General features: G+C 38.4%; 1 long non-coding RNA gene across 1 annotated transcript; it reads right to left on the bottom strand.

Annotated features, from left to right (window-relative positions):
* Nucleotides 1–13,097: 13,097 nt before the first annotated feature.
* LOC135578322 (uncharacterized) lies at nucleotides 13,098–54,451 on the bottom strand. The gene is made up of 3 exons (XR_010469836.1): nucleotides 54,216–54,451; nucleotides 16,788–16,850; nucleotides 13,098–15,141 (listed from the first exon to the last, which is right to left on the bottom strand). It is a non-coding gene; the product is annotated as an uncharacterized LOC135578322 (long non-coding RNA).
* Between the last annotated feature and the right edge of the window lie 7,332 nt (nucleotides 54,452–61,783).

The following is a 61,783-nucleotide window of genomic DNA, read 5'->3' on the forward strand; positions in this document are numbered from 1 at the left end:
GACCTGCTTGTCATGCTTCTTTTGATGCAGCCCAGGATATGGCTGACCTGGGCCACAAGCACACAATGTCAGATCATGTCCAGCTTTTCATCCACCAGTGCCCTCAAGTACTTCTCCTCAGGGCTGCTCTCAATTCTCTTCATCCCCTCTATTGATAGCAAGGGTTGCCCAAATCCAGGTGCAGGACCTTGCACTTGTCCCTGTTGAACCTCATGAGGTTCAAGTGGGCCACTTCTTGAGCTTGTCCAGGTCCCTCTGGATGGCATCCCATCCCTCAAGTGTGTCAACAGTACCACTCAGCTTAGTGTCATCTGCAGACTTCCTGAGCATGCACTCGATCCCACTATGCTACTGATGAAGATATTAAACAGTACTGATCCCAGTACAGACCTCTGAGTGACACTACTTGTCACTAATCTCCATGTGGACATTGAGCCCTGGACCACTAACCTCTTGATGTGATCATCCAACCCATTCCTCATCCACTGAACAGTCTATCCATCAAATCCATATCTCTCCAATTTAGAAAGAAGGATGTTGCAGGGCACTGTGTCACAGGCTTTACAGAAGTCCAGACTGATGACATCTGTAGCTCTTCCTTTATCCACTGATGCAGTCACAATTGCCTAAACTGATACACATCTTTGCCCAAAGACAGTACACTGAGCTGGAATTGATCTCCCCACATTATCTGCGTTGGGTTATAGTTACATCCACTTCGATTCTTAAAATGTATTAGGGCTTTTACAAGCATTTGCAGGTTACTCTGTTCTCTGTGGTTTAAGGTGTTACTGTTCCTGTTTGCCAGTTTCATGCTTTTTCCAACAGTGACACTGTTGTAGCAGAAGTGGCAGGTGAGGATATGCCTGTGTCAAATACTCTTCAAAGGTATATGCTGAACCAACACATTACTTTTAAATGAGCAAAAGAGAGTCCATGCACAAAAGCTCCCCCCGTTACAATAAATGTTTCAAAACAATCTGTGCAACTTAGAAGTATAACCAAGTTTTATAAACAACTTTTTTCAGAAGAATGGACATACTAAACCATGCCTAAACTCCATCTAACCTGCAATGTTGTGTCCAGCAAAGGTCAGTTGGGCTCCTGTGGTCTAATAAAAATGGTCTGATTGATGTTGCTCCCTCATGAATCTATAAGCCTCCCTTTTATTCTGCTTTGTATTAATATTTAGCTATCTGCCACATCCATTTTCGTTTTCAGTTCTGTGGCCTTTCCTCTGAACCGTCAGAGAACTTACAGTATTTTCAGATAGATGTAGTTTTTAATTCCTTTTTCTTCAGCTAATAGGAGATACCAAGGGAAGGCTACAAGAAAAAGGAAAATATACAGTGATTTTTATTTCAAGGAGGGTATAAATTCCTTTAGAATGACAGTAGTTTACACTTAGCATCTCTGTAACTTCATTCACACATTAGTTGTTAAAAGTTTTCTTGACACTTGGTCACAAACATTTCACTTCCCTTCATTCCTGCTATGATGCTCAAAGTAGCCCCAGGCATTGACATTTGATTGCAGACAGCTGGTTTCTACAGCTAAGAGGGGAAGCAGAGAAAGATGTTTTCAGAACCCTTGGAAATAGTAAGTATGTGTGTGAAGGGCAAGAGCAATAAACTCCAAAGAGTCTGGGGTAGTGAAGACTGCTTGGGAAGCTGCAGCTAATGAAGAACTCTGAGAAGGTTTGCAGCTGGCTGGAAAGATTTCCTTGCATACTTAGTTAAGGGAAGCACAAAAATTGCTTATGACCCCTACAGAGTAAATTCTCAACACTCAGCTCTAAGATCAATGCTGACAGTTTATGCAGATTCAGTCATTCACAGTGAAAAGAGAGGTATTTTGAGATCACTTTGCTGCTATGAGCAATTAGAATTACATCAGACTAAAGCCGAGCTGAGAAAGAGCCTATTTACTGTGTTGTCTCCATCATTGTTCTTATTCAGCATATTTTGTCACATTATAAACCATGCATGGATGAAAGCTGCTCAGCGGTGCCTGGCAAAATCTCAAGCATCCACACATCCAGAGCACTAAACACCTGACTCTTAGTATTTGCTGACACATTGGGTTTTAATACCTTGGGGCATTTTCACTGTGTTTACAGGTAGACAGGCCAAGCACTTAATGCAGGCCTGAATATTCAGAAGCAAATGTTTCTTAAACAGAGTCTTCTTTCCCCTCCCCCACATTACCTTTTCAGGCTTGGCTTTTCACTATGAGATTATTTTTCAAGAAAACAGATTGCTTAAGAGGATATGGGAAACGTTTGTGGATATTTTAGTTAGTTTTATTCAATTTTGGAAAACATGGAGTTATCATTTGCTCAGAATTTGCAAAACAGCAGAATTCCTTAAAACCCAAATAGTTTTTTTAGAACCTGTTTTTTTACTGAAATTGTGTCCTAAAATAATCTTAAAATTATGCTTTAGCATAACTAAAAGTAACTAATCCTTTACTATTTATAGCATTAAAAGGTAAGCATAATAAGGGTAGAATAATTATTGGTTAAAATCGAGCAAACTCTTCTAGACATCAATACTATGATCTCTAATGTCACTGCAACAAACCATGGTTGGTGAGTTTGGTTAGGTCTCTACATTCCATCTTCATAGGAAGTAATAGGAATCATGTCTCTGCTAGCCTACTTTAATATACCACTTGAAAAAACAAACTATGTGCAATATACAAGCAGGATAATATGACCTAAACGAACGCAATAAAACTCTGTTGAGATAAATAAAAACAGAATTGCCAAGGCTTAGCATGCCTAGGCATAGAAACTATACACTTATGCCTCTGGAGAATAAATAAGAAATTATTTTCAAGTTAAAATTTCAAGTTCATGCTAAGACATTGAAGTAAGCCTAGTATTCAAAGTCAGGACTTAATGAACAAATTTCCCCCTCTTGTCAGAGAAATCTTGGAGGTCAACAGAGTTATGAAATTTGTAATATTTAGAAACAAATACTCAAGACAAACTCAGCCTCTGTTTAGGATCAGATTATGTGACCATTATATGAAAAGCTTAAACCTTGGCAAGTCTCATTTGACAGCCTGGTCAATCAGTTTCTTGTTTCTTAGCACTGTTCAAAACCTTTCTTTAGTTAAGGTTATGCAAGAACTCAGCTATTCTGAAAAGTTGGTTGGAAGTGACTGAGAACTGCCTGTTAACCTTAATCATTCTGAGAATTTTAGGCACTTCCTGTTGACGGTATTCAAAATTTTGCTGTACATTTAACATTTGATGAATTACTAAAGGACCAAGAACACGGCACTGTGCACAGCCCCTCTCATGCATGCAAGCAAGGACAGAGGCAGCTGGGAAAACTGAAATAACGTATGAGTACCAGAATTAGAGACTCATTCTTATTTGTTTATCCATGAAAGCAAAATAGACAGCATTGTACAAGGGGCCTTTTTTGTTTGTGGGAGATTTCCCTCCCTCCAAAGCATGTGACTCTTACATTCTAAAAGCTGAAAGCTAAAACCTGAAAGTTTTGACTTACGTGACCCTGACAGATAACTTCAGCCTCTGGCCCAAGCTGAAATTAGTCTAAACCCTTAATAAAGCAAATTTAGGCAGAAGTTTTGTGGCATCATTAATTAATATCATAATTTTCAAAGTGGTTTGTGTTCATTAGGGAGAAAGAGGCTGAGGAATGTAAGAATTAACTGTAGTCTCTGTAGCCAAAATAAGTGAGAGACTGTAGCCAACAGTCTGCACCACGCATTCCCAGGCATGTTGATCATACTTTCAGAGTAGAAAAATGACACTGTAATCAAGGAGGAGGAGGTTAAGGAGAAGTGTTTCAATGAGAACAAGGAAAGATGGATGACAAGGGGAGGAAAAAGGAGAGTGAAGATCCCAGACATTTTGCAATAAAGAGTAAAGGAGAAGATTCTTTCTGTATAAGTCTCTTCTGTTCCCTCCTTTCTCAACGTCGTCTTCAAGTCTATTTGTGTTGTATCCATTGCAACACACTTCTCCAGTTCATTTGCCATATTACTGATTTCCCATTCATTTGGCCTTGATCAGCCAAGCTCCCTAGCCGTAAACCATCTGATTCACTTTCACACATCAACCTAGTTTCTATAGTGTAGGAACACCAAAGAACAAAAACCTAGGGTGATAATCCCTCCTCTTCACACTTAATTTCTCCATGAAACAAACCGTCTCAGCTCTAAACCCTCTTATGCCTTCTGGCACAGACAAATGTCTGTTTAAAATCATCACATACATTTGTCCTTCTTGACCTAAGAAATCCCACCTTAATGTCAGAAAGTCCTGACTGCTGCCTATTTACCACTAGCAGCCTCAGAATATGCAACATAATGGATGAGAAAAAGCAAGAACAGAGAATGCCACTGTTCTGTGCACTGGAGTGAAAGAATGTCATGGTACAGTAAGTTTCTTGCTCTGATGCATACACATATTAACATATTAACAAGAGAAAACAAAATTTTTATGAATTTTTAGCCTGTGTTCCTTGTGATCTCAGCATCAAAGGAGGAAAACAGAACAAGGGGAAGTCAGATGGAATGTATCTCCAGTGATTAAAGCCTCTCTGGCATTATCTGTAGTCCTCTATGAAGATATGTCACCCTAGCTGTACTGCATATTGATTACATCATTTGTAGCCACCCTTTGCAAGACTCATGTTTAATCTGGACTTTCTGAGTCATCAAAATAGCTCTGACAAGCCTCAGCCCTGTCCTTGTGACCAGCCAACAACTTGTGATGTTAATGACTGGTTACCATAGAAGTATTGCAACAAATCAGTTTCATATATAGAGCAGTTTCAGCTTTATATAAGCTGTTTTATGTAATTAGAGACTTGTTTTCAACCATGGACAAAGATTAATCTCCTTCTGATGTTCTAAAGTAACTGGCATAAATAAGTCTAAGAGATCAATTAAACTTTGGGCAACTTTGTCTTTATTTTCATTTATTTGCAGATGAATAATTTAAATTACTGATAACAGAATATTTCCGCTGAATGACTTGGCTAAACAAAACTTCAAAATCAAGCTGGCTTGTCCCAGCAGGAATGGTGGAAAAATGTCTACAGTAAGGGTTGAAAAGCATTAAGGAGGATATGGAACACAAAGAGATCTGTTCTAGAAAAGAGTCAGCATATTTTTTTTTTACTGACAAACTGTTCAAAACTCTTTCAGGTAATCCTAGAGTTTCAATAAGCTCTATTGATTTAAAGAATGATTCACACTTGGACTGGAAATGAAGGAACTTTTAAAGTGCAATCACCAGCCTATACAGTTTATTTCACAACATCTTACTGCTCAACTTTAAAACAAATATAACTCAAATCACAATACAATGATGATTGATGTTTTTCATCAGTGCCCAATTATCATTCCATCATGGCACAAGACTTTAAAGCAGAGTTGTCTGAGCCAAGTAAAATACAAAGTGAGCATCTGAAAATCCAGATCTGTGCTCTTACAAAATGACTTACCGCATCACATTTATTATTTTCTAACATGTTAGGTCATGTTAGTTGTATTTGGGTATACAAGGTGAGGCATTTATTTTAATCTTATGCTCAGGTAGCTCATTTCACTAGTTTCTAAGTAAGAATCATATCTGCAAATATATTTTGGGTTTATTTTAAATAGTGTTTGAGGAGTTTTTCTTACCATTGATGGCATCAATTCTCTTTTCCTTTTGATTTCACTGGACTTCTCTAAATATTTGATACTGAGCATTTACAAGGCTAGCCACAAATGTTACCAGGCATTTCATGATCAAATCATTCTAAGTCCATTAAACTTTCCCTTTTATGTTCAGAATATGTTAGAATACATATTTTACATTTATATATATTTATAACATGTATAGATAGCCCAATATGTAACAGAGAAAGAGGTATCTCTTGCTGTTTCTCTGCACCATCTGACATGACCTGACATGAATTTAGTTGGAAATTAAGTTGCATAATTCAGAAGCAGGTTGTTTGGGGTTGAGTTTTTTCATCGTTGCACAGTAACAGCAACAAAACGATGGGAGGTTATGGGAACAAGAGGAAGTGGTTTCAATATGCAAATACATAAAAATATAGGTGTTAAAAGGCATACTGGTAATCTACGTAAAAAGTTACTATATCATAGGTCCTACATTTATTCTAATTAAGTATTACCTTTTATTCATACTGTATATTATTCATAAACTTTACTTGAAGCACAGTATACATTTTATCCTTAAGGACTGTGAAATAGCTAATATACAATTTACTTAAGAAATACTTCATATTTTGCTGAAAAGCAGTCACATCAGGTGGGCATAAAAACAAACATTTAATAATGTTCCAAAAAATACATACCAATTAAGAAAACAGACAATGTCATAATCATTGTAACAAAGCTCTAGTGCATCTCAGCTCAGTGCAAAATAATAGCAAAAAATGAATTTATCTGACACAGTTTGCATGATACAAGCTACCTCAAAAAGACAGCTTTTAAAATTTTCATTTGTGAAAAGGATTTTGGTGTTATACTGCAGTTCAAATTACGATAACTCCTATAATTTACCTCTTAATTCTGAACTGGTGCTATGATTGAGTGCTTTAGCTGTTTGAGTATCTACAGATTTTGGTGAGAAGAAGCAAAAGAAGCATTCTAATGGGGGGATGTGTCATTTTAATGCACTTGGTCTTTTGCAGCAATGAAAAATCTGAAATAAATTGTTTGCTTTTCAAAGGTAACTTTCATTTTTCTTTAAAAAGATCTAACAAGTTCCAAAAAGCACTCAATTTTTTATTTTTTTTCAGTTTACCATATAAAGCAAATTAGAGTGATTTGGTAGTTATACCGTTTTTCAAAAAGCACACTTACTTGCTTCTTACTTTCATTGGAGGAGGAAGGAAAAATGTGCTTTGACACATTTCAATTTTCTAATCAAGCCTTTATGAAAAGAATAATTTTGCTTCTTGATCCACTAGAAACTTGTATTATAAGATTGAATGAAATCATATACTCAGATAAAATGCTTTCAGATACATGTTCCATAATTATTAGAACATATCAACACAGCATCACACCAGACATACGATACATACCTTCTACATTTAATTGTATGTTCTTTGCAAATAGCTATTTAGAGCAAGAAAAGCAAATACTTTCACACAGAGGCTTGTGACACCATTCTTGACTAACTGCTTGGGTGGTATTTTTATTCCAAATCCATTTAGCTTTTGATTTTTGTTTGTGTTGAACTTATATATTATCTTGGGGAATAAAAGATTAAAGATAATGCCTGTTAAGTTTGGCTTCATATCCTATGAAAACCAATGTGAATACAATATATTTTCCTTTAACAACTTTGACAATTTCTTCAAGGATTCCCAAAGGCCCTTTACACCAGTCCGGCAGTAAAAAGCAGACTTGAAGCAGATGCAAATAGAATATTCATTTCCTTTAAAGACAATTTGCATTGCTTACATATAGTGTAAACAAGAGCCATGTCCCAAACAGCTTGTTTCCAGTAGGACTGATTTTTGTTATTTGTTCAAAATTGAATTCAAACACTATTCTCTTTAGGAAAGGGAATTTGTTGACCTGAAAGAATCCTGTAACTTAACATTCTAATTTTCACGACTCTGTTTCACTTATACATGCACGTTACCAGATGTCTGCTCACACTATAACCCTGTGGAAAATAATTACACGCAGGTAACAATCCATCATTAGCTGTAAATTAGAAAATCATGAGAGAGTGTGAAAACACTCTACATTGTCTTGTTGCTTATGGTGTGTGAAGATTGTCTTAAAAAGAACAGTTCAGTGTCAGAGTTTTGTTCTGTGCTGCAGTCTTGAATGACAGTAGTACCCCATTCTTCTATTGCAAATACTCGTTCTTCTCTTTTGACATATCATCACCCTGAAGTATTTCATTTAGAGGTCCTCAAAGTGAATGTACTGGCACTTACAAGTGGAACTTGAGACAGTAATAGAAACATTTTTCTTTTCTCTTACCTGGTATCGTAAGTCTAGTAAATCAGACATTTGCTTGCCTGTCTGTGCCTGGGTTGATACTGACATGGGAAATGGCACCCCCAGATGAACCTCATAGCTGTATCTAAAAGTGATATGATACCTCAAAAAAGTGTGATCTGCTAATTAACAGCAAATCAGATAAACAGTCAGCAGGAACAATTTCATGGTATTAAATTCCTTGCAGGAAAATTGATTTCCCTGCAACCAAGAAAATATTCATTATGGCCTCTTCAGACATAAGTACAGTTCTTCTTAATCTATGGTCAGTGAACCACAGGTGATGGTACTGCCTCTTTTTTTGGTCAAAAGTTAAGTGATGCATTCACTAAAAAAATGCTGATAACTGTTTGTACTTATCTCTTATGCACATACCAAGAAACAAGGTTAGTCACTTGCCTCTCCTTCCATGAGAATCAGTAATGGGCATCAAGCATTGCAGAAGAATGTAGACCCCACTTATGTGCCCTGTGTATTCAGGTGGGATACAGTTCATCCAGAGCCCACCTCATTCCTAGGGAACAGTTGTGCCTGCTTCCTTTCTAAGATTACTTGTCTTGTAGGCACCTCACTTCATGTTCCTGACCACTTAGTTTCAGCTGCCATATGTACCCAGAGCAACGCCCTATTTGGGGAAGACACACACTCATCTCCTATCCAAAATTATCATTATCAAAAATGATGTAAGTTTCTAAAATTATCCTGCAGCCTAGGATTAGACAGGTGCTAAATTATGCCAAGAATGTATATGAATGCAAACTAATCTAGCAAGTTTTCAGATGTGTTCTTCCTCCAGCAGGTTGAATGTTGTGACCAGGCAGGCTCTGATTTGCAACTGGTAAGTGAAGGGAAATTTGAGTGATGTCATCCACATACACAATGCCTCCTGATGCCACAATCACAAGTCAGGTTTGATCTGCCCTTTGTATGCTGCTGTACTCTCTTGTAGTCACATTTGCACTACATGGAGCTCTGTGGACACTGCACTAGCAGCTGCTGGGACTGCGACTACACAGGGCTCAGATAAAGACCTATATGAATAGTATAGGCTGTTAAAATGTCTTGTACCTAAGCCACCATAGTCTAAACCACGTGCTGCAGCCAATGTCAGACAGGTGTCTGCCTTCCCTAATTTTATATGAACTGGTAAAGCAGGAGAGTCTCTTGGTTCTCATGTAAGTTTAAATATATCCTCTTTTACGATATTTTCAGGGCTAGTTTGAGTGCTAAATTTTTAGCAAATACTGATGTCCACCTTGACATTTGTATCACCACTGCTTGGACTATTTTTTTTAAAGGGGATTACATTCAAAGAGCAAGGCAATGAATATGAGTGATAGCAAGATCACTCTATAGAAATGTGTAAAATAGACTAAATGCAGGCAGGATGTGTTCAGGACATGTCAAGTAACCCTAAACGATGGAATTTCAACTCTGGATTGTGCATAGCTGCTGTATAATATGAGAAAGAATCATAGTCTACCTTCATGCTGTCCATTGCATGACACCATTTATACAATACATGATCTGAGGTGAGACGTTAGCATATTAACATACTTTATGTTCTAGGGAACATGTACAAAAAACCACAAAGTAAGATAGAGAACTGTCAAACTGCTTAAGTACCAGTCTTGGCCACAATTTCCTAAGATCATTCGGTCATAATTGCACACGATAATCAACATAAAATTAAATATCCATATTGCCTAATTACATGTATATACTCTAATTGTATAATTAAGATACCAAATTTTACAATCAGAATGTGGTATTACTCAGTAAAGAGCTTTTCAAAGCTCTGTTTCATTCATTTTAAATTACTTCCAAAAAACAAATTCATATGCAAGGTATAATACGCTGTAAGAACATTAAAAATTGTTTAATAATGCATATTAACAGGGGGGCAAAGTTAAGAATTAATAGGCATACTTGACTACCTGTGTCTTGATTTTTGAAAACTTAGTGGTACAACTTTAATATTCTGTTATTATGGTTTATGTCTGGTTGTTTGTTATAGGGCTTTTGGTTTTGGCTTTTCTAGAGAAAAAAAATTCCAAGCTTCAGTAATGTATAACCAGTCAGCAAAGTTTGCACATTTCGTAAGTGAAGACAATATTATTTTTCATTGTGTTAGAAGTATTTTTTTCAGGAAGTCAATGGACTGACCCACAAATCGTCACTTTTACTTCTAAGCAGATATGAATTCATAAGTACACAAACACCTGTCTTATATATTATTCATTATTGTGTTTAGTGGTTCTGTGGAGATGAATGATTTTACAACAGCCTTTGTCCAATGTCTTTTTAGTTTTGGAAATCTTACCATTAACTCCATCAATATTTGGGTTTTTTATAGCAAGTATCAACAGCAGTCATCTACAATAAAAAGTAGCAGCGTGCAACGCAAATTAATTTTGCTTCCAAATGCCAACAGGGAGTAAAAAGCTGTTCTCATAGGATTCTACCTTACAAAGAAATACTTGCAATGCTCATGTCATAGCCAAATTGAAACCAACACTAAGTCTTTGTCATCTGTATCTGTTCTGTACTCATTTTATTCAGTACCTAAATAATAATTCCATAAATATTTACACTGTAGAAAATACTAATTTTTCAGTGTCTTCTATTGGATGTAACCGAATGTTTTAAAATTATAGAAATAATGGGGGGGGGGGCGGGAGTAAGGTCTGAAAAGTGTTATCTAAAATTAATAGATGCTTCAAACAAACTGAGAATGACACAGACACAGAACACAAAATATATATACCACTAGTGGATAAACTGTCACTACAAGATTAATAGGATGATGTACCTTTGCTCCTGCATGGCTCTTTGGTCTGATTCCCACTAGATGACTCAGCTGAACTACCACACTTAGTTTAGAAACATACCAAGTATTGATTTAAAAACATTGGTTGAAGAGACGCCATTGTGCACTTAGGGAGATGTTCCCAGTGACTAATTGTCCTCATTCTTAACTACTATGTCTGAGGATCTAATTTGATTTTACTTTGATTTAGCTTGCATCCACTGGATTGTACCACAACATTTTGCCTGTGCTCAAACAGGGTACAAGTGAATACAGGCCTAGGTAAGTATCTGGTAAGAACTGAGTCATATAATTCTAAGTTGTGATTCTTGAGGGATCTTGCTTTAGTAGTGACTGAAAAAGAACAACTTCATATTGAACGTAAGGTTTTAATCCATTCCTTATACCCTGTATTTATCTTTTGTCATTCAAGTTTTTTTGACGGAAATATAATACTATGTGATACCAGGTGATATATTACGGAAGTCTAATACAGTGTAACACTGATTTTGATCAAAATGATTATCTTATTAAAGCAAGCCGATTAAATTCTTTGAACAAGATCATATTAAATGATCCTCTTTACATTCTTTTGTTTACTGAGCAGTATTGAGTATTGAGCATATTATTTACCCTGTCTGATGTCTAGCTGCTTATTTAAGAATTAAGAAAATGTATCTAGAATGAGATGTGTCTTCCCCTTCTCTTTTTAAAGCTGTCATCAGAAACAGTAATTTTATTACAATTTCTCAAAAAAATCATGGTTTCTCAGACTTCTTAGAAAGTAACACAAGCAGATGATAGATATGACTTTAAAAGATCTAAGACCCAAATTATCTGTAACACTCTAGTTTACAGATAAAAGGCTATAATACCACCTGTTGAATAATGTATCTAGGTACAGTTGGAAATTAAAAAAAAAAATTATTATCATATGGAAGAAATATATGATCAGTCTTTTTCCCCAAGTGGAGAAAAGGAGTATTTGTCAAACACATACTTTTCTGCTTATCAGTTTCATAACAGACAAAAAAAAACCTCTTCCTCTCCCCTATCAAGTGAATTTAGTCATTGTAGCCCACAGGAAAATGAATCCTCAGTATAACTCAGTAATGATAAAGTCCTATTTTTCTTCATCTGAAGGCCTATATATTATGTGCCTTCCAACTGCTTTCAACACTGAATGTAACTAGATGAATAATCACGGACAGCAACTTTCGGTCCTGTTTTGCATCATAAGCTTAATAGGTGAGTATAAGTAATGATTTTTCTGGATTTATCATACAGTATTCAGAGATGCTGCTAAGTTCTTAGTAGTAACTGAAGCTTGCAGAGAAAGGCAGCTCTCCTTAGGCCTGACAGACTGTTTTTCCTTCAATAACTGATACAGGGGGAAAAAATGCAAATTCAGAATAGTGCAAGGGAAAAGAACCAATCAAACTATCAGTCTTGTTTGGAAATGTATGATTTTTTCTTCCTTCATGTTCAGACAAGCCCTTGCTAGCTTCAGACTTAGTTTAAATTCCTTGGAAATTATGTAATAATGGGTTTAGTTCCCACAACTGCAGCACGGTTTTAACTAGGCAATCAGCACAGCAGAACAGTTAAAATGACAGCACAAAATTTGTTGGATTTGCCCCTAAGTGACCTGGACTTCACAGCTTTCTGTAATTATTATCATCAAACTGTGATATGAAGGTCCCACTGTGACAAACACTGATAGGTTTATATGTGACCTTAAACAGTGTTTTAATAGTTTGGGGTTTTCCCAAAGAAAGAATTACCATTGGCTGGGCTTCAGCCTCCCTCTGCACCCCAGCTGCTCAATACAGAAGAGTGAAAGGAGTTAAGATACCATATGAAGATAGTCATGTAGGACATCAGTACGGTAAGTAGGTTGCTTGGAAGGTCTTCTCCCTCCAACAGACATCATGCCCAAAATGGAATAAATCATCTGAAGATGCTTGGTAGAACTGTCAGTCACCCACGCTGTGTGTATCTGTGTATAGGCATATGCATGCAAGGACACAAAAATTGTCCTGGTGTACCAGCACACCCAAATTGATCATTTACCTGTTTCCTTTTTACGTTGCAGCTTGATTTTCTGTTGATCTTTTGCATTTATTAATTGTTATTTTGTTATTATTATATATAATAGGCTCTTCTTGGTGACAATCAATGATAGGACAAGGGGCAATGGGTTGAAACTGGAACACAGGAGGTTCCACTTAAATATGAGAAGAAACTTCATCACAGTGAGGGTGACAGAACACTGGAACAGGCTGCCCAGGGAGGTTGTGGAGTCTCCTCTGGAGACATTCAAAACCCGCCTGGACACATTCCTGTGTAACCTCATCTAGGTGTTCCTGCTCTGGCAGGGGGATTGGACTAGATGATATTTCGAGGTCCCTTCCAATCCCTGACATTCTGTGATTCTGTGATTCTGTGAAAGGAAATTGTAGAAGGTATATTTCAGAATGCGGGCAAGCAACGCTACGTCAAAGGAAGACACTAGTAGTCAATAGCCTATATTTCCTGATGTCAAGGAGAAGGACAATGAGTATGTTAGAAAAGAATGAGACTTTTATTTACTATTTAATGAATAAAGAATAAACTGCTTGTGAAAAGGAATCACAGTTTAGGTATTCTGGTCATTACAGACCCTTTAGTTGTTTAAGATCAAAGAAGTGACTCTGTATGGTGTGACTCATTATTCCAGATGATGGGCTCACTTGACTGCCATGCAAGAACAAAAGAAATACCCCATTCTCTGTGCTGTAAATGCTTAAGTAGCAGTGGATTATGTTTCACAGTTTAAGTTGCATCACTGACCACATCTTCATCATCTCCTGCTAATAAAAAAGTGATCACTGAAGTAACCAGCCCTTTTTCTAAAGTAGGCTGGTTACAGTTGACTCATTGCTCTAAAGCATAAGAGTTTTGAATGCCAACATGATACTATACTTTGCCTTATAAACAAGCATAAAACAGCTAAATCCTGCCAGCTCGTTGCCAGCAGATATGGTGTAGAAATACATCAGGCCATCAATCGCAGCACTGGCCTGATCACAGGATAGAAGGAGAAGCTTCACTCACTGCAGCACTTCTCTGCAAGGACAGCCGTTGAACTTTGCACCACAGGAATTCTACTTTCTTCAAAACACTTTGACAGCAGGTTCTCTGTCTTCTGCCTCTGACTGACTCTTTTCAGCTGTCATAACTATCACTTCCTTATTGCAGGAGGTTCCTGTACATCCACCCTGTCTAGCCCTGATTTTTATCACACTCCAGTCAGGAAGAGTAGGATTAGTTTGAACAGGTTATAATGGGACTTTCAGACAACATGGATCATTTTGACAGAGGATGCGCTGAGCACTGGGAAGAGTAAACTGTGGAAAAGCACACATAGTCCAGCCATAACCAGTGTTGTCTCTGTCATCTGCTGGCCCAGAGTTTCCACAATGGAACTTAAGCCATGGCTTTATAAGCAACGACAGGCTTTTCAAACAGCTTCCTAATTATAAATGCACTGAGAAGGCAAAGAACGGATAGAAGATATGTGTACACTCGGATAAATTTCATTTACAGCAAAAAAACTAGAACCTCACATCCAGTCGACATGGGTGGGTATGTGCACTAAAAAAAAAAAAAGACAACAGAAATTAAACTGGCAAATGGTTGAGTTACAGGTTCATAACAGCAACCAAAAAAAATTATACTCATGACTACAAGATGACTATTGAAATACTGTTCCACCATTGCATTTACTTTAGTACATAATACAGGACTTGTGAACCATCTGAAACATGGAATGAAATTAGTAAAGGGTAAATTTTCTTTTGTATTTTTATCTCCTTATCTCATATATATTCATTCAGACTTTTTCAAATCAATTCAGTTAGTAGGTGGAACAGCCCACTTTTTTTTTCCGAAGAGAATTAGGTATTCCCAAGTGATCCAAGCTCAAGGGTCTCAAGTCATGTACACAATTAGCACAACTTATGCTTTTAGGTTCAAACAAAACAAAGATCCTCAGGGTTGTTGTTGGAGTTTCTTGCACTGGTTTTGTTGTTGTTTTTGGTTGGTTGGTTGGTTTGGGTTTTGTTGTTGTTTTTTTTTTTTTTGTCATAGGCCTAATAATATTACAGAGAACAAAACAAAACACAACACTCTTCCTTTGTTAAACGATTATGCAAAATTCAAAGCTTCTTGCAGAAAAAAAGTCTCTCTTCTGACAGTTGCACACATTCATCCAAGGGCAGAATATATCCCTCTGGGAAGTTATATGTTTTCAGGAAGACAAATTTCTTCTGGAGAGAGAAAAAAGAATAAAAGCAACCAAACTCCTATGTAACAACGTACCAGGGGGGAAGATTTGGTCAGAGAATATTTGCAATTTAAGATCCCTGGCCTGGCTTCTGCTATGCTGACCTGACCTGAAAAGGAATGAAACCCGTCTCTGAAGAGTTGCTTACATTCTTTAAAACAGAGGATTTAAGGAGAAGTAAAAGCACATTGAAAAATTCAGAATATGCAGTAAACTGGACATGGGATTGCATTGAGGAAGGCATCATTACTGTGGTAAAATGCTATAAAAGGCCATATCCTCTTCTTGTCTTACCTGGTGGTTTGCATTTGTGTTTGTTTTTTTTTTTTAAATAGAACTGATGTCACAATAATAAAGAGATGCTCAAAGACTATAAAGGAAACAACTAGAAAAAAACAAAGCGAGCTCAAATCTAAGTTCCTCTTATCCTCTCAGTGAGCTGTTCAACTTTTACCTAAGCTGCTAATGGGCAAAACTTATGTCTAGTTTTTATTTATTATTATTAATATTTTTTTTTGTTTTTATGTTTAAAGATATCAAAGGGCAAATACACAAAGTATAAGCTAAATATTAGACATGAGTTCCTCATAGGGGTTGCATTTTCATGCTTCTGTGAAGTGACATGGCAATCGTCTAGTCTAGTGTAATAGCAAAACTTATTATTACTAATTAAAATCAAAAAAGCATGCATGTAATCAGCCTCTTATCTCAAACATCAACAACATATTATTCCCTCATTTCACGATCATTTCATCTAATTGCCAGCTACGTTAATTAAGGCAAAGTGTGGTTATTTTCTGGTGCATGAAAGCCTTGGAAATAGCTCCGACTTCCTTAAATCTAATTCTTGGTTGTCTTAATGGAAAAGCAGCACTTTTAGTCTCAAAATTTTCAATTATAAAACCAGCAGCATGGTACTTATAGGTGGACTCACATATGGATTTAGTAATTGAGAAGTGTAGGGTGAGCATACATAATGGGATTTTCAATTATAAACCCTTTTCTCATCAACTTGCTCCAGCAAGCGGACACCAAAAAGGCATACAGAACATGTTATAGACAGTGAAAAGAGATATTTCTGTGGTCTTGTTAATACTCTTCATTCACCATATTGTGAGCTTGGACACCTCACCCAATCTTGTTAGATTTCTACTTTTGAAAAAAAGGCCTGAACACATTTCAAGACCATTGTGTAATGTAAATGTGTCAGGAAGTCTGGGCCCAAGTTATTTCTGCAAGTCTCTCTCAATGGTTATCCCTGTGGTGAGATGGCTGAATACTTCTCAGTCTTGGCATGCTTGTTTGAAACAATTGTAAATGTATTTAGAAATCTATTACATAAAAGTGAGTTTGGAAATCATTCAATATTGGTTAATATGTCTTTTTTATTTTATTTTATTTTGTTTTATTTTATTTTATTTTTCCCTCAAATCTTTTTCCAATAGACCTTTTTTATTGAAATATATAATGTGAGTGTGTGGGTTTACAGCAAGTACTCCAAAGCACCTGCACCCTTGTACTTATGCTCCCACTGCTGGCCATCCTGGCATGTCCAGGTATCAAATCAGCACATGGCTTCTGTATGTTCCAGCACATTTTCAGTTGTGAGACGCTTGATGAGTTACCGACCTGGATGTTTTATCTTTCGGTTCCAGCCTTTGTTGTTCTCTTGATGAATTGCTCACTTAGGGTCTAGAAAAAGAAAGTCATCAATATCAATGATAGTGCCAATGAACTGTGACAAACTAGAGAATACAGCAGATTAACAATCATTGCATGTCAAAGGCTTATGATATGATGATTATTATTGGCATACATATTTACCTCTACAAAATTAATATGGTAAATAATTAGAATAAGTAACAACTTTAAATTATGTATAGCTTGCTTTACCCTTAGCAGAGAATTAACAATAAAGTTATAGAGGAAAAAACAAGCTATTTTAATTATTTATGTTACACATATGCAAAGCAAACCCTAACAAACATCACTGTAATATTCATAGGGAATATGTATTTGAAGTTGCAATATATTGGATGTATAATATTATAAGACTAGGATTCAACTCTGATTAAAACAAAGTTAATCCAACTAATGTTTAAAAAAGATCAAATTAAAGAAAATTCCATGGTTTTATCAGTAAGATTATTTCTTTAATTTGGGAATTAATGCTATCTGTACCCTACCAGAAGGCTTAGAGGTAGACATGCAGTATAGTCTCCTTTAAATAAATTAACCCCATTGATGTGATAAATATATTTTTATTTCTGCTGCTGATACGAAGAGGGAAGTTGCTTTTTGCTAACTTCTCCTTATCCAGTATACAAAAGATATTAAATGATTTAAAACTCTTCAGATGGTTGTACAGTCGCTTTCCAGGCAAATGAAACCAAAGTCTACAGCATGTGTTAGCTCTCTCTTCTGCCATACAGTAATTGCTCTAACCTCCCAAATATAATTTAACTTTCTTTTGATGACTCAAGTCTGAAAGGAAAGAAGCATACTCATATTTAAAGCTCCTACTTACCTTGCCCTTTGTCTTCTTAACACAGATAATCTGGAGCTTTGTTCTAGCAATATAGATGCTAATTTTACTGTCTGGGAGAATCACAGCCTGTGACTCTATCAGAACACATACAAAAATCCACTCCTACCCTCCCATTGTTGGTATCTAAGATAAATTTTTGTGAATAACATTTTTTTTTCTGACTTTAATACCATTTATATTATCAATGTCTTTCTTAGCACAGAATAGAGAAAAATACATGAAGGCTGAAATGACAGTAGAAATCTGGAAAAGCTGCTTCATCTCTATAAAATAAATATGTACCTGGTGACCCCTAGTAAACATACTGAAAGTTTTTATCAAGAAATCTGTAACCTGCAGATTACAAAGCAAAAAATGCACCCTTAGAATTTACTCTAGGATGATACTTTCTTCTGAAATTGCTTAATCTTAGTGAGATGTACTCTCTTGTTAACAATGACCTTGCTGGCACACAGAACTGATGTTGCATTTTCCCTTTTGGCCAAAGTTAAGCATGGTCATAATTTATAGGCACCTATTGCTCATTTTGCCCCAAGCTCCACCTCCTCTTTCCATTACACCCTTCAGATCTGCCAGGATAAAGTGCTAATGCAATTCATTTATAACCCAGTTTGGTCAAAATGATCCAAGTTATGTGGCATTTAAACTGTTGAAACTGATGTCTGTCTGACTGAACTGGGTTAAGGAGCAATTACACAAGCAGTTGTGGCAATGGATCTGGGCTGCAGGTTCTTAACTGTCTAACTGCTGGCTGCTGCAGTCCTGACACATCCCATCCCATCCCATCCCATCCCATCCCATCCCATCCCATCCCATCCCATCCCATCCCATCCCATCCCATCCCTGTTCCTCTGTCATCCCTTCCCCAGGTTCCTCTGGCCCTGCCAGAACTTGTTGAAACTCCTAAATCTGCAGAAGAAGGCCCAGTGCAGGATCAGACAAAGACTAGAGCTGGTAAAAGGGAGGTGACAAGAAAAAGTAACCAAGAAGGAACATGAGGGAGAGCAGGTGAGGTTTAAGTAGGAAGACAGGTTCTGTGAGCAGCAGAGGTTGCTGGAGACAGGAACCTCCTCAGCCTGTCTGGAGGCATCCAGGACAGTAGAACTGACTGACTGCAGAGCACCTGTCCATGCATTCCCTAATCTTGTTCCTGCCACACTAAGAGGCATCATGACAGTAGTTTCAAGGAGGCCAGAACTGGACTCCAAGTGATCAAGAAACAGGGCATACTTGTAGAAAGACATGATGAGGTAGTGGACTGTGTCAAAGAGGGATTTAGGTTCATCCATAGTTTTTAAACCCATTTTGCCAGAGATTTCAGCATAGAGTTCTGGAATAAAAGGAGGAAACTCCCACCTGAGGTATTTTTAGCTTTGAACTCCTCCTAAACCTAGTGCAGGAGCAGATGTTTTCTCTTTTCCCCAGCTGGAGATTCCAGCTTCAGCCCACCTATGACTGACTCAGTCTGTGGGGCAACTCCCTACCTCTCCCCGAGGAACTTCAGCCAAGTTCATGACCACAATCCGCACTGTTCGAGCTGATCTTCTTCATTGTGCCTGAAGCCAACTAGGGTGTGCATGTGTTAACAGCCTGAAGTAGTGTAGGGATGGGCAGCTGCTGTGAACCAGAACTGGCACCCCTGGACCCAGCTGAAAGCATCTGTCCCTGATCACAGGTGCCTAAACCAACCCCCTTTGCACAAAACACAGTAGGAGGAATGTATTATCCCCTTTCTTACTCTATAGACTATGGATTAAAGCCCTCACCTCAGAGTAGGGACAGAGTTTAATACCTTTCTTGCACTGGGAAATATGCATAGACATGCTTTGGATGCCCAGTTTTCAGACTACTGAACATTTCAGAGCAGAATAATTTGTCCTTCCTTCTGCAATGAAATCTAAAGCAGGGTACAGAAACCCTTACCATCTAGTGAAATGGTAAGGCCCACTCTACCTCTCCAGCAAGCATTCACTGTCTAACTGAAACAAAAGCCTCTTCCTACTAACTGTCCCAAAACATGCCCCCAGACAGCGGGTGTTTGACACAGCTCTCTGTCAGAACAAACACCTCATCATCCACTTGTTGAGATAAGCACTCAAGCAGAGAAGGAAATTAAATGCAGGATAATGCTGTAACCACAAAAGTAAAAGGGGTAATATACCATCTGATCTCACTTTAAATGAAGAGTAAAAATCAAGATTTGATCTGAATCTGCTGACTGGATTAGGCCCTGCCAGCCAGCCAGCCAGAATTATATCTAATTTATATACCTCAAATATGTTTGAAACCTAAGCTAAAGATGCTCACATGATGATGTTTTGGCAACTCCAGGGTATGAACAGTTGCAAACACTTAGACATGGAATAAATTTAACCGATAGAAACTTCAGTGCTTATAATAATCAACCTCTGCAGAGTTAAGTGACAGCCAACTAGGTTTATTGAAGCTGTGTATTTTAGGCTTAGCAAACTCAAAAGGCACTTGAATACCTGAATCTGTTTAGCATATCAAGGATAAAATCCAAAAAGCAGCCTCTGGCCTAAAGCATGGTTTCACCACCTTTGAGAATGGTGATTTGTATGACAGCTGTGCTCTAGTGTGTGGTTTCAGTGAGGGCAGGGATAAGGAGAGATCTGGGAGACCTTGCTGGTGCAGTCCAACCTTCAGGAGCACCAACTGCACAGCTCCTGTCTGGCTTGGTCCTTCTCCCCTTCCTGGACAGCACTTGAAGTTGTAGCGACCAACACTAATCCCACCTTTTGGAGCTGGACTTGTGTGTGAGCAGCTTGTTTACTAAACCTTCAGTCCTGGCTTACTTTCTACTGCCAGGAGTTTGGGGCCTGTTTTCCACCAGCATTCATTAACTTTAAGTTATCATGAAGTGTGCCAAGTTTCCATCAGCCCTGCAAAAACATTCTCAATTCCAAACTGTGTTTCCTCAATGGCAGTGCACTACGCTGTCGACTCTCTGAGCTCTCTTGGCCAGAGAAATCTGTTTATGCAGCTAAATTTTCCTAAGAAGGTAATGGGAGCATATACACTTTAACAAGGCAGAAGATTATAGTAGCCACTGGGGCTAGCGCTTTCTAAAATCAAAACAGTTGGGGGAAAAACTCCGAATGTAAAAACACAGCCACAGGAAAACCAAGCTGTAAACATATATTAGAATTTTGGTCAGAGATGTCCAAGGCCTCCAGTCTTATAAATCCAAATCTTGACCCTAACACTGTGATCCTGAAATCAATTTGCTTTTCATGAAAATCAGTGAACCAAACCTCTTTCAGGTCTTACTCAGAGATGAAGCAGAAATCAGTGGCAATAAACATGGCAAATAAAAATCTTCCCTTGCTGAAGATCAGGGATTTATTTTGACAAACTTCAGTCCTTCTCAGCATATTATTTGAGTATACAGGTATGCAACTCCCAGTCCACAATTCCTGTCCACTGAGGTAAACAGAAGTGAAGTCAGCAATTCATCTGGGTTCTCAGCTTACCTCGACCTACAGATTGCAAAGATGAGACCATAATGACTAAATACATTACTAACACCTGTTTGTTTCATTTGTGAAGGAAAGACTGCTCAGAGGCTGTTCAATGGCACAAGGCAACTGTTCTAGAGAAAGTAGAAATTCGTGGTTGTTTTTACCACACAGAGGAGATCTAGCAATCTGCATCCTGTTTTGAATTACACGGCACATGTAAAGACATGCCCATGTTTTTGTAGAGGGAGCTGAAATCCCTTTATCAAACAGGATGAGATAGCATCTGAAATGGTCTCAACAACAGAGTAATGAGAAATTATCATTGTGATGGAGACTTTACAAACCTTCCAAAAGGGAAGTAAGGAACTTCAGACTAGGAAATCTTACGTTCGGATTAGGAAAACTGGTAGAAGCTTGTAATAAAAACACCCCACCATCAATCACAAGGTGATAAACATTTTATAATAGGGAAGATTGGACACTACTTTTCTGCGGGAAAATCATACCTCACAAATTGAAAGTTTTTGAAAAGTGTTCAAGAGCAAGCAGATGTGGAAAATCCACGTAACGTAGTGAGTGTAGATTTTCAAACAATTTTACAGCATCTGTCTCCAAGAAACTAAGCTGGCATTGTAATATGGAAGATGTCCTCAAAACTTCACATCTGACTAAAGTACAGCAACAAAGAGTAGAAGTAACAAGCTGATTTTACAAGAAAAGGAGTTCAACAGGATCTGTGCTGGGGCTTGTGTTGTCCAATACAATAATATGTTATCTAGAAAAGGGAGTAGATTGTAAGGCAATGATATATGCTGATAATTCAAGGTTTTAAAAATTAATATTCAGGTAACCTACTGACTAGATAATTAATTGTCAGGGGAAATGTAATGTTTATAAATATAGGATCATAAACAAAACCAGTCCTAACTTGATCTATAGAGTGGTGGGCTCTAACCTAAATATTACTACTACTACAGAAAGATTTTGGAGTTATTGAATAAATGTGTAAAAATCTGCTCAATGCTCAGTCATGCTTACAAAAGCAAACAGAGAAAGTCTTAGAATAGAGAACAAAAGCACAATTATTGTTATGCTATAAAATTATTGTAAATCTATGATAGATCAGCATTTTTATTATTATTTGCTGTTCTGATGACATTCAAATCACGAGAATACAGAGGCTACAATTATAACCAAAAGTGCAGATTTCCTTCCATATCAGTAGAGGTTAAGTAGCATTGAACATGTGAGTTCGGAAGAGAGAGGACTTAAAGGATTATGCTGTTAGGTTGGTGCAAAATGAATTGTGGTTTTTGCATTGTTGAAATTTGCCATTTGATATTAGAATACATTCTTAAATGTGGTCATGCTATACATAATTTGAATGTGCTTTTCTTACTTTTTCTTTTTTTTTTTTGCTACTCACTTGTTACTTATTGTTTATTTTATATTTATTTTAGACTATGGAAATGATGTTAGTCAAAAATCAAATTCGAGTGATTTTCTTATTTGAGTTCAAAATGGGTTGTAAAGCAGCAGAGACAACTTGCAACATCAACAACATATTTGACACAGGAACTGCTAATGAACATACTGTGCTGTGGTGGGCCAAGATGTTTTGCAAAGGAGATGAGAGCCTTGAAGAGGAAGAGTGTAGCGGCTGGCCATCAGAAGCTGACAATGACCAATTGAGAGCAATCATCAAAGCCAGTCCTCTTACAACTACACAAGAAGTTGCTGAAGAACTCAATATTGACCATTCTACAGTTGTTTGGCATTTGAAGAAAGTGGAAAAGGTAAAAATGCTTGATAAGTAGGTGCCTCATGAGCTAATGCAAAATCAAAAAAAATCATCATTTTGAAGTGTCATCTTCTCTTATTCTATGCAACAAAAACAAACAATTTCTCAATGAGATTGTGACATGCAATGAAAAGTGGATTTTATTCAACAACCAGTGACAATCAGATCAGTGGTTGGACCAAAAAGAACCTTCAAAAGCACTTCCCAAAGCCAAACTTCCACCAAAAAATGGCCATGGTCACTGTTTGGTGGTCTGCTGCTGGTCTGATCCACTATAGCTTTCTGAATCCCAGCGGAAACATTACACCTGAGAAAGTATGCTCAGCAAATCAATGAAATGCACCAAAAACTGCAATACCTGCAGTCGGCATCGGTCAGCAGAAAGGGCCCACTTCTCCTCCATGACGATACCTGACCACATGCCGCACAACCAATGCTTCAAAAGTTGAACAAATTGGGCTAAAAAGTTGTGCCTTATCCACCATATTCACCTGACCTCTCACCATCTGACTACCACTTCTTCAAGCATCTTGACAACTTTTTGCAGGGAAAATGCTTCCACAACCAGCAGCATGGAGAAAATGCTTTCCAAGAGTTTGCCAAGTCCTGAAGCATCAATTTTTATGCTACATGAATAAATAAACTTATTTCTCGTTGGAAAAATTGTGTTGATTGTAATGGCTCCTATTTTGATTAATAAAGATTTGTTTGAGCCTAGTTATAATGATTTAAAACTCACTGTCCAAAACCACAATTACTTTTGCATTAACCTAATAGCAGTCACTGGTGATAATCGTGAGTGCAGAAGATGAATGAGATGTAATTATTCAGAACTTTACAGGAAAAACTAAGGGGCAACAAATAAAGTTATCAGATACAAATTTGAAAGCAAAAAGAAAGAGGTGTGCATTCACTGTGTGTAACTACATCATATAATTCACTATGAAGAATGATACAGAAGCCAAAATCTGAAACACTTAAAAATAAATAGAAAAACTTATAAGAAAGCAATGGATCCAGGGCCTTAAATTACAAAGATACAACTGATAGTTCAGGAAAACTATGGACAGCAGAAGGCTAAAAGAAAAGGCAATGGAAGTATCACAGCATGGCTGCCTCTTACTGAGGCATCTACCACTCTCCCCAGGGAGAGACAAGGTGCTTCTCTCTGACCCACTTCTGGTTGTTCTAACATCATGTGTTCAATTGCATCATGTCAAATATCCAAGCTGCTGTGACAATCCCTTCGAAAATTATTTCCTTCTGACAATAACACCAGTCTTTGAAATCACCATAAATGCCTCAAGTTTGAACATTTATTCTTGAACTTCTATCTCAGCCTGCATTCAGATAAATTTCTTTCCACTGAAGGCAGTTGGAATACTTCTAGTGATTCCAATGCAGATATCATAATTCTCCCTTTAGTATTTCAATTGCACACACGTCTACAATCCTTTAAATAACACTGATCATTCTGAAGATGTGAAACATCATATAATTGTTTGCAGATAACACAACAATAATTAAAATTGTAGCTAGATGCCACACAAAAGACAAGGTGGGTATTGCTTTTAATTGCATACAAATACTAAAATAGCCTTACAAGAGACTTACCCCCGAATGGGGTGGTCGAATATGGGTGAACTCTGATAACACTGTAAGAATAAGAGAAACTGAGCTATAGGAAGTATCAGCTGTAATAAGGTCTCATAAACCTTTTCAATGGCATTCTTAGAATCTTTTTATTTTCATCAGATTACTTGGGCTGGAGGAGCCAGATGGTACTGCTGAAAGGCTGGACATGCCTGGAAAGGTTCTCCTTGGGGCCATTTACAAGCCAATGACAAAATTCTCATTGATTGTGAAGCCAAGCATTATTAACTTGTTAGAAAAGGATGGGCTTTTTGACAACTGATTTAAATTTAGGCAGGAAAATGGAATATGCAGTTGTTTATACCTCACTGCTAGTTCTGAGCATCTATTATCATAACATTTTACTACATTGCTTTCTTATTACTAAGTGTGGGCAGAACTACAGTGTTCCTCAAATGGTGCGATGCTTTCCCACAAAAAATTAGCATTCCTCTTTTTCTTATCTGGAAGCCTTGCCAATGGTTACTGAGCTGATAACTCTGCTGAGCATATTCTATATGCTGCTCTTATTAACCAATGAGTAACATTTAAGCCAGGTGCTTCAGTCATACCACTAGGTTCATCAAATCTGTAAGGAGACCACCCCATGTGGATGCATTCTCACAAAGTCTGCATAGGTGAGAAGAGTATGGTATTTCAACGTTAGCTTTTTGTTAGAAGAATCAGACTTGACGAGATTATGCTAAATAACCTCTATTTTACTTCCTACCTAAAACTTAACAGCAAAGAAAAATCACACAAAATGAAGCCCCCTTTCCTGTCATTTGAGTGACAACTGTTGACCCTCTGGGCTAATACTTTTTATGCTGACAACTGTCAACCCAGTCTTGTATCCAAGCCCTGTGACTGAATGGCCTTTGTGAGCTGGACTTTCCTAGCACCTCATAAGCCCACCATCACTACACAAAACTTTTTCATGAACCCTGGAATCTTATGCCCCAACCACTAAAGCACTGCACATAGCAACATCTGAATCAGCTGAAATCAATAAGGGTAGTTGATGTCTGTTCACCAATGTATTGCTGTAAGGACTTAATGGGTGGTGTTGAAGGAGCTTTTCCTTTGAATTCACAGCTGAAACTTTGTAAGGATTTTGGAAAAGATTCGTTATCTTGTAAAGTCATCTATGTCTTATTAAAAAATAGATGACTATCTGAACATAATTGTCCCTGTGACTTCATTTATATTCTCATGATACAGAAAATTTATAACAGTATACTCTACCAATCAGTGGCTTTACATTCAATAGACCTTATGTCCTTCACATACAAGAATTATCCTATGCAAAACAGTAAAGGCCATGTGAATTGGATGAGAGCTGCTGTTTTCTTAGGGACATGGTTTACTGCTAGAGTTAGGTTATGGTTGGACTCGATGATCCCACGAGTCTCTTCCAACCAAAATGATTCTATGATTCTAATATTACTGTACAGTGATGATATTTCTTTACAGAGATACCAATACATCAACTGAATGCATCATAAGAAACAATGTATTGCAAAGTAGGTAGGAAAATATTTTATGACCCCAGAAAAGACATCTAAATCATCAGAAGTCCTTCTTTGTAGGATCTCATTAAACATAAAACTATTTACAAAATAATCATACAAAGACATAGTGATTTAGAAGACACTGAGGAATGTTCAGTTAAAACAGTAATCCTCATTTGGCAAAAGTAATGAGGAATTCATATTAGGATTTTTCAAATATTGTTCCTTCAGAGAGGCCAGACTCTGAATATCATGTAAGCTAGTAGATATCCAAATGCCATATGAACTGCAGAAGGGAAAATGAATAAAGAGTGCACCTTTATTAGGGGGCTGATCAACAGCTTCTGGCAGTTCTTACTGCAGCTGGTTAAATTGTGGTTCCCAGCAGTCTTCTTCATCCTTCTGCTGTGGGTTAAAATGGCTGTTTCTGTTCAGACCAGGTTCTCACTCTATAACCTAGTAGGTATGAGAATTACTCCTGTTCTCTCCTTGGGACCTTGACACAGTGGAGGGGCCAAAATGCAGCTTTCCTGCTGGATAGTATCTCTTATTTTAGGACAAAGAAATACAGAGAAAACAAGCCATAAGACAGGCAACAGCCTGCGCAAATCTTCAGCTTACTGTTAGATGTGTGAGTAGCTACAAACACAAATTCATGAAACTGTTCTAGTCTGTTTCTTTGCATGTCCTCTCCATTCCTGTATGTTCTCCTCCAGGCTGGGGTCCTGTCTCTGGACTATCTCTTTAAAAAAAAATCTGTGTTTATCTGGGTTTGTGAACTGGGGCAACTTTCCCAGAGGGTGGTGCTTTCCCAGACTTGTTTACCTGTCTGGGGAATTTGCATTAATCTCTCTCTCCAGCAAACCGAGACTATAATACGTAGCACAGCATTGGAAAGATCATTTTCTTTTTCTTTCTTTCTCTTTCTTTCTTTCTTTCTTTTTCTTTCTTTCCTTCTTTCCTTCTTTCCTTCTTTCCTTCCTTCTTTCCTTCCTTCCTTCTTTCCTTCTTTCTTTCCTTCCTTCTTTCTTTCCTTCTTTCCTTCTTTCCTTCTTTCTCTCTTTCATTCTTTCTCTCTCTCTTTCTCTCTTTCTTTCTCTCTTTCTTTCTCTCCGTCTCTCCCTCTCTCTCTTGTTCTCTCTCTCTCTCCCTTCCTTCCACTCTTTCTCTCATAACTAAGAAACCTCAGTATAACTGTTTTTGAAGTTTCCAGCTTCCAAGGTCTCCCATTTGGCACAAGTTATTACTATTTAATATAGACAGCATAGAAACACTTAAAATCTGAGGAGAATTTGATGAGAATTCCTGTCTCACCACCACTGCTCTTGAGTGAGGAAGCAAGTGATGCAGCCAGTGGACTAAACCCATACGTGTATGCAGAAGTAAAGCATAGGAGAAATCTGAAGAAGGAACAATTTTAAAAGAGATCATATTATTACAGCTAAAATACTTTTGTAAATCTAAAGGGAAAAGTATAATATTTGTAATATTTTCCACTGATTCTCTTTGATCCAGTCTGAATGAGTTATGCCTACCATGTGAAATGGGTGCCAAAACTTCACCACAGTCTCAGAGAAATACAATCTGTCCTACTACCTAGGATTGTCTCATGTATAGCTACATAAATTCATTAGGTGCCTCCCTTCTTAGCTTGAAAACTTCCGAGGTATTTACCTTCAGTCTCCCACATATATTCAGAAGTGGAAAAATGGATGCTTGTCTCCTACCTACACCTCTCATTTAATGGGTTCATTGGAATGATACTTGAACTCAGTTAATAAGTCCCTGGAGAAGACTGAAATGTTAATCATGGCCAGGACTACAGCTAACCACATCTGATGCTATGGTAGTACTGGCTACATAACTGTTTAGTTTCTAGATTATTCATCCAGGAAGTGAGAGAACTGAAATTTAGATCTTGATTAGCCCAAGGGAGTAAATATGCATCTCTACCACACCAGTTGCTGGGTGCAAGCAACAGAATAACTTGGAGAAGATCACATCCCCCAGGGAAGTAAAGCCAGTGGGCAGGCAGGAGTGCCAGATCTAGAAGTATAGATCAGAGGTGTCCCTGCTGCAGCCCATGTGTTCATACCCCCAGTTTGGAGAGGCAGGGCTGGGCATCTAGCACCCACTTTCAGACTGCTTTTGTTTGCTAGGCAGTAACAGTTTAACATAAAACATCTACACATTTCAAGATACAGCTACATAATACCACTTCTGCCCTGAGCACTGTTTTAGCACCAGGCGCAATAACTTCTCATCTGTTCTTGAAAATATGGAAACAAGGAGACAGAATGGCTAAATGCCTAAGTGATCTACATTGAATTCAGTGGTAGAGCTCCAATTTCAGTGAGATCTGCAATTAAACTTAGAGACAAACTCAGGCCCACAACATAACTTAATGGCAAAAGTGAGATTAGAATAGAGGAACTGCTGGCAGGATTTGCACACAGACAAACCAGTCATGCTTCTGAGACATAACTCAGCTTAAGTAAAATTTTGATCAATTAAAATTATGCAGAAAAAGTGGGATCATTACAGCTATATTTCTAAACTTTCTGAAAATATACTTCCTGAATTTGGTAGAGGCTGTAGGCTTGAAAGACAGGTAGGCGACTCTCAAAATGCCAAAGGTGCGATTAATCCTGAAAAACAATCTCATTTATTTTGTTTTGCCTATCATGTCTAACTGCAGCCATCTCCTCCCACTAATGTAAGTCTAATATTACATTTGACCACTTTCAATTTCTCCTTGGACAGGAAGCAGCATAACCTCAATATTTTTGCTGTGTCACAGGGACCTCCTGCCTTATGTAAATGACAAAAAATTAGATGGAATCCTCTTACCTGCTTACATATTTACATTTTGTACTTAAAATAGATATGAACAATCCTACACTTATTATTATTACCACTGTACTTCACTTAGAGTCTTTTTCAGACCTGGATACAAGCACATAAAGAACTCATGCACCTAAAGAAATATCAGACAAGAAGAGGGCGTGTAAATCCAAAGCTCCTTATCCCAGAACCTGCTGCAGCAGTGTCCTCCATGGAAGGCAGGTGGCTGATGTACTTGAGGGGGGACATTCACAAGATAAGCATCCTTGATCACAGAATGGGGAAGTTAGGACTATGCTACTCTAGGTGTTCATCCAGGTGTTCCTGCTGTGGTGGGGGCATTGAACTAGATGATCTTTCGAGATCTCTTCCAGTCCCTAACATTCTGTGATTCTGTGAAAATGTTTTGCAGCTGAGTGTCTTTGAGAGTCCCTGAAGGTCCAAGAAAGCATAAGTTTAGCTACAGAGCCATGGCTCCTGTATGGATGCTGAACTCCACACAACAAACACATACCTGCAGTGGAAATGAAGCTGCAGCATTGGTGCTGGCACTGAACCTGTGAACATCTCAGCCATCAGCACTGTGGCTGGGAAGCGGGGAGGTAAAGGTGGATGTACAAATCCTCATACAGTCTAAACCTTTTTATTTACTATAAAATAGAGGAGTCAAAACCCAGGATGCCTCTTTTCCATATGAGTGACTAACCACTGGACTATAAAGCCAAGTTTGTGTGGCTCAGTGACTTGTGAAATTGCATGGTGCATGTCCAATAGAATGCTCGGTGAGCTCTTTGTGTGCGTTCTTGCTGCCTCCTCTTCATCCTCTGCCAGAATGTGGCTGGGTGGGGGGGGGGTTCACATTTCCCTGGGAGGTGGCATGCGTGTATGTGAATTCCTTCAGGCTGAGAAGCGAAATTAATTCATTGCTTCTTTTACAACTGCTATAGTCCCCTGGCTGTTATTAAAAAAGGTCCTTGACCAGTCAATATCTTTCAGAAGAAAAGTGAATGGTTTTAAGTTTCCACTACAGGGGGAAGAGGGAGCAAGTGACAGATCTCAAAGAGACAGAAGCACTTTTTGGCAGACATGCATAGAGCACCTCAGAGTATGTCAGTTTAATATATATACCTGACTTCTCTAATGTCTCTGAGCAGGTCTCTGCACAGCCTACAGGATTTGGGGTTCCATGTGAAGTATCTGTTTCCACGGGCCTGTACAGGAAGTATAAGAAATTAACTGAGACTTTTGGATTTCACCCTAAACTTTGGACTCCGAATAGTTAAGTGTTGTGGTGCTTGATTTATAAAACTACCTATTTTCTTCAACTGAGCTCTGTCCTCTTATAGTGGATATAAAACACTGTGCCTGAAACATTGGCATTTCAGAGTATCAAGACAACGATAAGAATATAATTCATGGCAACTAACATAATGAAGTTTGCCACATTTTCACTTTGTGAGAGACAGGGAGGGATAAGTTAAACCCACATGATGTGAACTGTCAGTGCCATTTTCCATGTAGCATCCTCCAACACAGAGACCAGCTCAAGGAAGCAGGCTGTGCCACAATGATTCGGTGATTTGTAGGTATAATGTCACACTTGGACATTGTTTGTGAACAGCATATCTTAAAAACAGGTAGCCTTAAATAATGCTGAATAAATAGTAGGGTGCTTTTTGAATCAGGAAGACACAATCAGCAGTTTTCTGCTCCTCCAGATGACTCTTGAGAGCCACTAATGACAACTGATATGAGAATCATGTTTTCCAAATGACTTTGCACTATTGACGTGGAATACATTGTCTCAATGACTGTTCTTCCTGTTAAACTCAGGCTGCTGTTTGATAATACAGTAAATTCAGATTAAGGATTTTAGTACCTTGTTCTAAAATTACCTTGGCCACAGAATAAAACAAACAAACAAACAAAAAACCCTAAACTCAATCCACTTCAAATCTGTTTTTTAAAAAAAGAAACAAAACTTGGGGTTCTTTTTGTACTGTCAAGCTTTATGCAGGATCAGGTACTGTCAGTCACTGCGCTCTAACTTTGTGATATATCAGGCAGCATCTCGCAGCATCTGCAGCTGCCAGAAAGTCAGCACAGAAGCAGAAAGTCAACATAATCTGTTTGTTGTGTGCTCTGGTTAATTCAGCATAGATGTGATCATTTGCCCATACCTAATCTGTATCCTATTTGTACTGTGCCACCTGGTAAAGCAGAGACTCTGTAAGAATTATCATGAAAGCAAAATCTTATTTGCCCAGCAAGAGAATGGAAAGGAAATACAAGTGAGTGTTAGCAAACCAGAAATTAATTAAAAAATCTACTGGAGCTTAGAGATGCTAGAGACATCTTTATGAATATGTATACTCAATGAGATTGCACTTAAATACATCTGGGGCACATACTCATAGCCACTACTTATAGTCAGAGAAGGTCTAAAGAGTCAGTCTTGTCATGTGTGGATGCCATGACTGCCTGACACAGCATGTCTGGCATGGGACTGACCACATGCTAATTCTGAGGACGTTCTCAGAATAGGAGCTCAGGCCTTTGCCCCCAGGAGTTACCACTTAGAGAGCATTGTGTGAAATACCTGCATGATTTGCCCTCCACATGTGTGTATATGTGTGAAGAGGTGTGTTATTTCACTAATTCCACCTTGGAAGAACAATACCCTATTCCTCCCTTAAAAAAGCAGGCATTAATTGAATGAAAAAAATAAACATATTTTCATAGTTATAAACATTTTAATATTGAATGTGTGCTGGTAGAATGAAAGTGGTTTTCCTTATTCTACAAAGCTGGGGTTTTCTCTGTAAATGCTTTGAAGTCTTGGTCTGTTTGTTCAGAAAATCCCTTTATTTTCTCAGCAGGCTTCTCACAGTGGTAGGACGGCATCTCATCTCCTTCATCATTTTCCTCCTCTCTCTCTCTACACAAACACATATCGGGACCTTTCCTATTATTAGGGAAGCCAATATATTACTCCAGTGCTGTGGCGTAGTTTCTAATGTGCACAACTTGGCATGTTACTGGATCTGTTGCCTTCTAGATGAAGCAAATCAAAGCGAGACAAACTTCAATGCACTGCTGCTGTGGCTTCTGATCACACCTGTATTCACAGAAAAAAATCAGCCAAAAGTTTCTTCTGGGCAAACTCAGCAGAGAATATATATTGAAGGGCACTAGTGAAGCCAGTAAAAGCAACCCACTCAAAGAAAATAGTTAGATTTTTTTCCAATGTGCTGTATTCATTGAGGTTAGTGGTTAAATACAGAAGATTTATATCAGAGTTTCCACTTAATAAAAATATTTGCATGGATGATCTCTGTTTAGTTACTGCTAGTAGAGATTTTGCAGAATGCAATTTTTGCAAAAAGTGGCAGGCTAACTTACTGAGACTATTATCAGAAGTTCATTAAATCAGGAGAGATTGTGATACAACAGATATGGCATACTTGATTTCTTGTGTTTTTCTACGCTGGAAGAGGCATGAATTACTGGAGAAACTGATACAGTTGCTGTTCCAAGAGCACAGATTGAGTGTATGACCTGAATATGCTATACATGTAGAAAATAAGCAACTCTATAATACTACCACACGGTAGACGCAATAACTTACAGGAAAGATAAAACTGAAGAAATCTTTATGGTTGTAGTGTAATACATTTATCATGGAGTCGTTAGAGGAGATCATACTGAACACATGAGAGAGAAGCGAGGAGTCATGGAGACATTGCTTTTAGATTAATGAGAATTATTTGCAGGTATTAATGTCTGCTGATGTCCATCCCTGCCTGTCAGGTGGAGTTCCTGCCTCCACACTCCTCTCTTGCTCTCTGCAGGGGGCCTGGCTGTTAATGTGGGCCTCTGTTTAAAGCATTCTTTTTACAACCCTACATTGCCCATGTTGCCCTCAGTCAGATCCTCTGCTTTATATCCTTCCCAGGTTCCTGCCTTGTCACAGCTCCTGGCTGTCACCTCTGCTTTCCCTCCTCTCTACAGAAAAAATGCCAAGAGGCAATTTGTCTGTGACAGCAATTAATTATTTAATAGCAAGTGAAATTATGGATTTGATGAAGGTAACCATGTAAATAAATCAAATGTCTTTTGGCAAGACACCACACAATATTCTGAACAATAAACTAGAATGCTGTAAAGTCAACAGGGCACACAGTAAATGAATTAGAAACCAGCAGGTCTTGAAATGCGACTATAAACACAAAATGATTGTTAAGTCCCAGAGGGATAATCTTTGACCCTAATTGTAATTTACATTTTAATTAATGAAATAAAGGAGAGGAAAAAAAAGATAAAAAATAAAATTAAGAAAACATATATTATCATATCTTGATTTCGGCACAAATGTGAAACTAGTGGGAAAAAAAAAACCACGCAATGGCTGGCTTACTGACCTAGTTTTGTTTTGGTTGCTTAGCTAATGATGTGACTTTTGTCATGATAAAAAGTCAAGTCATGTACTTTATCACAGACTAGTTCTCCCACGACTGGGAAAGGGAAAAAAGGGAAGCAAGAGGGGGAAACTTCTACTCGATCTGAGACTCCCTGGTGGATTAGTCTTCCCGAAGTGATGGTGGTACCAAAAAGCATAATGGAGCTCATTGACATACAAAAAAGGGGATTGCAGTAGGAAGATTTCTCTGTGGTATGTTGCAGTTGAATCAGAGCTATCTGTCTTGAAGCAGGAATTAATACACAACAAATCAGCTGGTTTTGTTATGTATGAGGTCAGATGAACAGTCCCTTCTGGTCTTAAAATATATTAATTTATGTACAGAGAAAAAAAATTGCCCCCACTAAAACTTTATCCATCCTGAAAGCAGAAATGGAGCATGCAAGGAATAGTAATTAAGTTTCTAGTTATTCTAGTTATTCAACAAGAAAATTGCAAACAAATCTCAACAATTCTTCAGATAATTCAGAGTTTTCCAAACTGTACATTTCAAAATTTCAACTGTTTAAAACTTTGCATACCCATGTGTTTCATTCCCCCTCCCCGTCATCAGTGAATGAATGATGCTTGGGGGTTTCTCTCCATTTCTAGTCTTCTTTTTCTTTTTTTAATTTTCTTTCTTCCCCCCTTCTCTCTGTTATTCTCAGAAATTCCTCAGTTTTGAAAGCGTTACAGAGTAGTTCAAGGAAAACTGAAGGTCTCAGATCTGGAAACCTTGGCTGTTTTCCCCAAGCACTGCTCCCAGCAGCCCCATCCCTCACCAGCTGCCAAGACCCACAAGAGGTAATGGCAGGTGAGCAGCAGCCAGACTCCCCCAACCCCAGCAACACCTCCTCCCTCCCCACCGCGCCCTCTCTGCTGGTGGCCGGGATTGGAGCTCAGCTCAGGAGCAACTCCTGCAACCCACCACCACCTGCACTTTTCCCCAAGGAAGAGGCATCTGGAAGTTTTATGGGGTGATTCAAACTAGCCAGAGCAGCTTGGAAAATCTGGGCGTTTGCATTGCTCTCCTTTTCCCTGCCTTCAATGAAGCATTACATGGCAAATGTAAATTGTCTTGAATAGAAGAAAAATTAGGAAACTTGCACATGTCTGCAGAGTGAAATCCAGACTGCATGACAAAAGGACCAACAATTAATCAAATTATTGTTACAAACTGGGATTTAATCATGTTCTCACGTGTTACAGAAAAATCACAGTGCTGCCTTCAGACAGTTTGCTGATATTCAGAATGGAAAGTTTTCTTTAGAGTTGTTTGGGGAAGTGGGTAGAGGAAATGTAGAGCCTGCCATTAGAGACATTTAGGAGTTGTTTTATCAACAACTGAATTACGAATATCTGTGACAGAAAAATCACTCCAATCCTTTCAAATTGCTATGTATTTAATAAAAAAAATAAGCATTTAAAGGGAGAAAAGGTATCATAGAAAGAGTTTTCTTAAACTAATACAATCTGAGGCTGAGGAATTTGGAAGGTGTTTTATATGGATTTTTGTGGTTTTCAGCTGGGTGGCCAAAGTATACTACATTAATTTTAAACCTGCACTTACAGACTGCAGCAGAGTGGAGAGTAAACAATTAGGTTTGTTTGCTTTCTGAATGGTGATACTCTGAGTCTTTCATTGATTTAAAGGTATGGTGATCACAGTTTACAGTTTGACAGCACCTGCCAATCCAAGATCTCAAATGCTTTACACTAATTAGTCAATGAAACCCACAGATCCTTCCTCCCTTTTTAAGCATGGATACAATAAAGCTGGAAACGCAAATACTTGCTACATACTAATGACAAAATACATAATGATGAAAAAATCTTACAAAATAAAAATATTTTCCCATGACAGGTGTTAGGAATCCTATTTTGTATACAGAGGAATAAAACAGTAGAGAAGTTAATAGTCAGAGCCAGTCAGCAGCAACATAACACATAGAAACTACAACCATTGAAACAGTAACCACAAGTGGGACCCAAATTTTTAGAGGTGCCCAGTAACTCCTGTGCTTCTTCAGGAAAATACCTCCCCCTCCAAAACAAAAACACAACCAAGCAAACAAAAAACACACAAAACAATTGGTGTTGCAGCTCATATAAAAAGTTGTCTACCAGTTCCCTCCTTTAGCTTTCAAACAAGGCTCTTCCCAGTCAGGGATTACAGGATATGAAAGGCTTCTTTTTGCTGTGATGGTAAGGGGAAAATGTGGTAAGGAAAGGCTGAGAGAGAGCATATGCTGCTCCAGGCAATGCTAATGAGGGGGGCCACTCATTAGCACAGTAGCCTTCCCTGTCATAAATCTACCCCTGGTTTGTTAATGTTTGCTAATATGTAGTTTACTGTAATAAATTAGAATAAATTGTACTAGCTAAATTGCCTGTGAAGTTTCAGTTTCCCTTCGCAAGCCTGGAGCTGCCTATTCGGTTCATGTGCTTGTTCTGCTCAGTCCTGCTCTGCTCAGTGCAGCTCCCTGCCCCACCAGCCCCGGCTCCTGCTTACAGACCCGCCATTGAGTTTCACTTGGTTTCATGCTGAAATCAGGCAGAACCAGAAACATTATTTTTAGAGAAGGTAGTAGATGAAGTCACACAAAGAAGATTCCAGCCAACCTGGGCTACATGGGATCCATATTGAGACATGAAGTCAAGACAGTGCTGGTCATAGTGTCTTTTACTAGTGGGTACAGTAAAACGCTGATACCGATTTGCTTAATCCATACACTGCCATCAGCACTGTTGACCACACAGAATCTAGTTGGATGCACAGAAAAATTACTGAATTGCTCCTTAAGCTGTCTCTTTTCTTAGGATGAAGTTGGACAATGCAGACAATAGCAAAAGGAAGGGAATCACTACTTTCTGCCATTGGCTGTGAATTCCCTTACACAGCTGATACTTAAGTGACACACATGAACCAGTTCAAGAAGCTAAATAAGAAGTACTTTTTTTTTCCCCACAGGTTTAATGTGCTCCTGACCTAGAAAGCTGAAGTAGTGCATTTAAGAGACAACTCACTCAGGTCAACCAAAACACCAGGGATTATGCAAGAGGAGGAGAAGAAGAAGAATCAATTGAGGGTTAACAGGATTTTCTGTAAGGCAAAATTGCAGCCTCAGAAATTCTACATATTATTTAAAGAGCTAGAAATAAGCAACATCTCTACTTAAATATAATTAACAGAATCCAGATGTAGTATCACAGTAGGTTTGAGGTTGGAAGTGACATCTGAAATTCGTTTGGTTCAGCCCTCCTGCTCAAGCAGGGCCCCTAGAGTCAGTTGCACAGAACCATGTCTCCAAGGATGGGGACCCCACAACCTCACTGAGCAACCTCTGTCAGTGCTCTGTCAATCTCACAGCAAAAAAAAATGCTTCTTGACATTCAGAGAGGACTTGCTATGTTTGTGCTTATTGCCTCTAGTCCTACCACTGAAAGGAGCCAGATTCCTTCTTCTTTGTACCCTTCCTTCAGATATTTGTACAAATTGATGAGACTCCCATGACCTTTCTCTTGTCCAGGCTAAACAGTCCCAGCTCTCTCAGCCTTTACCCATGTGAGAGGTGGTCATAAAATCCTGTGAGGAAAATTTTATCTTTCTCCTGTGAGGTCAGATAATGGAAGACAGGATGCAGTATGCATTAAAATCCATCATTTGATCATTCTGATGTGTCTATGGGATGTCTATATGCTTGAGCTCACTTTGTAATAATTTGATTTTTTTTGTCTATAATCAGTGGAGTCTAAAGAGTGATTTATCCTATCCCAAAGTAACTGTTTAGAACAGGTGGGATGAACCATGCTCTAAAATTGCCTGTTTCAATAAAGGAACCATAGTGTAGTTATGTACACTGAAGGAGAAAAAACTTGAACAAAATTAGTGTCTCCAGCAAGTTACATAGAACTCTAAAATGAAATAAAATAAAAATACAACTGACATGCTTGTTCTGCATGGAAGGTATGCAGGAGGTATTCTAAGGTGCTAAATTAGTGTTGTGGTCCCTAATGATAACTTTAAAATAATTTAAAAAAAAAAAAAAAACAAAAAAACCCAAGCAAACAGACTGTTCTCAACTGCAGAAACATGATGTCTTTGGCATAACAAGATTTGAAGGTTTTGGTCTTTGAAAACAGGCCTCATAAAAAGATTCCTCTGGCAAACAAATTTACTAGAAATGCACTATTATTTGGTTAATGGTAAAATATTACAAATATTGACAAAGAACATAAAGATATTTATATCAGCCACTGTTTCTGGGGTCATTTATGAAGCAGAAGAGAACAAAGGATAATTGTCATTGAAAGAAAGATACTTACTGTATCGGATAGTGATCACTACCAATGTACTGTAGAGATTTAGTTTTGGTACACTACAGTATTCTTTTTTGTTTAATGAACAGTCTCTGGTTTGTCTGAAACTTTTGTAACTTTTTGCACATGAAAGAAGTATATGTAGTGGGAGAAAGGAGAAATTATGGATGAGCTTCAGAGAAGCTTTGATAGGATACAGATTCAGCTTCCTTTTAATCATCTGGATATCATCTGGACAATCATCTGCTTCTTCACAAAAGAAAACAAACACCAGACATTTTTGGCACAAGATTTAAGTTAGCTAGTATTAAACAGCAGCTGTAGATCAAGTCCCTCCATAGTAACCCTCCCCCTCAATAGAGATTCTAATTTTAAATATTTAGGTTACTACGTAGATGAGACTGTGTACTTGTGGAGATACACTCATGCATTTGTTTATAGAAAAGGGATTGAGATGAAATTAGGTGTGTTTCATTATCTGAAGACTTGTTATACTTTGCCTGTCAGGAGAACTATGAACTAAACACAGCAGTCTAGTACATACAGTGACAGTATTTAAGTAAAGTACATAGTTGCCCTATCATCTGTTTAACAGACTTTGCCAGTTCATATTTCATATTCATTTTGAATATTAGTTAATCCCTGGTTGTTCTTCTTTTAAAATATCATCATCACATTGCATGAGAAAGAAATGTAAATCTATATTACTACAAAGAACAAGAAAATATTTTCAATATTCTCCAAGTACTCAGAATATTTGACATGGAGTCTAGGCTCTGATAGGAATCTGGGATTGCCTTTTTGGTCCTGGAAATAATTCCTGACATTGAAAACACTGAAACATTGGTTTACATATCCTATTTCCCTTAAAAAAAGCTTGCAAATAATATTGAAAATATTTTTGCCAGTTTACAAAGATATAAACCAATAGCCGTATAGACAAATATTCTTTACTAGAAGATCTGAATTAAGATTTTTGAATCTTAAGGCTCTGAAAGGAAGAGAAAAAGTTATCAAGTCAGTGCCTAATGCTCTTGTTATTGTCAGTAAGGTCTTTGATGTGAGAGATCTTTAGAAATCCAAGTACTTCTGTACACATTGAAATGAGAAGTGCTAGATGTGAAAATCCATCCAATGAAGTCAATGATCTTTCAATCCAGTTTCTTATGTCTGTGCACACTAAGAAAAAGGATAAATTCAGCTCATTTTACTCTCACTTGGCGTTCCATTAACCGCCTGTGAATTGTATATTTGGGTCTTGAAGAGTTTGTGACTGAAGTGCTTCTCTGTCATTGGATATGGAATAACCAGGAAACTCAGCTTACTAAATTTTTTGCACAAGTGAAGAGGGCTGGAATCAGGCATTATCTTTCAATATTCTGAAAGAAAACAGTGCAGTAGCTGAAAACAAAAGGAATGCAGGGGAACCCACAAGCAGCATTCAGTACAAAATGCATAAAGAGGATGTCTTAAGAGGTTCTACCCTTCAGAAGCTAACCACAATGTTATGTTCTTGATAGAAGATAAGTAAAGAAAAGTGGTAATGGCATGCAAGGAGATAGGGTCATGCTGACAGGGGGAGATGGACTTTAGGAGAGACAAGGGCAGGAGAAATATGGTAGATCATAGACTAGAAATTAAGATGGAAAAATAATGCAGAATATGAGGAAATGTGTTTTATTTTGCCTTTTTGACTTTTTTTTTTTCAATGGTTTAAGTCCTTTACTCAGTTGACAATGCAGAGAGTCCAGAAAGAGTTTTAATGACAGAGCAGACTCTATGTCATCACAACTGTACTGCCTCCTCAAATGGAGAATACAGGACTAGCTCCACAGAACATTTCCTAGGGTTGTACCAAATAGAGGATGTTCAGAGATGAGGATTAACTCTATTTTATTAAGGCAGGAGGAACTACTAAGTTTTGGGGCTTTTTTTAGGCTTTCATTGTCAGAGAAAATGGCATGACTGACACAAGAACAATTTCAGTTACGATATTCTCCACGTTTCCAAAGCCAGTTTCCAAAAGCATTCACAACTTCATGCTAACCATTTTTGCCACAAATATTTATCTCTTTTACTATTGAGGCTATTAACTAACTAAACCCATGTAAAATTAAAAAGCTATAAAAGATTAACATATCCTTTATTTTGAAATGCAAGCTTAATTGAACATATGTTTTGACCTACAGAGGAGCCTGTTTGTTTACCTGTAACCACACAATGTGCATGTGGTGAGATTGCCACATAAATGGACTGGTTAAGTGAAGCAAACAGTTTAAATGATGAATTTGGTGTCCAATATTTCTGACCTTTCTTTGTATCAGTAAGAGCAATATAGGCTCATAAGAGATATACAGCCAAGTGAACTTATTCCAGGAAAAAGTAGTAATGAAAACTGGAAAATAATAGAGAAATACATGAAGATTTCAAAAGAGATAATAGAAATAATTTCTTTTCATAATTTTCTCAATAAATTCTTTTTCATTCTACATTCTAATTCCTTTTCAAGGCCAGTGATTTAACACTCCCCATTGTAATCACGAGAAACATAAAAACTCTATGATTAAAAAAATGAATTGAGTAGCTATTTACCTCTTTGTCATTGCTACCAGCGGATCTTCTATGTCAAAATAATGTGTTTCTTGAATTTCTGAGTAGTTTTCCGTAACTAACCCACAGGGATATTTGGTATGTGCAGAATATTACTCACATGATATGTAACTTAATCTTTAACATAACAGACCTTTCCAAACAACAGTTTAAAAACACGAGCTATTCTCTTACTACTCCAAAGGCAAAGAACCAGAATTTGCTCTAAATTGTACTGGCAACTCTTTTCCTCTTTTGAAATGCGTGGAGTCATCATAAATTTGCTCCAGACAACTTGAAAGAACGGGTTTCCCCACTGTCCAGTATAAATCAAGCTCATGGATCTGATCCACGAGTCACACATATTGAAGTTAGCGCACATGCAGGCACAGCGCGCAGGGCTGCCACTGCTGCCTGTGATATCCTCTGACATCACGCTGCCAGTGGTGGGAACTAACAAGAAAAGCTTTGGTGACCCATCCCTGGATCATACAAGACTTGTGGATTTATGCATAGACAACTATGCATCTACATCTCTTTCATACAAAGAAGAGAAAGTTCATCTCACCAGTTTCTCAAGATCCTAAACATTCAACCCCATGAAAATTTATTTGAGCACTCAGAAACTAGGGACTGAGTAAATCTATGTTTAGCTGCGTGCAAGGGAATGGACTTTATGAGCCAGACAGTCCTTCTCCATCATATGTTCCCTGTATGAGAATGGAGGCTAAAATAAGTGATCAGAGTAACTCTTTTAAGATGCTACATTAGCTGTAACAAATATAGATTTCTACTTTCAGTGTGTAGCTTCAAATCACACCTGAGCTAAAATACTTCAAACAGTCAAAAATCAAATCTGCAAACCCCCCGGGGTCTCTTTTTGAATGAAAAAGATAACAAATTGCAGACTTTTTATGGTGGAAAAGTCTCTTCCACGCCATGACCCAAGACTGTTGACCCTATAAGAATTTGGTTTTATTCTGTTACAGTAACAATAGTGGAAGGGTTATAATAAATGGACCTCAGATTTGTTACCATAAAATTCATTTATACCAAAAAGACTAGTTAAAATCTTTTTAATTGGACTACTTTAACAAACTCTCTGTTGCTATAGCAACTGCAGCAGAGCAATAGAAAATTGATGAATACCCCAATACTGAAAGTTTAACTATTAATACAAGTGATTTGCCTGACACTAGGTAGAATTAACAGGGCAGAACCCTATTATACATTGCTCATAAATTGATGTGATCTAGTCTCAAAGAGAGCATATAAAGGATGTCTTTGCAATTATTTATTTATTAAAGAAAAACCTGTGTTCTACATTCATGCTACATGAGTAAGTAGTGTGGACCATTAGATGCAAGCTGGTGCTGTATGTAATTCAGAGGTGTTTATTTTGGACTACTTCTAGTCTGGTCCTGTGGACTGAATGCCCATTAAACAATCGGAGTCCCCTGAGTGCATTCCTGGAATACATCTCCAATGTGAACTAAAGCAGGGAAAGCGGGGAGAAAAGTGCACTCCTTATGATTACTGGAGATCTAGTCACCAAAATCAATGGCATCTAGCTCCATGAATGCTTACTTTTCCTTGTTGATTGTAGTGAGAGTTTAACATGATGAGCATTTCTAAACTGGTGAAGACAAATGCCACGCTCTCGATCTCAGAAGATGAGGATGCTGTCTCACAGTGTCTAACAGCATTGCCCTGTGTAGGTTCTCCCGTATCTGTTAAATGTAAACTACTCCCTCAACCATTCTCTTTATTCCACTCAGAATGGTCCCTCACCTCTTCTGTCTATTTTCTGGAAACTTAGTGACATATAACCTGCTGGTCCTCTGTCTCGGTTAAAAATGATAGTAGGTTCAAAAATGATAGAGGATAACCTGACAGACAAAAATGTAGAAGGACTGTTCAATCATTCATTTCTTTAGGAAAAAATAGCACCAAAAACATTAACAAAATCACAGCAGAAGACTCGAAAAGGTTTCTACTTTAAAGAAGAAATACCCAAAGCTTTATATGCTTTGCAGTCAAACCTGGGCTGCCTCACTCAGTGCATGAGAGCAATAGGACACTGCAGATTTTTTTAGCCAGAGCCACTAGCTGTTAAATATCTTCCTTTCAAACCATTCACTTCCATTTTGGTTTCAAGTTACACATGCAAACAGAGCTAAAAGAACAAGCTGAAGCAAAGAGGCACTGAAGTTCTTCAAAGGAACAAACCAGAAAAAAAAGGTTTTTTTTATTTTCTCATATTCACAGAATGGAAATCTAAAAAGTGAAAATGCTAATGGTACTTTGAAAGTATTGAGTATTTTGTGCAATTTTAATCTTTAAAGATTAATGCAGAGAGAATGGTATTTCCACAGTTTTTCTCCACCAGTATCAGAAATTCCCCTTTATTAAACAAGTTCAAATAACAGCTCAGTGTTTCCAAACTTAAAGAAAATGTGAAGTGTTATGTTTTCCAGAGAGAAAATGAGACAACATTTTCTTTTCTGGAATAAGTCTTTTTACATTAAGGGAAAGAAAAAAAGTGAAAAAGAAATATATACATATGTTAAAAAAAAAAAATATGCCAGTTCCATCTGAAAACTGCAGCTACTCCCAGAGAGAGCAAAGTCCTGGAAACATATCCTGTTTAGAAAATGGAATCATTGCATGTTATAGTTTCATATACCACAGTAAAGGCACTTCTGCCACGTTTCTCTGGAATTAGGAAATATTTTAATACATGATTCAAAAGTTTCACTGTATTTGGTTTTCCTGAGCTTCTGTCAGCATCAGTTAATATTCTAGAAGATGATAAAGTGTGTCTTAGAAATACATCATTTATGTAAGAATAAAGTATCATGGATCAGTCTGGAAGTGATGACATTAACAAATATTACTGTTATTGAATTAGATTATTTCTTCATCTATCTGTGAAAATAACACAAATTGTTTCAATCAAGAGGCAAACTTTCCTTCTTCAATTTCCAATTTGAAGTTATTCATAGAGAAGAAGCAAGGATAAAGGAACGCAAGACAGAGACAGACTGACTGCAAATGTCTTGGCTAAGATGGTACAATTCCATAGTGTGGAAAGCAAAACAAAGATCAAAAAGAAAAAAAAAAATGAAAGCCAGAACTCCATTATATCCTTGTGTCATACTAAGAATTTAGAAAGCAGCAACACATCCAGTGATGAGGACACTGAGAGCCTTTATCCAGGATTTTTAGATCCTTAGGAATTTTAAATTATTTTCAGAAAATATCATACTGTGTCAGATCTTTCTGGAGAGATAAAATCAATTTCAATTAAAAGCTTTTAATGGGGAGATTTTCAGCAGGGAGTTTTTGAGCAAAACAATCATAAAGAAGACAGCAAAGCTGCCAGTAGCAGTGAGAGGTAAGCACAGCATCAGAGCTCTGGATTTAAGTTCCTGAACTACTTGTACAAATTCGAACAGCTGCATCACAAGGGGCTGAGAAGTGTGATTGAGTACCCAGTGACCCTCTGGTTAAGACATCCATGAGGCTGAGCAAAGTGCTAGCTGTGCAAAGCATGGGTATGAATTATATTCCTCTACATTGCTATGTTACCAGCCAGATTATTCTGTGGTGAATCTCTTGCCTCCAGTTTTGACCAGACTTGCCACCTGGTTGATACATACCAGTTTCTATATTTTCCAATTAAGAAAATATAATTTCCAAGTATATTTTCACTGGAAAATTCCTAAACAGCTCTCATCAAGAATTGACTCTTGTTTGTCAGGTTAGATGAGCCACCCCACCACCTGACAACCTTTCCCACACTTTTTGGCAGGTGGCACTTGGTATGAATGCCAAAAGGCATCACCCCAGTGCTAGAAGGTGTTCACTGTAAGCTGAAGCAAGCATCAAGGGGACTCCCATGAATCAAAACAGCAGCTGGGAACACTCTCATTACTGGAGGAGAGAGGTCTGGAGAGAAGCATTCCATGATCACAGCATCAAGCTTCAACAGATGCCTACATCGGTGCTAAGGTAGAAATATTGGGCTGAAAGCAAACGGGGGGAAATTATGTTCAGATTCTGGTTAGACAGTCAGACACAGAAAACCATGAGTACAGTGCCCAGAATAAAAAATAAAAGCAGATTGTAGTGATGTATCTTTTCAGATTCTGCAGTCACCTATGATAAATCAGTGTATCATTCTGGTCATTAATTATGCAGTATAAAAGCAGAGATGCAAGAAGAGAACACAAGCAAAGTGTTAGTCCCAATGTACACAATCCTCACAGGACAGCTGAAACTGCACTGCCTGGAGCAGCATTAGCATTGCATGAAAACCCAAGGTCATGTTCTCTGGAAAGGGATGAGTTAGTGGGATGTGTGGTCTCATCACCAGGAACCATCACAAAGAAAATATTGCATGCTGCAAGACTAAGCACAATTCATGTTACTGAGATGCCAGTGTTATGCTGCAAGGATAAGGAACAACTCACTAAGAGCACTACTAATAACAGAGATACACATCAAAGCATGCCTTCTGGAGACAAGTATTCTTCCCGCTCTATAAAACGGAAAATATATGCAAAATGCAAAACCTTTGATTCTCTTTTGAGAGTGTTGAGAATGGCAGCCAGTAGAAAAGTTCATACTCCAGAGCTAGCCATGTCTCAAGGAGCACACACCTCAGGAAGTTAGTCCCTATTACAGACAAAGCTACAAGATGGAGTTTTGTCTAAAAAGACAGGGATAAAACTGTAGTTCCAGAGGATCTGGAAGTTGGCAAAAATGCATTTGTCACACATGGAGAAAGAGATATATCTGAGATGAGCTGGGGGAACAGCTACTTCACAAGTAGAAATGTTAAATCAGCAGCATATGCAAATCTAGGAAAAGATATTCCAGCAATCAACCAAGAAATCACAGTATCACAGAATCACAGAATGTCAGGGATTGGAAGGGACCTCGAAAGATCATCTAGTCCAGTCCTCCTGCCGGAGCAGGAACACCTAGATGAGGTTACACAGGAATGTGTCCAGGCAGGTTTTGAATGTCTCTAAAGAAGGAGACTCCACAACCTCCCTGGGCAGCCTGTCACTGTGATGAAGTTTCTTCTCATATTTAAGTGGAATCTCCTGTGTTCCAGTTTGTACCCATTGCCCCTTGTTCTATCATTGGTTGTCACCGAGAAGAGCCTGGCTCCATCCTCATGACACTCACCCTTTACATATTTATAAATACTAATGAGGTCCCCTCAGTCTCCTCCAAGCTAAAGAGACTCAGCTCCCTCAGCCTTTCCTCATACGGGAAATGCTCCACTCCCTTAATATAAATAAAATACTATATAAATATAAATAAATATAAATATAAATAAATTTATATTTATAGGTATAAATAAAATACTAGTAAAACCATGATGGTGTGAAGGGAAAGGATGGTTTCCTAGAACATCTGGACACTGCTAATGTCTGGCCCCAGAAAATTAAGAAAGGATTTCACAGAGAACACACTAAAGGAACTTGAAAGTACAACTCAAATGGAAGGATATGGCCTGGAACTGTTCATTAGTTGCTTCTTAAGCTGTGGAGGGAGGTTCCCTTATAGCAAAGCTGAGCTCATACTAACTCAGTGAGGATAAGTTATGTACAGTATGCAACAAGGACTGTTTATATTTTCTCTGAAGAAGGATCAGTTTTAAGATATGCCTTCTCCAAAAACCAGCATCTTGGAAACACCTCCAATCCCAACTTAGTACTCTGCATCGCTGCTAAGAGGATTTTCTCTGGGTCTGACCATGAAATTCTCATTAAATTCTTCAGTTCTGATGGTCATGTTGGAGGCAGCTAGCACTTTCCCTTCTTCATCCATAGGTGAAAACAAATAGTGTGAAAGCATCCCTTATCAAAACAGCATAAATTATTTATATATGTATTAGGATTTACCTTATGTTGGAGCAGATTTACAGCAATCAAACAACAAAATCAATGAAGGGACTGCTGACAGATACAGGGAAATGGTTAAGAAAGTCATCACGGGTTTTTCAAATGTGACTGTAGGTATTTGTCTACAAGCAATGCTATTCTTTAAGAATCTAGAAATCCTTGCTTGGTGAATTTAGTGCTTGCAAAATAAGTAACTGTTCTCAGTATGCTGCTCCAGGCAGTGTGCAGTGTGCACTAGGGAACTCCAGCAATCAAAACATAGGCAGAATTTTGATAACAGTAGTCTTTAGATCAGGAACTTTATTTTAATTTATGGTATCTGACTGCTTCTGTGGGCCTAAGTCACTTATTCAAAAGTGTATTTGAAGCCAAGGGCAGAGTTGGAAACGGAGTTTTGATTTAGATGCTGGAACTCTGTGCTGAGGCCATTCTTATGTGACTGAATGGAAGCTGAACTTAGCAGGTTCATAATCTAATAAATATATGTGAAACAGTGTCCTTGCTTATCTTAAAACGAAGATAAACTCCCTTGCCTTTTTTTCTGATGGTGACTTTGTTCTATATATCACTTTTAAGTATATGTTTGGGGTTTTTTTTTAGGTTGGAGGCAGCAGGGAGAGAAAGGGAGGAAGAGGACATCAGTAGTTCCCTTTCAAAATTATTTTGCAAAAACATATTTTACTTTCCTGTACATAAAATTTTAATCAATGTGTAATAACCATTTTGTCTGAGGCTAAGACAGTCTTTTCTGCCTATGTGAGGGAGAGAACTGAGATGTATTGGATGTGTCTACAGGTATCTACAGTCTCTCCATGACCTCATGTCTCTTTCCTCTATGGAAGTTCCTGCCTTTGGACACCAAAAAGTTTTAGATAGGGAAAGCAGGAGAGGGACCCCATCTGCTAGCCATAGGAGCTTCCCCTGCTGACCCCATACTTCCACTTGGAAATCCAAGGAAAAGTTAATGCTTGCTTCAAAGCCTGAGGCCCAAATAATTTCATGTCTACTCTAGCTGGCTGCAACCAGGAGCTGCTGGGGGTCTTGGCATGTGGCAGCCAGCTTGCATGGGACTATATTGTGCATAGTGAAGAACAGGCTTTAAGCTGGACCCTGTTTTCCCTCATTCCTGTGAATCAAAGAATCACAAAATACTAACATACATCTAAACACAAACAAAGCAAAACTTTCTGTTGTTATTGAAATTTGACAAAATTATTCCGGAAGTGAACTTACACCTCCGCAGGGTAAATGACTCCCAGAGAGCGCCATCAGTCACTGCACTGAAATACCTGATTTATTATACACAAGTATGAGGTAATTACTACATATTTATTACTTATTATTTTATTACGTTTATCTTGGAGGGGCAATAGACTATCTGTAATGAGGTATGCATCCATTATGAAGCTTTTTAAAGCTGTTTTGTACCTTTGACTTGCCTTGGCTTGAAAATTACCACGTTTATTCTGCTGGCAATAGGGAATGGGTCTTGTTCAGTTTGAAAAAAAAAAAAATACATCCTAGCACTCCAGTTACTGAATTTCAACTCAGAAACAGCAAAGAAAGTTACTTTTATGGCTTATTTTATTAAGAAGGAAAAAAAAAAACTGTGTTTGATGGAGGAATTACATTTATTTTATTCGGCTTTTACAAGTTTTTTATGAAATCGCTTGCTCTAAAGCACATGGGGGGCCTTAGTCCTGCCATGAGTTCCATCCTTTCAACAGTCTGAGTAATCACAAAACCTGCATCAAGCAAATGGGGATCTGCCTATTTGCAACTCATCCTCCAGACTCAGGGGTTTATGATCTGTTTTCCATTTGTTTCCCAGGCATCATCCTCTGACTGATCAATAGGATATTTGAAACAAGCAAATAAACGAATTTGAACTGAAGCACTGAAAGTTCCATACTGGTACTCGTTGAATTTGAACTGGTGGGGTGTGTGTGTGTCTGTTTGTTTTGTGCGAAATTGGTATTTTCTCATTATTTAAATGCAAAACTTTGTTCCCCTAAGCAAGATTCTCCCCTTTTAGTGGCAGAATGGTGGAAAGTAAAACATTCGATTAATACATTCCCTGGCAATTTCCCACCAGCACAGCCAGGGATAGGACTGTTTTTCATAACAATCTTTTCCTTCAATAACTCTTGATAGAGTTTAAATGCACCAGGGTCAAGCCCTTGCAGTCCGCAAGTGCAATTGGTTTTATCATGCCTCTCTTCAGTATGTAAATGCAGCTGGGTTTATTCCATTTTACTCTATTCCTTAAGGAGAATTTTTTTTTTAGTTTACTATTTTCAAAAATCCTAACAGTGACAATCATTCCATTGACTTACAGATTTTTCTGGGTCTAATTTCTTTATTCTTTTTCTTTCCAATATTCTGTAGCTAACCGAAATTAATTTAAAATTGAAATAACATGTAAAGAGAAGTGTTAAAAGATATTTTTTCCTTCTTAGGCAATAAACATCTCGAAACTTCACAACAGGTCTCCCAGTTGTTCAGTTAAAACACATCTTTATTGCCCCTTTCAGCTAATGCAAAAAGGTGCAAACACTTCCCAAACACTTCACCTTACTAAAAGCTTTTTGGTGTGCCGAGCTTAGAGGAATAGACAGACTTGAAACTGCCAATGATGGCCTGAAAAAGTAATTACCAATGGGCTTTCTGGGAGGATTAGTGCCCTTTAACATGCTGATAAATCAGCTTTTGAATAGTGAAGATCGTTGGGTAAGTCTTTCCAAATAAAGGGAATGTCTGGTATATGACAATCATATTTGAAAAATCAAGTGGTTAATACCTGAAGTGTGTTTAATTGTAGCAATATATTATTTCCAGAAAGTAAAAAGTCCTCAGTAACACATTCATTGCCTGCCCACACTGTCTGTCTGTTTATTTAGGGGGGTTCTTATTTTCGACGGAGCAGACAACAAAGATCCATCCCATGGACACCCTGAGAGAGCAGCGGGAGCCTTGTCGCCCCCCTCGACGACAACCCCACGGATGCCGAGAGCCGCTTTGTCATTGCGCTCGGCTCCTCACAACCCCACCCGCCCCATAATGCCCCTAAACCACAAGTTATTGAGGGCATTCAGCATCTCAAATTGCCTCGCACTTCGCGAAAGTAAGTGCTAATAGGCCTGCTCTTTCGAGCTCTAATTAGTACTATGCATTGGAAATGGCTCCTGAAAGCTGCTTATGATCTCTCAATCTAAGGCAACCTCAAAAAGCAAATAAATAGCAGATAAATACCTTTTTAAAAGCCCAGTTATAATTATTACTCAATGTAACATAGGAATACTCTGCCTCTTTCTTACAAGTAAACATAATCGTTTGTAAAGGCTTCTCAACTTTTAAGTGGCTTGTCACACCCACGTCTTTATTCAAATTTAATGAAAGGAAAATGTCAAATGTCCTGGTGGGTGAAATAGGATCGAGTCTTTTGTCTGTGCTGCGTGGTAAACTCAGAAGTGTACCTCCCTGATCTTGCACTTGTACACCTACTTTTGTGTTTTCTTGCCTTCTAAGTATTCCCCTTTATTGCAATCTAAATCTCAGAGTACAATTCACTATATATATTGATTTAACTGTTTTGTACAATTAATCTCCAGAAAACACCACAGCATGTCTTTGTGCGACTCTAGATTTGGAAGTAGTCTGCTGGAATTAAAAGACCACTCACACTCCTAAAATTAAGCATGTGCATAACTTTTTGCAGAACAGAGGCCTAAATTATCTCATTTCTAATTCTAAAATCTCCAGATTGCATTTACTATTTGCTGTCCTCTGTCGTGTTTATCGTCTGTACCAATTATAAACATATATCAAATGCTTTTTGCTCATTCTTTGAGACTACAAATGAAAATAAAGAATATAAGCCTTGACATCCTACAGGACATTTTCTCCAGTGTCTCTTCAGACCCTTTGTTGGTCTTTTCTGAAGCTTCCAGCTGAAAATATGATCTGTGCCAGATCAATTAAAAAAAAAAAAAAAAATCAGATTTTGTGATGCAGTGCATTGAATGCTCTACTTCATTTCCCAGAAAGGATGAAATATTCTCCCAGAATAATTCACTAAATCCACGACAGCTGTTGGACTGTGTTTAAGGTCACCGTTAGACACTACGAGATAACACTGTACTATTAACCATGGGACAGAACAGCAGCGTCTTCCTAATGGGGAGAAATGCCTAGCCTTTTCTTTCCTGGGGAGAAATGCCAGCTTCTTTAAAGCCACACAATAAAACACCCATTAGCTTTAGTGTTATCCCCCTTACTTGATGTTTATTTACTGTATGTGTGGAAATAACACATATTCCAAGTTTAGCATCAAAGAGATTCAAAATTGCAGTTGTATAACAATTTGGTGAGTTTGAAAGAGTGAAGCAAAGGTTCCTCATCTGGGAACTACTAACGCCTCAGCAGAGAGGATGTTTCTATCTGCACTGCAAGTCACAGAAACCTGTGGGGTGCAGCAGGATTTGCAGGTTTTCCTGCCAGGCTGTTGAGCCTGAGGCTGCCATTGATGGTCTCAGTTGAAGTTTGCACAATCTTTGCTTGTAACCTACTGTACTACTTGACAAAAATGCATGCAGTACATGAAATTAAATATCATGTGTACAGAAAGGTAAAGTTCATATAAAATATAATGGCATGTATATGTATATAGAGATGTGTGTATATATGAATCTACATGTACAACATATAAACAGGGGTCTGAGCACTAACCACACAGAATCAAATCAAGAAACCAGAATAAAAAACATGCATTAAAGAACTGTAGCACACATGCAAACTTTGTGGCTTCAGACAAGTTTCTACAGCACTAGAAACAGAAGAACTTCAAGTAAAGTACTGATGCATACTGTCTGGTTTACTTTCAACTATTTTTCAGTTTTTGAGCCCCCATACATTTTTTACTGGCAATATGAATGTCTGTCAGGCTTATTAAAATGAGCTTGTTTTTCTTGTACTGCAGGTTCCACAATCATTAATACCAGAACTGCGCATTACTAGAGTAAATGGAAGTGCATACTAAAGACAGATCAGGTGTGAATATGCAATTGCATTCCACCAGATTGGACATTATGATGTTTAATGCTCTCTTTAGGATCTTATACTAGCTTTGTTCAAGCTATAGGTATACCTATTCTGGTCGAGCACAAAGTTAAACTGGTGGAGGGAGACAACATATGAACCAGAATAGTTTTGAGGACAAAGATACCTATGGATAAAATGTTGAATGCATTTCAAGAAGCAGACTGAGGTTTTTAAATTCAAGGGACTGTGATTTTTCTAAAGTCAGACTCAATACCTGAAAACTGGATTCACTATCACATTAAATGAGATTCTTCAGGCCACAATTTATCTGATATGTTGTTTTCAGTGGTAACAACACCTTAAGGTGCACCCAGGACTCCCAATGTCCTGCCACTTGTTCCCTGGCTCATGTTATGGCACACGGCATCATTTCTGGGGGCAAATGACAAACCAAACGAATGAACAGAGACAGGTTAAAAATAACACCAACAAAAAATCACGGTCTGGCTTCCTGTAAGGCACCACAAGCAGCCGTGCTCACACCATGGAAAGGCTGGTAGGGGCAGGTCTGAGCAGGCAGCGCACTGGATAGGAAAATCTGAAGCTATCGCTCTTTGAGAAAACGGGATGAGAAACATTTACAGGGATAGTCTGTTTGCACTGCACTCTCTCATCCCCCCCACTTGAAAAGTTGTCCGTGGGTATGGAAGGGTCTTCAGGCCACAGTCTAAAGGCTATTCAGGCACACCTGATTTGCTGAAGGAGTAGTGCTAGAGACGGCTTTGGGCCACGCACACTTAGAGAACGCCTGCGGCTGTAATTACTTTCCCATCAATTGTAGTCAGGGTTGCTTTGCCCAAAGTCTGCACACTCGTGAAGGGGTCCTGGTCAGGAAAGGTTCTCACCATTCACCCCACCAGGCCTTCCATTCTGTGTCCAAACCTTCTTCTTAAATACATGCTCTAGTGCTCTTCTGAATCAGGGCTGTTCACAATATTCCTTTACAGCCCTGGAGACCAGTGTATACCACTAAATGATGACGACAACAACAAAGGGCTGTTTGCTTTTGAAAAGTAGTCAGTAGTTGCTTCTTTGGTAGAATTATTCGTGTGAGCTGCTCCAACATATTTTATAATTAAGTATACACTTGATTTTAAAACATCTATTTAAGAAAATAAATTAGAGAATGAAGTATTTGGAAAGCATTAGAGAAGTTTAAGAGATTTAAAACGCAAAATACATCAGGCACTTCTACTTAAAAAATAATTTAAAAAATCCTGCCACTTCATATGTAACTGTTGCCATTGTTTAGATAACAACATACATTCAAAAGCCATAGAAGAGATTACGGGTTTAGTTTTAACTCGGAATGCCCTCTTCTTGTTGATTTTATTTTAAAATACTTTATAGTTCCTTTTTTATGACCCACAGCCATATATATATGTGTAAAAATTTATAATTTAAGAGATTAATTTATATACTCAATGAAATATACATAAGGTTACGTTTCTTGGCTAAATCTCTTTCAATACTATTTTTAATTTGTATTATTTTGCTAATAAGATGCAAGTCCAATGATTTAACATTGCCTCAGGAGAATTAAAGTCCCTGAGGAACACATTGCTCACAGCTGCAGTGAAATATCCATCACTGAAAATTTCAGCACTTTTAATTCCATCTCAGTGACATCAGTGGGATAACTGAAATATTACTCACATGCGGTACTCAGTGAGTGTGTGTACGATTTTATCAAAAATCTAGGAAAGTAATTTTGTGTTTATTATTAGCAGTTTTTTTCTAACAAAAAATCAGAATGAAAAATATAAGTGTGGATAATGTGGTGTATTGGTGGATTTTTTTTCGTTATGATTAAAATATGATGTAATTTTCCCAAAGTTTATAATGAACAGAAAGCTTCTTCTTGTTTACTTTAGTTTCTAGCTTTTCTTTTTTTTCCACAAAATTGGGGAATTCATACTGTAGAAATAGCTTAGCTAACCTTACGAAGATTTGTCTGATTATAAATCATTCAAAAGATAACTCAATTATCAAGTACCTGCAATTCACTGAAAGCCACTGTCTCTTAATCACCACTGCCAGACTTGTGCCCAGCCTGATCATGTCTGTGGTAGCACTGCTTGACTTTGACACTATACATGTGGGTCAAGGCACCTAATAACCCACATTGTGTCACTGTGTCTTCTTATCCACCTGGGATGTGGTATGATGCTGACACAACATGTTGTTGGTTTCTCTCTAAAAGGCTGCTTTTTCTACTGCTAAGGTCAGCACAGTCCAAAAAGAGCTGCACCGAGCTATTTGTCTCGTAGCAATGCTAAAGCTTTACAGCCTTTTATCCTATTTCTTTTCCCTCCATAAGCTGTAACAGCAAGAGAGAATACACCTGCAGGGAGGGTCCCTGAACCAGAAGTTTCTTTTTCGGAGATCATGGCACACAACCAGAAAAGTATTTCAAGACTCAACATGTGCAACTCTCTGCACTGCTAAATATTTCCTTTGATAGATCAGGGAGGCCAGTGAAAGGGAGCAGTGATTGAGAGGAGATGACTAGGCTGCAAACCTGGGAGGAAAAACAACAAAGGAAAAACTTCACAACAGAAAACGTTAATGGAAATGAGTGCTGATGGCTCTCTTAGCTTACCCTAGCAGATAACCTCCTTGAGAAAGTAACTGAGGGCCAGGAAAATTGCCATGACCATTAGGAAATGGACAAACCTCAGTCTCCTGGTGTTAGCTGGCACCTAACAGGGCTATTTAAAAGGTGACATCCGCATTTCAGAGGCTTCCCAATCCATGTCGCCTGAATGTGAGAGATGTAAAAGCAACTGCGGAAAGTTTTACTTGTGTAAAATTCCCCAAAAGTGTCAGAGCAATGAACAGAATTCATACCAGTGTCCCTTGCAGCTTCTTCCAGTTTTCTATTAACAAGATCAATACAAACAGTATGTTGCAGACCATTGTTCACCACTCTGGCCAGCTGGTGCAGAGCACTGGTGTTTGCTGCAGCTCCTGCTCAGCAGGCTGTGTCCGCTGCCCTCTGATCCAGGCTGCTCTTTGATGCTCCGGCTCGGAAAGTCAGACCTTATTGGCAAACGTGGCTGTTGCAAGTAACCACTTCAGCAGCTGTGGAAGAGCTGTAATGCGTGTTTGGCCAACTTCTTACTGGGACAGTGCTTGCTTATTTTGTTTTATGTAAGAATTGGGAAAGCAACAGGCAGCAGAAAGGGGGGAGCAAGTCCAAGCGACACCACAGTCTGCTATGACTCACTGGTTTCCCAATGGCAATGGAAGAGCTTTGTGCAAAATCTCAAGTGCTACTTGCTGTGCTGTGACGCTGGGTATTTGTTTTGTGAGAGCTGCAAACTGTGTCCTCCAGAGCCTGTTACCAGCTCTCTGTAGCCCTTTCCTCTCCTTTTAAATTTGACCCCCAAATGGGATACAGTACTTCATCTCAGCCCCCACCAGAACATTATTTCTTTCTCTCACATTCAAAACTCCCACTGATAGACTCAAAAATGCTTTATTTAATGTTTCACTGTTGACACATACTTATTTAGTTTGTGATGCACTACTAGATCCTTTTCCAGAGTCCTCATTCTGTATTTGTGCATGATACTTCACTTAAGCCTAGCACTTCCCCTTTGTCTTACTAAATCTTATGGAATTTAATCTGTTAATAAAACCTTAATACAACTTGTTACATCATCAGGCAATAAAGCAAACTATTAAAGGGGTATAATAAAATGAAAAACTACAAAAATTCATATTTGTGAGAAATTTTGCTTATTACTGTTACAACAACATTTAAGGTACCCATAATAGAAAAAGGCTGAGAAATATGCTTACATATTAGTCTATTTAGCTATTCAATGTGCATGATTGAAGGCACAGACTGGTAATCATCAAAAAATCCAGGGTCTAGTCTAAACTAGTCATAATGCTCTTTCTGGTCAATGGAGAAGGAGAAAGTCCTCCAGAGGCTGATTCATTCCGAATGCCTTGATTGCTTAAAGAGGTAGTAATCACTCTCTGGATGCATCTTTCTCCACTGACTATGGAAGAACCCGAGATAACTGCTTTAGAATAGATACCACGCTTTCAAATTGATAACTGCTTTAGAATAGACACCAAGCTTCCAAATTGCTAAAATTACACAAGATGAGTCCCAGCTGTAGCTTATTCTCACCTCCCCCAAACAGACAATCAGACCTAAATTCTTCAAAGATTTAGGCCCTAACTCTCATTGATTTCTCACTGTGAGATTCTTTCAGCCGTTGACTTCAATGAGAGTAACACACCTAACCATGGTGAATACTTAACATCGAAGGTCACAAAATACTGACAAAAATCTTACCAAATCTGCCTGTGAGGATTTAAGCATATACAGCCTCCAAGCACCCACGCCTCTCCTCTGGCAGAAATTTCCATTCCCGTTGCAGAAGGGAACATGTGTTGGTGCTTCAGGTGAAGTAACCCCCCACCCCAGGGACAGGGAAGAGCTGAAAACACTCCTGTCTGGGAGAGCCACTGCTAGCTTTGACAGAACATCTCTATGGGATTCCCTTTTTGGCCACTTCTTGATATTTCTTACCACAAAACGTTTACTTATTTTAAAAGATTATTTAAAAAACCTCAACAAACTAAAACAACGAGTAGAACAGACATGGCAGGTGTTTTATTACAGTAGCACCATCCTGAAATTACATCTACTTATTTTTATTCAAATTGACAACATTTCAACTTGAGTGTTCCTTAATGTTCCTCTTTGAAGTTACATCATTGTAGATGCTGATTGTTTAATTGTCCTTCCAATCATGCACTTAACTTCCCACTTAGCCCCATGCAGGACACGACTTGAAGACATTAACAATTGTCCCTAATGTGGATTGCCTGGGGATGTTTAAGTTTATTTGTAATGGAGGCAAACACTCACAGTTTGGATGAATTCTATAAAAGCTGAACATTTTCTGCCCTAGGCAAAGTTTTCCGAAAGAGTTCATATGGTTTTTCTGGTTGCAATCAGTGCATTCAAATTATGCATAATTTGGTTTTCATGGTTTCAGTGTTGGATCACATAAAGTCAAGTATAATTACTACCAAAAATAAATTTCTGTATGCACCTTGGGATATTCACCACGGACTTACAAGACACTAGTAGGTGATTGACAATTACTAGGAAATTATTTAAGAACATTTTATTGTTTTTTGAAATTGCAATTGAAATAAACGTTCACGAAGTCTTAGTGCTATTATAAATTAAAAGTAAAATTAGTTGCTATACTTAATGGGCAGAAGAAAAGAAGGGTAGGAAACCTTTGCATTCAGAAGCATTTGCATGAAAAAATCATGGAATTTTAATGGAAAATCCAATATTTCCTGATATTGGATTAGATTCTTGTTTGTACACAAAAAGTGTAGAAGTGAAAAGGGTCTCCTGCAACCAATGGGGAGTTTTTGTGGGACTTAGAAAGAAATTCTTTACGGAGAGAGTGGTCAGGCATTGGAATGGCCTGCCCAGGGAGGTGGTGGACTCGCCGTCCCTAGAGGTTTTTAAACTGAGATTGGACATGGCACTTAGTGCCATGATCTAGTAAATGGACTAGAATTGGACCAAGGGTTGGACTCGATGATCTCTGAGGTCTTTTCCAACCCAGTCGATTCTGTGATTCTGTGATTCCTATTAACTTCCAGGCAGGTGCCTGAGGCAAAACCTTCTATTGCCTATTGCAAGCTTTTTCGTGTATGCAAGCAGCCTCCACAAAAAAGTACATCCTGCTCCACTTTTGCTTTTTAAGCAGGACGGGTCTCATTGGTTTATCTCTCTCTCCAGCTGTGTTTTAGGGAAAGCTTTGTTAGCCTTAAGATTTTTTTTTTTTTTAACAGATTCAATGGGGTAACCTGCAATAGGGAGTGACGATCTTGGGAGGATGAACTCTTAGTTTCATTCACCATTCTGTGATTCTGTGATTCCCTTCTCCCAGATGGTCCTAAAGTCTTCTTTGATTAGAAATAAAATGGAACTGAGAAGGTTTAGGAAAAAACAAACAGGACATTAATTCTGCTAATACTCTTACAGGGCCATTTACTGATAAGGAAGTGGATAGATGGGCTATATGAGAACTGAGATGTATCAGAGCACAAGCGACGTTGTTCTGCTTTGCTTCTCCTTTTTGCTGATGAAAGCTACCTAAATCACTTTATTTACCTATGAAAAGCAGAAAATCCGAAATGAACATTAGACACGGGTTTGGATTACCTGGTGATCCAGGAGTAGATGAGGAAACTCTTAATTCCCAGGGTGGCCTTGAAGAACATAATTTAGTCAATGTAATTGTTCACTCTTTTTGACCTTCTGACATAAATCTTGCAGTTTTAACTATACATAACTGCATACAACTATATGGAATTGTCTCTGTAGTGGCGTGAGACTCTTTTGAAAACTGATGAAAACCCCTGAATTTAGATTAATCAAACTGTTAAAGTTACTAACATTATAAATTATGTTCTAAATATAACTCAGAAGATAAAATGTGCAGGATCTTAATTTAGTTTTGCTTAACTTAGCAATAGTTAAATTACTTTTAGTAATCTGCTAAAACCAGCCTGATTTGAGGTTGATCTTTTCTGGAAGTAGGTTATGTGAAACCAGCAACTGATTTCAATGCATTAATGATATGTAAAAAAATCATAATTAGACAGCTTCTGGGTGTGTCTTTTGCCTGAAGTAAATGCATATTTTAAACAACATGAGTTTGGACTTGAATCTGTAAGCCCGTGTTTATTTAATTTAAAAAAATCAGGGCCTGAAAAAGACACCATTAGAGTCAACCCACGACATCCTAATGAAGGGTCTACGGTTCCCTATGTAGTCTCCTTTCCTCCACTTCCAGCTCACCCAAACCATGCTCTGTAGTCTTATGGAGGAAACTAATCTCATTAGTTAAAGAGAGAGCTTGAGGGTCTAGTTTTACAAGAATTTTTCTCTGCAGTGTGCTTCCCCCTCCTCAACATCATCCCCTCAGGCTGACCTATATTCAGGCTGCCATGGAAAGGGCCTGTCTTTGCGTAACCACCATGAATAAATCCTCTTCCTTGTGCAGCTACATGGAAAACTGGACAAGGAAATTATTCCAACTCGGAACTAAAGCTAGGGGGATGCTATTATTTTTTTATGGGGTTTCAGTCAAATCAGTCCTTTAATCCTGTTGAATATGCATTTTCACTAATGCTGATGCCAAACAATGGTCAGCAGAAATCCCTTGCTACATGTGGAGGTATTAATAACAGCGTAGAGGAATGTGAGACCTCTTATTTTGATGTAAGCATACTTAGGGCAGATACAGTCCAGCCAAACATTTGAAGGAGTAATTTGTATTTGCTTATGTACAGTCATGGTGCGGTCTCAACTTAGAACTACTGGTGAAGAGATTCCTGGGCCTGGGGGCTGCCAGAGCTCTCAGTGTTCATATCAGGTGCAAGATTTCTGAGGAGAGCAAATCTCCCTGTGGGAAGAAAGACTTTCTGTCATGGGCTCTGGAGAACAGCATACAAACATTTTAGAATTCATAATATAATCAGTTTTAAAATGTTTTATTGAGCAAACTGGCTTAAGGAGAGAAGCCAGAGAGTGGTAGTCAATGGTGCGGAGTCTAGTTGGAGGCCAGTATCTAGTGGAGTGCCTCAGGGGTCAGTGCTGGGGCCAATATTATTCAATATATTCATTAACGATTTAGACGAGGGAATAGAGTGTACTATCAGCAAGTTTGCTGATGACACTAAGCTGGGAGGAGTGGCTGACACGCCAGAAGGCTGTGCTGCCATCCAGCGGGACCTGGACAGGCTGGAGAGTTGGGTGGGGAATAACCTGATGAAATTCAACAAGGGAAAGTGTAGAGTCCTGCATCTGGGCAGGAACATCCCCAGGTTCCAGTATAGGTTGGGAAATTACATATTAGAGAGCAGTGTAGGGGAAAGGGACCTGGGGGTCCTGGTGGACAACAGGATGACCATGAGCCAGCACTGTGCCCTTGTGGCCAGGAAGGCCAATGGCATCCTGGGGTGTATTAGAAGGGGGGTGGCTAGTAGATCGAGAGAGGTCCTCCTTCCCCTCTACTCTGCCCTGGTGAGACCACATCTGGAATATTGTGTACAGTTCTGGGCCCCTCAGTTCAAGAAGGACAGGGAACTGCTGGAGAGGGTCCAGCGTAGGGCAACCAAGATGATTAAGGGAGTGGAGCACCTCCCTTATGAAGAAAGGCTGAGCGAGCTGGGTCTCTTTAGTCTGGAGAAGAGGAGACTAAGGGGGGACCTCATTAATGTTTATAAATATATAAAGGGTGAGTACCATGAGGATGGAGCCAGGCTCTTCTCGGTGGCCAACAATGATAGGACAAGGGGTAATGGGATCAAGCTGGAGCACAAGAGGTTCCGCTTAAATTTGAGAAAAGACTTCTTCTCAGTAAGGGTGACAGAGCACTGGAACAGGCTGCCCAGGGAGGTTGTGGAGTCTCCTTCTCTGGAGACATTCAAAACCCACCTGGACATGTTCCTGTGCGACCTCACCTAGGCGTTCCTGCTCCAGCAGGGGGATTGGACTAGATGATCTTTTGAGGTCCCTTCCAATCCCAAACATACTGTGATACTGTGATTTTGAGAAAATAAGCTACAAAGACAAATGGATTAATTTTCTGAATTGATTTACCTTGCTTAATTTAAAACAGTTTCATATATTATTAGCACTAAATATGCATTAGTTTTTTCTAAGGGCACAGTATTCCATGACTGCATGAGTGGTTTTCAAAACTACAAAACCAGAAGTTCTTGTTCTTTTCAACATTTCACTTTTTTTTTTTTTTTGCATTCTTTTCTCAGATTCTCTCCTGTTCCATAGTTCACCTACACACCATGTATATTACTTACTGCTATGATAAGTTCAAAACACTTTGTTTCTACTTTTTCTTTCTCTTGGATGTTAAAACTGACAACTTAATGACTCTGTTGCCACCTCGTAGTGAATCACTGCCCTTGCCAACACTCAAGATAAGACAAAGTCACTTTTCCCAAGTAAAAGGCGCTTTGCTGTGTACTCTTGGAACTGCAGTACAAGGCTTAGTCACTTTAAATCCATTTTCATTTTAGTGAAGTGCTCAATAATTCTCTGGAGCAATATAAAAATGAAGGTCTTCCTCTTCAATTTTTTATTACCTCGCAAAAGTAGCAAGTATAGCATATTTTACGTAAATATGAACACATGTTCCAGTGTCTCTGTGTCTTAGTATAATGGTGTGAAACAATCGGACAGCTAGAACACATGCTGTCACTTTTGAAACAGGAGGATGCTTTCCCACTGACCGCAGTGGATACAGGTACAGGATAATGAGGGACAGCTTTGAAAATCCGAATCTGGCACTGCCATATTGGCTGCTCAGAAGAGTTTAGTGTTTCGCAGGCTTTGTTCATCTAATGTCACTGACTTTTTCAAAGGAAGATGGCTGCAAAGAAACTGAACAACTATGACATGCTGACACTGCCAAGACAGTTTTCATTCACAACAAATAAATGAGAGTAACTTGGAAATGCATACTAAGTATTTTTACCATGTATTTTGCTTCTTTGCTTGCTTGCTTTTATGTGTAGAGAAAAATGTCTGTTCCTACAGTGTTTGTTTTCCCATACTAATTTCCTTAAGGAGCACCAGTGGTCAATGTAGCACTAGCTGACAAGATATCACACAGCTCTGCACACACTGTGCACCTGAAAGTGTCTTGTTGGCAATGGCACTGGAATGTTTGTAGTTACCCAGGACTTGCCTGCTTGGTTTGCAAATTCATTATTTCTGACTAAAATGTAGGTTTGTTTAATTTAATCTGTGTCCTGTGATACACATGAGAACAATAAAAAAAGGGACTAAGTTTCAATCTTACAAATCTTGATATCAGAGCTGTCAGGCTTATGATGTTTCCAGTGTCTAAGATGTTTACAGTCTTTCAGGTGAAATGTATAGAAGTGGGAGAGAAGGAACAGTGTCTGTGAGCAGTTTGATGTCTGCTGCTGCTAAGTACGAGCATGTGAAACCTATAGTAACTGAATCCACTGCAGGGTCCGGGCTCACATACAGAACTTGAACAATAGGTATCTACTTAAACCACACAGATTACCTCAGAGATCTGGAATCTGTATGCCCTGCCCACTTCCCTGAACCTCTGGAGCTGGGATCCTGCGCGGAACATAATGGGCTTAATTATGGTGTCTGGACTAGCCGCGCAGGACCCGGAAGGCAGGAGTTAACCTCACCTCACCTTTTACATGCCAGTGACCCCAGGCTTGGCTGGGAACCTGTTGGGGCCTCTGGAGCAGCTCCTGGATTGCCCCGACCCGCGTTAACCGGTGAAGGGAAATCCCGCACGGCCACGGCGTGGGCACCTTTGCGCCTCAGGGCCGCGACGCTCGGGACACCC

This window comes from Columba livia, chromosome 1 (assembly GCF_036013475.1).
Source record: "Columba livia isolate bColLiv1 breed racing homer chromosome 1, bColLiv1.pat.W.v2, whole genome shotgun sequence".
NCBI classification, from domain to species: domain Eukaryota; kingdom Metazoa; phylum Chordata; class Aves; order Columbiformes; family Columbidae; genus Columba; species Columba livia.